We start from the raw sequence: 72,089 nt of genomic DNA, 5'->3' as shown, positions 1-72,089 counted from the left end.
AAATTAATTACTTAATTAATTAATTTAAAAAAAAAAAGCACTAAGTCAGGAGTGGTGCATAATCTAACACAGTCCTCGATCTTAAAGATGCCGTCTTAAAAAAAAAAAAAATTAAAAAAAAAAAAAAAAAAAAGATGCGCTTATTTTAGTTTTGAAGGCTCCACCATTTATTCAACCAAGAAAGAGAAAGCTGACCATATAATCCAGCAATCCCACTCCTGGGCATATACCCGAACAAAACTTTAATTCAAAAAGATACATGCACCCCAATGTTCACAGCAGCACTATTCACGACAGCCAAAACATGGAAGCACCTAACGTCTATCGACAGAGGAATGGATAAAGAAGATGTGGTACATATATACAATGGAATACTACTCAGCCATAAAAAAGAATGATGAAATAACACTATTTGCAGCAACATGGATGGACCTAGGGATTATCATACTAAGTGAAGTAAGCCAGACAAAGACAAATACCCTATGATACCACTTATATGTGGAATCTAAAAAAAGACACAAGTGAACTTATTTACAAAACAGAAATAGACTCACAGGCATAAAAAGCAAACTTATGGTTACCTAAGGGGAAGCGGGGGAGGGATAAATTAGGAATTTGGAATTAACAGATACACACTACTGTATATAAAATAGATAAACAACAAGGACCTACTGTATAACAGAATGATATTCAATATCTTGTAATAACCTATAATGGAAAACAATCTGAAAAAGAATATATAAATGATATATATAAATAATATACATATTATATATACAACACATGTATAAAATCACTTTTGCTGTACACCTGAAACTGACACAACATTGTAAATCAACTATACTTCAATAAAAAAGTTTAAAAATTTTTTTTAATAATTAAATGCAATTTTAAAATAAAGAACAAAGGTCCTTAATTCACTTGGCCCCTCACACCAGAAGTGAGAGGAACAGAGGGAGAGTTTCTATCTCCCTCTCTGGGAGGCTTCCAAAAACACACCTTGGTCCACACCAAGAAAGGAATGGAATACTTCATTAAATAGAAATGTGAAGTGAAGAGATACGATGTAGACACATTTCCATCGGCACCTGCAACATCTGAAAATCTCACCTCTACCCCACACGTCATAATCTATAAGGGAAAAGAATCTGGAAAAAATACATATATATGTATGTAAATATAACTGAATTACTTCGCTGTACACCTGAAAGTAACACAATATTGTAAATCAACTACACTTCAATTAAAAAAAATTTTAAAAAACAATGGCAAAGGGGGCAGATCAAGTCATTAGAAGACTTTGTTTCTGCGCGTTGCATCCGAGTGACTGACGGAGGGTCCCCTTCCTGTCCAGGGCTCCACAGACCCCCGCGCTCTCATCTTTCTCCGTGCTGGTATTATTATAGTTGCCCTAAAGGGTAACATCGACACTTGAATTTATTTTGTGGCCAGATGTTCTGCTGGGCACATAACTCACGAATGCCCCAGAGTGAGGGTATCTGCATCCCGTTTGTACAGGTAAACAGTGAAAAAAGCTCGCTGCTAAGCAGGGTCAGGATTAGGGTGAGGAGAGCAAGGCACTGCCCTCAGGCAGAAAATTGAAGATGACACCAAAAAAAAAAACAACAACAACAACCAGAAAGCAAGATAAATAATGTCTAGTGCAAGATTTTTAAAAATCAAAGTGAATACAAACATCACATAAAATATCAGCATTTTGGATCCAGGCAGGAGCCCCTCACCCCCGGGACTCTGGTCCTGAGTGGGAGAACCAGGGTGTCCAAGCTTCTTTACCGCAGGCAACAGGCTGAATCACCCATGGGTCTAAGGTTACAAACTGGTATTTGAGGACTACAAACGGGTAGTATCAGCTCTTTCCCAAGTCCTCAAAGCCCCCCAGCAGAGGTCAAGTGGCAGCCTGGTGAGAACATCACATCAACGGAATCACACGATGGAATGAGGACCAATGAACCAGTGAACCAGGGATGGCAGCGCCTGGTCGACCAGAGGGATGCACCAGATGGCCCCTCTGGGAAACTCCTGCCACGCCCAAGGGGCACAGTGACCACCCACAGGGTGGGGGCACAGGGCACGGCGACAACCCACAGCAGCCGTCTGCTGGCCTCCACCCTCGTGACAGTGTCTGGAACCCAGGACAGACAGGGACACATCGGATACTCCCCCACAGGGCAGTGCACCCTGGGGCCCCACCCTGGAAGCCCACTGTCCTCCACCCCATGTGGCTCCAGGGAAAGGGCTCCTGGAGCCCTGGCATCCACTACCTCGCCTCCTTGGCGGTCCCACCAGCCTCCAAGGACCCTACGATGAAATGCTGTCCCAATCAATCCATATTTTTTTTAATTAATTAATTTATTTATTTATTTTTGGCTGTGTTGGGTCTTCGTTGCTGTGCGAGGGCTTTCTCTAGTTGTGGCAAGCGGGGGCCACTCTTCATCGCGGTGGGCGGGCCTCTCACTATCGCGGTCTCTCTTGTTGCGGAGCACAGGCTCCAGACGCGCAGGCTCAGTAGTTGTGGCTCATGGGCCTAGTTGCTCCGCGGCATGTGGGATCTTCCCAGACCAGGGCTCGAACCCGTGTCCCCTGCATTGGCAGGCAGACTTTCAACCACTGCGCCACCAGGGAAGCCCCCCAATCAAGCCATATTAAACCGAAAAAAGAACCCATCTCCTTGTGGTATATATATATATATATATACATACACACACACACACACACACACACACACACACACACACACACACACTGGAATACTATTCAGCCATGAAAAAGAATAAAATAATGCCATTTGCAGCAACATGGATGCAGCTAGAGATTATCATACTAAGTGAAGTAAGTCAGAGAAGAACCAATACTGTATGATATCACTCATATGTGGAATCTAAAATACAAGTCAAATGAACTTAGCTACCAAAAAAAAAAAAGACTCACAAATATAGAGAACAGACATGTGGTTGCCAAGGCGGGGCGGGGGGGACGGATGGATTGGGAGTTTGGGGTTAGTAGATGCAAACTATTATATATAGGATGGATAAGCAACAAGGAGAAAGGCAAATATCATATGATATCACTTATCTGTGAAATCTAAAATATGACACAAATGAACCTATTTACAAAACAGGAAGAGACTCACAGACATAGAACACAAACTTATGGTTACCAAAGGGGAAGGGGGGGAGGGATAAATTAGGAGTTTGGGATTAAGAGATACAAACTACTATATGTAAAATAGATTAACAAAAAGGACCTACTGTATAGCACAGGGAACAACACCCAATATTTTGTAATAACCTATAATGGAAAAGACGCTAAAAAAGAATATATATATATATATATACACACACAGATATATATATGTACATATGTATAACTGAATCACTTTGCTGTATACCTGAAATGAACAAAACACTGTAAAACAACTATACTTCAATTTTTAAAAAATCCTCTCTAGTCAAAAATAAGTGAACCCCCTCAGAACTAAACCTTCTTTCACTGAATTCTGCCGAGCAATAGAGTTCTGATGTTCTGACCTAGAGATACTTCTTTCGGTGAACTGGTTATACAGCGACCAGCTTCTAGCTGCTAGTTGACCTTGACGATCATTCAAGAACAGTCCACCATCTACCCACAAGGAGCCAAAAGCCAGAGAATAATATAACCATCCAACGAGTCATTCTCACAAAGAATCACTATCACAACTCTCTGACGGTTCGCCGTGAATCCCCCAGAAACAATCCATCACAGCGATGGACGAATAAATCACTTCATTCCAGCTTTCAGATCATGGATATTTTTATAAAGACATGCAGGTTGTAGGTTTCCATAAAACGTTCACGGGTTTTCGTTCAATGCCTGGTGAGACTCACGTTTAATCAATGCGCACTTGTACCAAAAAATGGAATCGTGCATTTAGCAGAGAAGAAACAGAATAAGTGTGTGGTTCATGTTTTAATTCAGGATCCCAAGGCTCTGCTCAGGCCCAGGTCTATTCACCAACAAAATAAAATTCCTCTCCGAGACAGGCGCGGTCTCCAGTTTATGACACTCTGCCGGCTAATCCTCGGGCATGAGAATAAAGTCCTTGGGGACGAGAGAGGGGCCACAGTGCAATAAAAACCATGCACAGCATGGGGCCCTGGCGGCTTTAGGGCCTCATAAACCCTCCTGCCCCCAACCGCCCCCCACCCCGAGACTGAGCCCTGCGTCCCCAGCAACACCGTGCACGGTGCTGGTTTATGGGCGCGCGGTCCTACGGCATCTGTTTACGGGCCTCCTGGTCTCCCAGGAGGTGAGACCGTTTTGCTCTCGGCATCCTACCGAGGACGGTAGGAGGCTGAATCCCAGAGAATGCTGAATCTCAGCCACCTCAGCCACGTGTGTCCTCACTCCCTGAACTTCGATGACCCCGCACGGTAGGAAACAGGGCTGACAGAGCCGACGAAAGGCATACTCGCCCCGCTAAATCAAGCTTTATGGTCACAGAGAGACAACCGGCCCGGGGAACACAGCCACATGGGGTGCGGGGGGATAAGAGCCTGCAGTGAGAGGCCTCGGGGGGAGCTCACAGGGACACGCGAGACACACACACAGACACACGGATGCAGGAATAAATACAGACACACAGATACATACGCAAAGACACACACAGATGCAGGACAAAAGAAGATGCACCCAGTCGCAGGAATAAATATAGATGCACACGGGCGTACACACACAGACACACAGACGCAGGAATAAATACAGATGCACACGGGCATACACACACACACAGACGCAGCAATAAATACAGATGCACACGGGCGTACACACACACACACACACAGACGCAGGAATAAATACAGATGCACACGGGCGTACACACACACACACACACACAGACGCAGGAATAAATATAGATGCACACAGGCGTACACACACAGACACACACACGCAGCAATAAATATAGATGCACACGGGCGTACACACACACACACACACACGCAGCAATAAACAGGCACACACACACAACTGCAGAGACACACACACACACACAGACGCAGCAATAAATATAGATGCACACGGGCGTACACACACAGACACACACACGCAGCAATAAACAGGCACACACAGACACACAACTGCAGAGACACACACACACACAGACGCAGGAATAAATATAGATGCACACGGGCGTACACACACAGACACACACACGCAGCAATAAATATAGATGCACACGGGCGTACACACACACACACACACGCAGCAATAAACAGGCACACACAGACACACAACTGCAGAGACACACACACACACAGACGCAGGAATAAATATAGATGCACACGGGCGTACACACACAGACACACACACGCAGCAATAAATATAGATGCACACGGGCGTACACACACACAGACACAGACGCAGCAATAAACAGGCACACACAGACACACAACTGCAGAGACACACACAGATGCGGGACAAAGATGCACATACATGTAAACTTATACAGACACAGCTACACACACACACACACACAGACACATACGCAGACACACATAAACCTGGATACACACATGCACACACGCACAGCCTCAGGGACCACACAGGCTTTCACGACAAAGTAGGAGGACCCGATGCCTCGAAGAGGAGGAGGATTTGCTCAGAAGCCTGGACTCTCCCTGCCGTCTGGGGTGACGCGCAGGTGACAAAGCCCCTCAGCATCCCCCCGACTCCCCCCACAGCGACTTTGTCACATGGGAAGAAAACGTATCCCTGAGTTTCCTGGTGTTCCAGGAGCCACGACTGCACCGTGCACACAGTAGGTCCTCCGCCGTGTCCGCTGGAAGCAAAGCCTGCGAGCTAGCCAGGAAATATGACCCGGCTCCTCTGAGGCTGAGCAAACTCCAGGCAACGCCGAAGTAAGGAAGTAAAAACCAGACCGGCCGCGAATCCCAACACGCCCTCACGGCTCCCCTACTATAGGGGAAACGGAGACCCTCCCCAAAGAGGCGTAGGAAAAAAGACGTAAGATGCCAAATGAGGTGCGTGAAGAACGGCACCAGGTCCTGAGTTTCTCCTGGACGCCCAAGAATCTCCAGGACCAGAGTCCCAGGACACCCCCCACCCACCACTTTTTCTCGATTCCTCCAATGCGCAAGGCGTTGGCTTCACCAGGAACACGCCCAGAGCCTTCTGCGAACAACGTGCCTCTTTCTTCCAGGGTCCAAGTGCCCCCAACCCTGAACTAGCAGCCCTTTGCATGTCACGGCCACGGTGGTTAAGGGGACCCGCGTCCCGGCGAGGGTGCAGGGGCTGCTTCTCAAAGGCAGACACTTCCAGAGGAGGGGAGTTTGTTCAATCCACCCCCGATGGATTTTACCCAAAACACATCCAATCGCAGCGTTTGGTGCGAGGGGCTGGCCATTTAAAACGGGAGAGGGTCTCACCTGCACCGCAGAAAATGCGTAAATACTCTCTACTCCCTTATAGGGAGAACCAAGGCTTTAGGGATGAAAGTTTCCACGTGTTTTAACTCACTCCGAGCATGGAAATCGTGGAAATTCACCCAAATAAAAGGTGTATCACATGTTGCTTGCTGGAGGGCGTTCTTGGTGGAATTGTGTCCCACCACCAAAGTGTTAAGTTGACTTCCTAGCCTGGTACCTCAAAATGGGGCCTTATTAGGAAACGGGATCTCTGCAGATGGGATGCAGTGAAGGGTCTGACATGAGGTCCTCCTGGAGGAGGGTGGCCCTACATCCAATGGCAGGGTCCTTCTAAGACACAGAAGAGGAGAGACACAGACACAGAGGAGAAGCCCCATGAAGACAGAGGCAGAGACGGGAGGGATGCGGCCACAAGCCCAGGGACGCCTGGAGCCCCCAGAAGCTGGAAGAGGTGGGAAGGACCCTCCCCTGGAGCCTCTGGAGGGAGCGTGGCCCTGGGACACCTTGACCTCAGATGTCTGGTCCCCAGGATGGGGGAGGATGAATTCCTGTGGTTTTAACCCACCTGATTTGTGGTCATTTATTACAACGACCCCAGGAAACCAATTTACGGTGCAAAGAAAGCAAAGCACCCACGTTACTGTACTTATGTGAGAATCAACAAATGCAAAATTAAATTTCAGAGACACACTTGTCTTGACCAACAGGAGCATGGGTCACACCACGCATTTACAGATGCTATGACGGTCTGCCTTGCAAAACTCAACGGGTCCGCTCTTACGTGGTAGGGCAAAACGTTTAGCCCCAAAATATTTTAATCGCTTTTCTACGTCAAACGTAAGTAATAAGAAAACATTCTGAAGGTCTTGAAGCAACGGAACACAGAGTATAAACCCCGAGACGTACGCCGTGGGAGATCGTCTCCACCGGCCTGAAAGCACGTTCATTATATCAGGAACCACCCTTCACCTGCGGCCCCTCCTCGGTCAGCAGGACAGGTGAAGGAATTTGTGCTTTTTTCTAACAGCCTTGGAAAACCACGGAGGCTTTAAGCACGTACGGACATGATCTCACTGTGGCTTCAGACAATTCTCTGACCACAGAGAGAAGGCTGGCTTACGGGGAAAAGGCCAAGAGCAGAGCGGTCAGCGCCAGGAGAAGGTGTTCGCTCCAAAGGAGTAGAAAAAATAATAATATTAATTATTATTAAAGGAAAACCGTGTCTCTACTCACAGCACTTCCGACACCCAACGTGTGGGCTTTCCGCACCCAGCAAGCCTCCGGTTCTCCTGGGACACAGCTGGGTGGCCTCCACTTCACCTCTGACAGGGGCCCGCGTGCGCGCAGACCTCCCGGGTAAAGGCTCGGCCCCCCAGGGCGGCTCCCACGTCACCACCAAGCGCAGGGACTGGGGCCCCAGGCCGCCCACGCTTGCGTCCCACAAGGCTACACACGGAGGGTCCCCGCGCGGCCTCCTCAGAGAACTCAGGCACCACGTGGCTGACTCACCCGTTTATCGGAAAGCGACGGACAGCCAGAGAGGGCGGTGGACGGCGGGGCCCGGGAGGGCCCCAGCGCCGGAGCTTCTGTCTCCGTGGAGTCTGGGGCGCGTCACTCTCCCAACGTGCGGACCGGTTCCCCGACCCGGAAGCTCTCGGAACCCCGCTACGCAGGGTTTGCACGGGGCTGCCGCCAGGCACGACGGTCCGAAGCCTCGCGCCTCGGGCGCCGCTCGAGCCCCGCCCCCTGTGCGCTGCGTGGCGCCTGGGGGCGGGGCTGAACGGCCCACCCTCTCGTCACGTGGCTGGTTCCTCGGGGCAACCGGCCCGCGCCTCCCAGGGCTACGCCTCCGCGCAGACTCAGGCGCGGCGGCGCTCGTGCCGAGGGTCGCAGGATGCTCCTCGCGCCTGCGTCACTCGGGAAGCTCCTAGGGTTTCGGGAGCTCTGCGCCAGGAACCGGGAGATCGCCCTGCATTAGGATGCGCCCTAAATCCAATGATAAGCGTCCTTATACGTAGAATATTATACTGTATAGTATGAATTATATATAATTTTATATATGATTATAATTTTAATTATACGTAAATTACAACATATGAGACACACATATGCAATATAATTATAGATTGTACACATTATATACATTTATAAACGATATGATACATATTATATATAAACAGGTAAAGTGTTACCTGTATGTCATAATCATATGGAATTATACTTACATAGCTATAATTATAGGTGATTAAAGATGATTATTATAATATATAATAGGTATATGATTATATGGCTATAAATAATATGGTGTATTATATTTATATTTTAATATATATTAATTAATATTCATGCTACATATTTAATTTACATATTTAATTTTATTCCTTATATAGTATAAAATATATTAAATGTATATTATACATTATACATAAAATGTATACTCTACATTATATGTATATATTATAATTATATTAATAAAATAATATATATTATTTCCATGTATATAATTATGTTACAATATATAGTAAATTTATATGTAATTTATATATATAAATTATAATATAATTAATATAATATAAATATATCATAATATATAATATTGCCGTACAATATATACAGTATAATACGTATAATCATATACAGTACAATATATAAGGTAATAATATATATCATTGTATACAGTATAATATATATTATAGAGTACAACCTATAACAGTATAAGAATACAATGAATATTATATTTTATATATTTACATGTATATAATTTATAGACAGATCATACATTACATTTATGTTTTCATGGCTCTTATACAATTTGTAGTTAACATATCATGCACAATGGAGAAGCAAAAATGTTATTTGAGACCCCGATGCATAACTTTCTTTCACAGACTCTATGGGGTTTCAGCAAGACGTGGGATAGGATTCAAAAACTGGGGAAGAAAGGTGGCGTCTCCCCAGGCACTTTCTGGTCCCTCACGCGATGCCTGGGACGTGAGCCCGGCGGTGGTGAAGGTTCCGCGGTTGGCGCCCACGTTGCAGGGAGTGTGGACTCCGGGAGCTGCAGCCCCTGGGCTCCGTGCAGCAGATCCTCCATCCGAGTAAGGACGGGCCTTCTCTCCTCCCCCAGGCAGCCCCTGACCTGTGACCCCTCACGTCTCCCAATCCCCCAGACCCCTGCCCATCCCCTGACCCCCGTCTCCCCTCCTTCCTCCTACCGACCCCACTCCTCCCAGGGCCCCACCTGCCCTTCCTTCCTCATTCTGGAACCAGCTCTGCCCAGGACAGCAACCCCACCACTCACCCCACTCCTGCCGGACGGGCCCTGCATCCTGATTCCCACCCCATCCCCACACACCCCTGTCTTCTTTCCCAGGTCCTTTCCCCAGCTGTATCCGTAGGGCTCTACAGAGCAACAGAACAAATGGGATGTGTGGATGGAAAGAAGATAGGTAGATAACAGATGGATAGATGATAGATAAATGATAGATGATAGAGATGATAGATGGAGATAATAGATAGATAGAGAGGATAGATAGAGAGGATAGATAGAGAGATACATATAGATATAGATACATATAGATAGATAGCCATGATATATTCTCCCTCCACTTTTGTTCTATTCAGACCTTCAACTGATTAGACGAGGCCCACCCACCCTGGGGAAGACCACCTGCTTCACTCAGTCCACTGATTCACATGCCCATCTCATCCAGAGACACCCTCCCAGACACACCCAGAATCACATTTGACCAGCTGTCTGGGCCCCTGTGATCTATAAAGTTAAGTTGACGCATAGAATTAACCATCACAGCTGGTGAGCGGCAGCAATACCCCCGTGTGGAGGGGGAGAAACAGAGTGGCCCCTCCAGGTCTGTCTGCAGAGCCAGCCAGGAGAGGCTCGTGGCTCTGGGGCTCTTCTTGGGAACATCAGCCTGCAAGGCGAGGTCAGGGCGCTCACACCCTCCTGTCTCGACAGGATCTGCGAGCCCCCCATGCAGACATCGTCCCAAGCTGGCAGGAAGCTGAGGAAGCCTCTGTCGTTCCTCTCTCCGTGTGGCCTGTTCCAAACGCCTGTCGGTAATAAATCCCCATCAAATGGGAACATATTGTATATGTATAACTGATTCACTTTGTTATAAAGCAGAAGCTAACACACCATTGTAAGGCAATTATACTTCAATAAAGATGTTTAAAAAAAAAATCCCCATCAAAAGGAAAGAAGCCATTGCATCTGGGCACTTTGATGCAAACCCATTTTCCTCGCAGGGACTCATCCCGACTATATCAACGTGCAGAATTCAAAAGAAATCATTCTCCTTTCCCTATATCAACGTGCAGAATTCAAAAGAAATCATTCTCCTTTCCCTATATCAACGTGCAGAATTCAAAAGAAATCATTCTCCTTTCCCTCGGAGAGATGCGGCCTAGGGAAACAAAGACCTACAGGGTCAGCTCCTGGGGTCCCTTCCTATTTACTTCACTCCTCAGAAATCCTTAGAATCCTTAGAATTCCTATAAACAAGGGGTCGCGTTTGCAGGTGAATTGGGACCATCTTGACTGGCTGGTATTCATACGGTAATGGAGGATTTTCTTCCCGCTAAATAAAGCACATCTGATGCAAACCATCCCTGTTCCTTCCGCTTCGTTTGTCCTCAGATGTTTCTGGAATCTAACCCGGGTTTGTAGGCAAGATTGAGGTGAAGAGGATAGTTACCCCTGGTGACCCCCAACCGGATAATCCAGGAAGATGTCATCTTGAGATCCTTCAATTCATCCCATGTGCAGAGACCCTGTTTCCAAACACGGTCACATTCACAGGTTCTGGAAATAAGGATGTGAGCACATTTGGGGGGACCCCCGGGCCATGCTAGTATTGCCATATTGTAACCACATAATCAATGAATTTGGGTTGTCCACAGCAACCCAAACGGCCAGCACACTAGATGGACAACCCTTCCTCCAAAGACCCAGAATGGAAATTAATCTCAGAAACACACCTGCCCCTGAATTTATACCTTCCTGGAAGTGACAAGCTCGTGACTGCACGAAACCTCCGTATAAGCAGGTACGGCGAGACACTCATTTTCTGCTTATTTTTATAAATTCCCAGACCTAGGTCGGAGGTAATAGATTTCCTTTTCCTCAGCATCTCCGTATATAAATAACCTAGCTTATTCAGGGGTAAAAATAGCAGCCTGGATGCGATCGTTCAAACAGAAACAGCGAAGGAGAAGAAAATGAAATATGCAGACTCCAAAGGTTAAAAATTGTGAGGGAAAAACCTGAAAGAGCACATACGCAGTCACAAAAGAAACAGTGTGACAAGAAGTGTCTGCTCTGGAAATAAGCATGTGGGAGAACAGGAAGCACTCAGGTGCGCTGGGGGCTCATGAACCAACACAGGTAGAAGCAGGGGGTCTCCTCCTCCCCATCATTGCCTCCCTCACCTGGGGAAGGTCGTCTGGACCATCCAGGCTCCTCTGTAAACCAGGGATTGGATACGGGTTTGGACGCTGCATCAAGGTTCCCAAGACCCCCCAGGACTGACAACTGTCTGGAAGGACTCAGGCTCATTACCAGGTGGAACTCACGGTCATGGTTTAGTCCCATGAACGGATACACAGCAAAATCAGCAAAGGGAAAGCTGTGTGGGGTGGATCCTGGGGGGAACGAGGTGCAAGCTTCCAGGGTCCTGTCCCTGTGGAGTCGCACGGGATGCACTGAAGTCCTCAAGCAACGAGTCATGACCACGCGTGTGAGATGCTGTCGCCAGGGAATTTTAACTGAATATAGTAGCGCTCAAACACTGTGACTGTGCCCCCAGGGGACACTTGGCAATGTCTGCGGACATTTTTGGTTTTCACCACTGGGGAGGGGGAGCTCCTGGCACCTGGTGGGTGGAGACCAGGGAAGCTGCTCCACACCCCACAGGGCCCAGGACGCCTCTCATCAGAGAGTCACCCAGCCCCAGATGTCAGTAGTGCTGAGGCTGAGAAATCCTGACCTAACATGAGAGACTCTATCTATCTATCTATCTATCTATCTATCTATCATCTATCTATCTATCTATCTATCTATCATCTATCTATCATCTCATGTATCTATCCATCCATCCATCCATCCATCCATCCATCCTGTCTTATCTACCCACATATCCTCTCTCTATATATAATCTATCTATCCATCCATCCATGTCTATGTATCTATATATCTATCCATCCATCCATAACCTCTCTCTCTCCCCACCCATTTATCCATATATCTATCCATCTATCTATTCATCCATCTATCCATCCATATCTATCTTTCTATATACGTACCTACCTACCTATCTCAGTGGTTCATAACTGGGGATGACTTGGCCACCCAGAAGGACACTTGACAATGTCTGGGGACACTTTTGGTTGTCACAACTTTGGGGAGGATCCTACTGGCACGTGGTGGGTGGAGACCAGGGAAGCTGCTCCACAGCCCGCAGGGCACAGGACGCCCCGCATCAGAGGGTCCTCCAGCCCCAATGTCAGTCGTGCTGAGGCTGAGACACCCTGTCTAGCATGAGAGACTACCTATCTATCTATCCATCCATCCATCCATCTATTTATCTGTCTATGGCTGTGGTTCTAAACCAGGGATGACTTTGCCCCCAGGGGACATATGACAATGTCCAGAGACGTCTTTGGTGTCACACTGGGGGGAGGGGAGCTCCTGGCACCTGGCGGGTGGAGACCAGGGAAGCTGCTCCACAGCCCGCAGGGCACAGCACGCCCCACATCAGAGGGTCCTCCAGCCCCAGATGTCAGTCGTGCTGAGGCTGAGACACCCTGTCTAGCATGAGAGACTACCTATCTATACATCTATCTATCTATCCATCCATCCATCCATTTATCTGTCTATGGCTGTGGTTCTAAACCAGGGATGACTTTGCCCCCAGGGGACATATGACAATGTCCAGAGACGTCTTTGGTGTCACACTGAGGGGAGGGGAGCTCCTGGCACCTGGCGGGTGGAGACCAGGGAAGCTGCTCCACACCCCGCAGGGCCCAGGACGCCCCACAGCAGAGGGTCCTCCAGCCCCAGATGTCAGTCGTGCTGAGGCTGAGAAACCCTGTCTAGCTTGAGAGACTACCTATCTATCTATCCATCCATCCATCCATTTATCTGTCTATGGCTGTGGTTCTAAACCAGGGATGACTTTGCCCCCAGGGGACATATGACAATGTCCAGAGACGTCTTTGGTGTCACACTGGGGGGAGGGGAGCTCCTGGCACCTGGCGGGTGGAGACCAGGGAAGCTGCTCCACACCCCGCAGGGCCCAGGACGCCCCACAGCAGAGGGTCCTCCAGCCCCAGATGTCAGTCGTGCTGAGGCTGAGAAACCCTGTCTAGCTTGAGAGACTACCTATCTATACATCTATCTATCTATCCATCCATCCATCCATTTATCTGTCTATGGCTGTGGTTCTAAACCAGGGATGACTTTGCCCCCAGGGGACATATGACAATGTCCAGAGACGTCTTTGGTGTCACACTGAGGGGAGGGGAGCTCCTGGCACCTGGCGGGTGGAGACCAGGGAAGCTGCTCCACACCCCGCAGGGCACAGGACGCCCCGCATCAGAGGGTCCTCCAGCCCCACATGTCAGTCGTGCTGAGGCTGAGAAACCCTGTCTAGCTTGAGAGACTACCTATCTATACATCTATCTATCTATCCATCCATCCATCCATTTATCTGTCTATGGCTGTGGTTCTAAACCAGGGATGACTTTGCCCCCAGGGGACATATGACAATGTCCAGAGACGTCTTTGGTGTCACACTGAGGGGAGGGGAGCTCCTGGCACCTGGCGGGTGGAGACCAGGGAAGCTGCTCCACAGCCCGCAGGGCACAGGACGCCCCGCATCAGAGGGTCCTCCAGCCCCAATGTCAGTCGTGCTGAGGCTGAGACACCCTGTCTAGCATGAGAGACTACCTATCTATCTATCCATCCATCCATCCATCTATTTATCTGTCTATGGCTGTGGTTCTAAACCAGGGATGACTTTGCCCCCAGGGGACATATGACAATGTCCAGAGACGTCTTTGGTGTCACACTGGGGGGAGGGGAGCTCCTGGCACCTGGCGGGTGGAGACCAGGGAAGCTGCTCCACACCCCGCAGGGCCCAGGACGCCCCACAGCAGAGGGTCCTCCAGCCCCAGATGTCAGTCGTGCTGAGGCTGAGACACCCTGTCTAGCTTGAGAGACTACCTATCTATACATCTATCTATCTATCCATCCATCCATCCATTTATCTGTCTATGGCTGTGGTTCTAAACCAGGGATGACTTTGCCCCCAGGGGACATATGACAATGTCCAGAGACGTCTTTGGTGTCACACTGAGGGGAGGGGAGCTCCTGGCACCTGGCGGGTGGAGACCAGGGAAGCTGCTCCACACCCCGCAGGGCCCAGGACGCCCCACAGCAGAGGGTCCTCCAGCCCCAGATGTCAGTCGTGCTGAGGCTGAGAAACCCTGTCTAGCTTGAGAGACTACCTATCTATACATCTATCTATCTATCCATCCATCCATCCATTTATCTGTCTATGGCTGTGGTTCTAAACCAGGGATGACTTTGCCCCCAGGGGACATATGACAATGTCCAGAGACGTCTTTGGTGTCACACTGGGGGGAGGGGAGCTCCTGGCACCTGGCGGGTGGAGACCAGGGAAGCTGCTCCACACCCCGCAGGGCCCAGGACGCCCCACAGCAGAGGGTCCTCCAGCCCCAGATGTCAGTCGTGCTGAGGCTGAGAAACCCTGTCTAGCTTGAGAGACTACCTATCTATACATCTATCTATCTATCCATCCATCCATCCATTTATCTGTCTATGGCTGTGGTTCTAAACCAGGGATGACTTTGCCCCCAGGGGACATATGACAATGTCCAGAGACGTCTTTGGTGTCACACTGAGGGGAGGGGAGCTCCTGGCACCTGGCGGGTGGAGACCAGGGAAGCTGCTCCACACCCCGCAGGGCCCAGGACGCCCCACAGCAGAGGGTCCTCCAGCCCCAGATGTCAGTCGTGCTGAGGCTGAGAAACCCTGTCTAGCTTGAGAGACTACCTATCTATACATCTATCTATCTATCCATCCATCCATCCATTTATCTGTCTATGGCTGTGGTTCTAAACCAGGGATGACTTTGCCCCCAGGGGACATATGACAATGTCCAGAGACGTCTTTGGTGTCACACTGTGGGGAGGGGAGCTCCTGGCACCTGGCGGGTGGAGACCAGGGAAGCTGCTCCACACCCCGCAGGGCCCAGGACGCCCCACAGCAGAGGGTCCTCCAGCCCCAGATGTCAGTCGTGCTGAGGCTGAGAAACCCTGTCTAGCTTGAGAGACTACCTATCTATACATCTATCTATCTATCCATCCATCCATCCATTTATCTGTCTATGGCTGTGGTTCTAAACCAGGGATGACTTTGCCCCCAGGGGACATATGACAATGTCCAGAGACGTCTTTGGTGTCACACTGAGGGGAGTGGAGCTCCTGGCACCTGGCGGGTGGAGACCAGGGAAGCTGCTCCACACCCCGCAGGGCCCAGGACGCCCCACAGCAGAGGGTCCTCCAGCCCCAGATGTCAGTCGTGCTGAGGCTGAGAAACCCTGTCTAGCTTGAGAGACTACCTATCTATACATCTATCTATCTATCCATCCATCCATCCATTTATCTGTCTATGGCTGTGGTTCTAAACCAGGGATGACTTTGCCCCCAGGGGACATATGACAATGTCCAGAGACGTCTTTGGTGTCACACTGGGGGGAGGGGAGCTCCTGGCACCTGGCGGGTGGAGACCAGGGAAGCTGCTCCACACCCCGCAGGGCCCAGGACGCCCCACAGCAGAGGGTCCTCCAGCCCCAGATGTCAGTCGTGCTGAGGCTGAGAAACCCTGTCTAGCTTGAGAGACTACCTATCTATACATCTATCTATCTATCCATCCATCCATCCATTTATCTGTCTATGGCTGTGGTTCTAAACCAGGGATGACTTTGCCCCCAGGGGACATATGACAATGTCCAGAGACGTCTTTGGTGTCACACTGAGGGGAGGGGAGCTCCTGGCACCTGGCGGGTGGAGACCAGGGAAGCTGCTCCACACCCCGCAGGGCCCAGGACGCCCCACAGCAGAGGGTCCTCCAGCCCCAGATGTCAGTCGTGCTGAGGCTGAGAAACCCTGTCTAGCTTGAGAGACTACCTATCTATACATCTATCTATCTATCCATCCATCCATCCATTTATCTGTCTATGGCTGTGGTTCTAAACCAGGGATGACTTTGCCCCCAGGGGACATATGACAATGTCCAGAGACGTCTTTGGTGTCACACTGAGGGGAGGGGAGCTCCTGGCACCTGGCGGGTGGAGACCAGGGAAGCTGCTCCACACCCCGCAGGGCCCAGGACGCCCCGCATCAGAGGGTCCTCCAGCCCCAATGTCAGTCGTGCTGAGGCTGAGACACCCTGTCTAGCATGAGAGACTACCTATCTATCTATCCATCCATCCATCCATCTATTTATCTGTCTATGGCTGTGGTTCTAAACCAGGGATGACTTTGCCCCCAGGGAACATATGACAATGTCCAGAGACGTCTTTGGTGTCACACTGTGGGGAGGGGAGCTCCTGGCACCTGGCGGGTGGAGACCAGGGAAGCTGCTCCACACCCCGCAGGGCCCAGGACGCCCCACAGCAGAGGGTCCTCCAGCCCCAGATGTCAGTCGTGCTGAGGCTGAGAAACCCTGTCTAGCTTGAGAGACTACCTATCTATACATCTATCTATCTATCCATCCATCCATCCATTTATCTGTCTATGGCTGTGGTTCTAAACCAGGGATGACTTTGCCCCCAGGGGACATATGACAATGTCCAGAGACGTCTTTGGTGTCACACTGAGGGGAGGGGAGCTCCTGGCACCTGGCGGGTGGAGACCAGGGAAGCTGCTCCACACCCCGCAGGGCCCAGGACGCCCCACAGCAGAGGGTCCTCCAGCCCCAGATGTCAGTCGTGCTGAGGCTGAGAAACCCTGTCTAGCTTGAGAGACTACCTATCTATACATCTATCTATCTATCCATCCATCCATCCATTTATCTGTCTATGGCTGTGGTTCTAAACCAGGGATGACTTTGCCCCCAGGGGACATATGACAATGTCCAGAGACGTCTTTGGTGTCACACTGAGGGGAGGGGAGCTCCTGGCACCTGGCGGGTGGAGACCAGGGAAGCTGCTCCACACCCCGCAGGGCCCAGGACGCCCCACAGCAGAGGGTCCTCCAGCCCCACATGTCAGTCGTGCTGAGGCTGAGAAACCCTGTCTAGCTTGAGAGACTACCTATCTATACATCTATCTATCTATCCATCCATCCATCCATTTATCTGTCTATGGCTGTGGTTCTAAACCAGGGATGACTTTGCCCCCAGGGGACATATGACAATGTCCAGAGACGTCTTTGGTGTCACACTGAGGGGAGGGGAGCTCCTGGCACCTGGCGGGTGGAGACCAGGGAAGCTGCTCCACACCCCGCAGGGCCCAGGACGCCCCACAGCAGAGGGTCCTCCAGCCCCAGATGTCAGTCGTGCTGAGGCTGAGAAACCCTGTCTAGCTTGAGAGACTACCTATCTATACATCTATCTATCTATCCATCCATCCATCCATTTATCTGTCTATGGCTGTGGTTCTAAACCAGGGATGACTTTGCCCCCAGGGGACATATGACAATGTCCAGAGACGTCTTTGGTGTCACACTGGGGGGAGGGGAGCTCCTGGCACCTGGCGGGTGGAGACCAGGGAAGCTGCTCCACACCCCGCAGGGCCCAGGACGCCCCACAGCAGAGGGTCCTCCAGCCCCAGATGTCAGTCGTGCTGAGGCTGAGAAACCCTGTCTAGCTTGAGAGACTACCTATCTATACATCTATCTATCTATCCATCCATCCATCCATTTATCTGTCTATGGCTGTGGTTCTAAACCAGGGATGACTTTGCCCCCAGGGGACATATGACAATGTCCAGAGACGTCTTTGGTGTCACACTGAGGGGAGGGGAGCTCCTGGCACCTGGCGGGTGGAGACCAGGGAAGCTGCTCCACACCCCGCAGGGCCCAGGACGCCCCACAGCAGAGGGTCCTCCAGCCCCAGATGTCAGTCGTGCTGAGGCTGAGAAACCTGTCTAGCTTGAGAGACTACCTATCTATACATCTATCTATCTATCCATCCATCCATCCATTTATCTGTCTATGGCTGTGGTTCTAAACCAGGGATGACTTTGCCCCCAGGGGACATATGACAATGTCCAGAGACGTCTTTGGTGTCACACTGGGGGGAGGGGAGCTCCTGGCACCTGGCGGGTGGAGACCAGGGAAGCTGCTCCACACCCCGCAGGGCCCAGGACGCCCCACAGCAGAGGGTCCTCCAGCCCCAGATGTCAGTCGTGCTGAGGCTGAGAAACCCTGTCTAGCTTGAGAGACTACCTATCTATACATCTATCTATCTATCCATCCATCCATCCATTTATCTGTCTATGGCTGTGGTTCTAAACCAGGGATGACTTTGCCCCCAGGGGACATATGACAATGTCCAGAGACGTCTTTGGTGTCACACTGAGGGGAGGGGAGCTCCTGGCACCTGGCGGGTGGAGACCAGGGAAGCTGCTCCACACCCCGCAGGGCCCAGGACGCCCCACAGCAGAGGGTCCTCCAGCCCCAGATGTCAGTCGTGCTGAGGCTGAGAAACCCTGTCTAGCTTGAGAGACTACCTATCTATACATCTATCTATCTATCCATCCATCCATCCATTTATCTGTCTATGGCTGTGGTTCTAAACCAGGGATGACTTTGCCCCCAGGGGACATATGACAATGTCCAGAGACGTCTTTGGTGTCACACTGAGGGGAGGGGAGCTCCTGGCACCTGGCGGGTGGAGACCAGGGAAGCTGCTCCACACCCCGCAGGGCCCAGGACGCCCCGCATCAGAGGGTCCTCCAGCCCCAATGTCAGTCGTGCTGAGGCTGAGACACCCTGTCTAGCATGAGAGACTACCTATCTATCTATCCATCCATCCATCCATCTATTTATCTGTCTATGGCTGTGGTTCTAAACCAGGGATGACTTTGCCCCCAGGGAACATATGACAATGTCCAGAGACGTCTTTGGTGTCACACTGTGGGGAGGGGAGCTCCTGGCACCTGGCGGGTGGAGACCAGGGAAGCTGCTCCACACCCCGCAGGGCCCAGGACGCCCCACAGCAGAGGGTCCTCCAGCCCCAGATGTCAGTCGTGCTGAGGCTGAGAAACCCTGTCTAGCTTGAGAGACTACCTATCTATACATCTATCTATCTATCCATCCATCCATCCATTTATCTGTCTATGGCTGTGGTTCTAAACCAGGGATGACTTTGCCCCCAGGGGACATATGACAATGTCCAGAGACGTCTTTGGTGTCACACTGAGGGGAGGGGAGCTCCTGGCACCTGGCGGGTGGAGACCAGGGAAGCTGCTCCACACCCCGCAGGGCCCAGGACGCCCCACAGCAGAGGGTCCTCCAGCCCCAGATGTCAGTCGTGCTGAGGCTGAGAAACCCTGTCTAGCTTGAGAGACTACCTATCTATACATCTATCTATCTATCCATCCATCCATCCATTTATCTGTCTATGGCTGTGGTTCTAAACCAGGGATGACTTTGCCCCCAGGGGACATATGACAATGTCCAGAGACGTCTTTGGTGTCACACTGGGGGGAGGGGAGCTCCTGGCACCTGGCGGGTGGAGACCAGGGAAGCTGCTCCACACCCCGCAGGGCCCAGGACGCCCCACAGCAGAGGGTCCTCCAGCCCCAGATGTCAGTCGTGCTGAGGCTGAGAAACCCTGTCTAGCTTGAGAGACTACCTATCTATACATCTATCTATCTATCCATCCATCCATCCATTTATCTGTCTATGGCTGTGGTTCTAAACCAGGGATGACTTTGCCCCCAGGGGACATATGACAATGTCCAGAGACGTCTTTGTTGTCACACTGAGGGGAGGGGAGCTCCTGGCACCTGGCGGGTGGAGACCAGGGAAGCTGCTCCACACCCCGCAGGGCCCAGGACGCCCCACAGCAGAGGGTCCTCCAGCCCCAGATGTCAGTCGTGCTGAGGCTGAGAAACCCTGTCTAGCTTGAGAGACTACCTATCTATACATCTATCTATCTATCCATCCATCCATCCATTTATCTGTCTATGGCTGTGGTTCTAAACCAGGGATGACTTTGCCCCCAGGGGACATATGACAATGTCCAGAGACGTCTTTGGTGTCACACTGGGGGGAGGGGAGCTCCTGGCACCTGGCGGGTGGAGACCAGGGAAGCTGCTCCACACCCCGCAGGGCCCAGGACGCCCCACAGCAGAGGGTCCTCCAGCCCCAGATGTCAGTCGTGCTGAGGCTGAGAAACCCTGTCTAGCTTGAGAGACTACCTATCTATACATCTATCTATCTATCCATCCATCCATCCATTTATCTGTCTATGGCTGTGGTTCTAAACCAGGGATGACTTTGCCCCCAGGGGACATATGACAATGTCCAGAGACGTCTTTGGTGTCACACTGAGGGGAGGGGAGCTCCTGGCACCTGGCGGGTGGAGACCAGGGAAGCTGCTCCACACCCCGCAGGGCCCAGGACGCCCCACAGCAGAGGGTCCTCCAGCCCCAGATGTCAGTCGTGCTGAGGCTGAGAAACCCTGTCTAGCTTGAGAGACTACCTATCTATACATCTATCTATCTATCCATCCATCCATCCATTTATCTGTCTATGGCTGTGGTTCTAAACCAGGGATGACTTTGCCCCCAGGGGACATATGACAATGTCCAGAGACGTCTTTGGTGTCACACTGGGGGGAGGGGAGCTCCTGGCACCTGGCGGGTGGAGACCAGGGAAGCGGCTCCACACCCCGCAGGGCCCAGGACGCCCCACAGCAGAGGGTCCTCCAGCCCCAGATGTCAGTCGTGCTGAGGCTGAGAAACCCTGTCTAGCTTGAGAGACTACCTATCTATACATCTATCTATCTATCCATCCATCCATCCATTTATCTGTCTATGGCTGTGGTTCTAAACCAGGGATGACTTTGCCCCCAGGGGACATATGACAATGTCCAGAGACGTCTTTGGTGTCACACTGAGGGGAGGGGAGCTCCTGGCACCTGGCGGGTGGAGACCAGGGAAGCTGCTCCACACCCCGCAGGGCCCAGGACGCCCCACAGCAGAGGGTCCTCCAGCCCCAGATGTCAGTCGTGCTGAGGCTGAGAAACCCTGTCTAGCTTGAGAGACTACCTATCTATACATCTATCTATCTATCCATCCATCCATCCATTTATCTGTCTATGGCTGTGGTTCTAAACCAGGGATGACTTTGCCCCCAGGGGACATATGACAATGTCCAGAGACGTCTTTGGTGTCACACTGGGGGGAGGGGAGCTCCTGGCACCTGGCGGGTGGAGACCAGGGAAGCTGCTCCACACCCCGCAGGGCCCAGGACGCCCCACAGCAGAGGGTCCTCCAGCCCCAGATGTCAGTCGTGCTGAGGCTGAGAAACCCTGTCTAGCTTGAGAGACTACCTATCTATACATCTATCTATCTATCCATCCATCCATCCATTTATCTGTCTATGGCTGTGGTTCTAAACCAGGGATGACTTTGCCCCCAGGGGACATATGACAATGTCCAGAGACGTCTTTGGTGTCACACTGAGGGGAGGGGAGCTCCTGGCACCTGGCGGGTGGAGACCAGGGAAGCTGCTCCACACCCCGCAGGGCCCAGGACGCCCCACAGCAGAGGGTCCTCCAGCCCCAGATGTCAGTCGTGCTGAGGCTGAGAAACCCTGTCTAGCTTGAGAGACTACCTATCTATACATCTATCTATCTATCCATCCATCCATCCATTTATCTGTCTATGGCTGTGGTTCTAAACCAGGGATGACTTTGCCCCCAGGGGACATATGACAATGTCCAGAGACGTCTTTGGTGTCACACTGGGGGGAGGGGAGCTCCTGGCACCTGGCGGGTGGAGACCAGGGAAGCTGCTCCACACCCCGCAGGGCCCAGGACGCCCCACAGCAGAGGGTCCTCCAGCCCCAGATGTCAGTCGTGCTGAGGCTGAGAAACCCTGTCTAGCTTGAGAGACTACCTATCTATACATCTATCTATCTATCCATCCATCCATCCATTTATCTGTCTATGGCTGTGGTTCTAAACCAGGGATGACTTTGCCCCCAGGGGACATATGACAATGTCCAGAGACGTCTTTGGTGTCACACTGAGGGGAGGGGAGCTCCTGGCACCTGGCGGGTGGAGACCAGGGAAGCTGCTCCACACCCCGCAGGGCCCAGGACGCCCCACAGCAGAGGGTCCTCCAGCCCCAGATGTCAGTCGTGCTGAGGCTGAGAAACCCTGTCTAGCTTGAGAGACTACCTATCTATACATCTATCTATCTATCCATCCATCCATCCATTTATCTGTCTATGGCTGTGGTTCTAAACCAGGGATGACTTTGCCCCCAGGGGACATATGACAATGTCCAGAGACGTCTTTGGTGTCACACTGAGGGGAGGGGAGCTCCTGGCACCTGGCGGGTGGAGACCAGGGAAGCTGCTCCACACCCCGCAGGGCCCAGGACGCCCCGCATCAGAGGGTCCTCCAGCCCCAATGTCAGTCGTGCTGAGGCTGAGACACCCTGTCTAGCATGAGAGACTACCTATCTATCTATCCATCCATCCATCCATCTATTTATCTGTCTATGGCTGTGGTTCTAAACCAGGGATGACTTTGCCCCCAGGGGACATATGACAATGTCCAGAGACGTCTTTGGTGTCACACTGTGGGGAGGGGAGCTCCTGGCACCTGGCGGGTGGAGACCAGGGAAGCTGCTCCACACCCCGCAGGGCCCAGGACGCCCCACAGCAGAGGGTCCTCCAGCCCCAGATGTCAGTCGTGCTGAGGCTGAGAAACCCTGTCTAGCTTGAGAGACTACCTATCTATACATCTATCTATCTATCCATCCATCCATCCATTTATCTGTCTATGGCTGTGGTTCTAAACCAGGGATGACTTTGCCCCCAGGGGACATATGACAATGTCCAGAGACGTCTTTGGTGTCACACTGAGGGGAGGGGAGCTCCTGGCACCTGGCGGGTGGAGACCAGGGAAGCTGCTCCACACCCCGCAGGGCCCAGGACGCCCCACAGCAGAGGGTCCTCCAGCCCCAGATGTCAGTCGTGCTGAGGCTGAGAAACCCTGTCTAGCTTGAGAGACTACCTATCTATACATCTATCTATCTATCCATCCATCCATCCATTTATCTGTCTATGGCTGTGGTTCTAAACCAGGGATGACTTTGCCCCCAGGGGACATATGACAATGTCCAGAGACGTCTTTGGTGTCACACTGAGGGGAGGGGAGCTCCTGGCACCTGGCGGGTGGAGACCAGGGAAGCTGCTCCACACCCCGCAGGGCCCAGGACGCCCCACAGCAGAGGGTCCTCCAGCCCCAGATGTCAGTCGTGCTGAGGCTGAGAAACCCTGTCTAGCTTGAGAGACTACCTATCTATACATCTATCTATCTATCCATCCATCCATCCATTTATCTGTCTATGGCTGTGGTTCTAAACCAGGGATGACTTTGCCCCCAGGGGACATATGACAATGTCCAGAGACGTCTTTGGTGTCACACTGGGGGGAGGGGAGCTCCTGGCACCTGGCGGGTGGAGACCAGGGAAGCTGCTCCACACCCCGCAGGGCCCAGGACGCCCCACAGCAGAGGGTCCTCCAGCCCCAGATGTCAGTCGTGCTGAGGCTGAGAAACCCTGTCTAGCTTGAGAGACTACCTATCTATACATCTATCTATCTATCCATCCATCCATCCATTTATCTGTCTATGGCTGTGGTTCTAAACCAGGGATGACTTTGCCCCCAGGGGACATATGACAATGTCCAGAGACGTCTTTGGTGTCACACTGGGGGGAGGGGAGCTCCTGGCACCTGGCGGGTGGAGACCAGGGAAGCTGATCCACACCCCGCAGGGCCCAGGACGCCCCACATCAGAGAGTTATCCAGCCCCAGACGTCAGCCGTTAAAACTGCTCTAAGGAAGTCCTGCCACCATGAATTTTCAAAACATTCTTTGCTCTCAGTCTTTCCCAGACTTGGTACCAACGACATCTGGCACCTGAAAGGCTGCACCTGAAAGGCTGCACATGCCCGGCTTGTCAGGAAAAGACTTTTAACGGGAAAACGCAGAGGTGGGTGGGAATGTGAAATTGGAAGAGGATGGCTGAGTTCAGGAGGAAGACGGTTTACAACTCGGACACGGAGAGGCCAGGAGAAAAGCGAGGAACAGAACGGAAAGCTCAGGGGAGCAGGTGCGCCGGGAAGCAGGCAGCATGGGTTTGTGTATTAATCCAAAGCAGGAAGCGAGGCTGCAGGGCGCCTCCCGGAGCAGCTGAGATGTTGGTCTGCGACGCCTCGCGGGGAAGCCAGGGCTCACCTGGTCCAGCCTCACCTACTCGGGAAGCCTCGTTAAAGTTGCTGAAAATGAACATGGGGGGCGTGAGCCACGGGCAACAGAAGCCAGAGCCGAGGAGGCAGGAAACACAGGCTGTGGGGAATCCAAGGTTGTCAACGGAGCCCCCCAAGGGGATCAAAAAGAGCCTCCCCCCCTCCTGCTCAGTTAGACACACACGACCTTCTCCTCCCCTTTCATCTGTCCCTTCATGGTCAGCAAATGTCATGGCCTTTGAAAAGCACAGGACCTGCCCTCCGTGGACCCCGTGTGGCCGTCCCCCAGGGAATGACCCACAAAGGGCCAAGCAAGAAGATGCCCTGAGTATCGCTCCCCGAATTCCCTCCTCCACCCTGCCCCCCCCCCAGCCCCAGGCAGCCACTGACCTGCTTCCCGTCACTATGGCATTGATTGCATCGTTTAGAACTTTCCAAGCATGGGATTTCCAGACATTTACATTTTCCTAGAAATGGAATGACACCATGTGTTCTCTGGGGTTCTGGCTGCTTTTAATCTGCATCATTATTTGGAGATTCCTTCACCTTGCTGCTTCTTACACTTTCGTGCCAGGGTTTTTTTTTTTTTTTTTTTTGCTTTTGGTTTCTTTTTTTTTGAACGGTCCATTTCAATAAATCAAAGAGGTAGATTCCTAGAATGCATCCCCCCCCCCATCAATTCCACACAGTTAATCCCACACATTTTTAACTGTAAAAAATAAAATACTGTACTAAAAGAGATTGGAAGCTACGTTTATACTTTTATAAAGGAAGGCTTTTCTAAACATAATGGACAGAGGTAGGACACGGTGAACAGAGATTGGATGATTTGCTTTGCCATCAAATTAGAAATGGCAAATCAAAAAAACTTAAGTGGGAGGGATAAGTTGGGAGATTAGTATTGACATATACACATGGCTATATATAACACAGATAACTAATGAGAACCTACTGTATAGCACAGGGAACTCTACTCAATGCTCTGTAATGACCTATATGGGAAAAGAACCTTAAAAAAGAGTGAATACATGTATATGTATAACTGATTCACTTTGCTGTACACCTGAAACTAACACAGCACTGTAAATCAACTATACTGCAATAAAAATTTTTTTAAAATAAGTTAGGGACTTCCTTCGTGGCGCAGTGGTTAAGAATCCGCCTGCCAATGCAGGGGACACGGGTTTGAGCCCTGGTCCCGGAAGATCCCACATGCCGCGGAGCAACTAAGCCTGTGCGCCACAACTACTGAGCCTGTGCTCTAGAGCCCGGGAGCCACAACTACTGAAGTCTGTGCGCCTAGAGCCCGTGCTCCGCAACAAGAGAAGCCACCGCAATGAGAAGCCCGTGCACCGCAACGAAGAGTAGCCCCCGCTTGCCGCAACTAGAGAAAGCCCGCGCGCAGCAACGAAGACCCAACGTAGCCATAAATAAATAAATAAAAATTTTTTAAAAAGGTTAAAAAAAAACTTAAGTGGCAAATTACAAACTGATGGGAAACGGGCAAAGCAGGCAAACGGGCTTTTTGTACAAAAAGTCATCACGCTTTGCACGCAGGCCAGGACTCATATTTTTCCAGCTGAAACCCACCCTCCTTCAAGTATTTATCAATAGGTAAAGTGCCTCAGAAACACACAGTAATTAGCCCTGCGTGGAGGGTAACGGACGCTTTTCTGATCCTTTCTTCCTTTCTCTACATCCTGATGTCTTCCACAGGGAGTGTCTTCACTTTTGCTGTTTGAAGCCACTTGTTATTTCCGTGAGAGGCTCGTTTCTTGTCAACGGAGACTCTGCTCTCCGGCGGCCCCGGGACCTGGCTGTCACGTCCAGCCAGTCTCCTCCGGGCACGATTTGGACGGTTTCCGGAGTACCGAGCGCTGTGTGTGGAGCACCTGCTCGGGAGGTGGGCAGCCGGGATGGGGGTGGGGTGTCTCTGCACGTGAAAACGCACCTGGGGAAAGGTGACTGCTAGCAGCGGCCGGCGGTCCAAGGCTGTGGTTTCCGCTTTCTTTTTCTTTTTTAATTAATTTATTAATTTATTTATTTTTGGCTGCGTTGGGTCTTCACTGCTGCGCGCGGGCTTTCTCTAGTTGTAGCGAGTGGGGGCTTCTCTTGTTGCGGAGCACGGGCTCTAGGTGCGCGGGCTTCAGTAGTTGTGGCACACGGACTCAGTAGTTGTGGCTCACAGGCTCTAGCGCGCAGGCTCAGTAGTTGTGGCGCACGGGCTTAGCTGCTCCGCGGCATGTGGGATCTTCCTGGACCAGGGCTCGAACTCGTGCCCCTGCGTTGGCAGGCGGATTCTTAACCACTGCGCCACCAGGGAAGTCCCTGTGGTTTCCTCTTGGTGCAGCCTGGTCCCCGGTACACGACAGGGAAAAGTCCAGCAAGGCTGCATGTAGCCCGGGGCCTAAATGATGCCGATAAAGAGGAGGGGGCGGGGGCATGGGGGTCGGGCGGGCAGCCCTACTCAGCTGGCATGGGGAGAGGACCCCCGCTCGGGAAGCAGCACTTAACCCAAAAGCCAGCGTCGGCACGAACAAGCCACACGGGGGTGTGTTCTGGGCGGAAGGGATCCAAATCCTATTATTTTTACAAATCCTCCCGGTTTCCCAAAGTTCTTAGAATAAGCAGTGTCACGTTTATCGTCATACAAATGACCTGTCACCTTTTACTTCAAAAAGCATAAAAAGCGATAAAAGCCGAAAGGGAGTTGATTCTTGTCACAGGACAAATTAAGCAGAAGAGGCCAACGCAAACGACGGAAGCCAAGGCAAGGTCGAGGAACTGGGAATTCATCTGAGGAAAAAAATACCTGGGGCCGATAATCCCGTAAAAAGTTAACTCTGCTAGTTATGGCAGAAACGCAAATGAGACTTCACGTGTCATAAAGACTAATGCGGACTCTTCGGTGCAATGGTCCCTCCGACTTGACTGGCACAGTCTTTCTGGGTGGAAGTTTGTCCACATACATGAGTCTTGGGTCCTCAGAGCTGAGTCGGAAATCAGTATTTTAGAGTTATTCCTCAAGCCCATATGGATCAAACCAGTGTCACTGTCGGTGGCTTTCTGGGACCGGCACACTCTGTAGGATTTATCATCTGCCTGTGGGATGAACAGTCTAAGCCCTGAATCACCCCCAGGGACCACACCTGAGGGTTCCACATCCCCTCCTGGGGCCCAGCCTGGGGTCTGGCTTGGAACCCGTTTACTGAATGAATCAATCAATCCATCAATGATTCAATGAGTGAGGACATCCATAGGTTATTTACAGTGAAAAGAGTCAGAAATGACCTAAATGTCCTACCAAAAGAGAAGCAATTCAATGTACTTACACAGCCATCAAAAATCACATGGTTAAGGAAAGTTTCAGAATGTGGAGGAAAGACCCTAATAAAATAGTAAACAGACATGATCAGTCTATTTTTAAATGTTTGGTGCCTAACAAAGAAATACACCAATTATAACTAGTGGTCATCACCAAGAAGTGCAATTTTTAAGCATACTATCTTTTTCCTAACTCTTATTGATAATCCTCAATTTTTGTTTTAAATTATAAAGAAAAAAACCATGCACTTTCAAAGCAGCTTTGTAGTTTCTTGCATTAAGTAACTGAAATTTATCTGATGCCTACGTTATACAAGAACTGGCCTTGACATCTCCGCATGTCCCGTCCCTGGGGGCCACAGGTGGGCCAGGCAGCGGGCAGCCTGGGTGGGCGTGCCCTGCACCCCGCTCCCACATGTCTGGCTCCGTTGCTATGTCAGCTGTCCCGTCTGAGGCTCTTTTTCCTCTTTTCCCCACTTACAAATTCTCTTCCCCCCCTAATCCATAACTTCAGCCACGCCAGACAACTTCCCCGCCGGAAACGTTTCCTCCCGTCTACACCAAGGCCATGTGCTGCCAAGGCTCTCCCTCCTCGCCCATTCCACCTAGAAGCAGAGGGGGACTCAGCTTCCCCCCAGGTAATGAGCCAGGAGGACCTGATTTTCTGAGGTTGGGAGCGGGGGGAGGGTGGACCTTGTGTCCGCACCTCATTTATTGTCTCTCCAGGAGAGCACTGATGTTTATTTCCTTCCTGGAAAACCACGCTTTCAACAAAACATTTCTACTAGTGCCTTCCCATCCAAAGGGCCAAAATATTCCCCAGGGTTACACAGTACCGCTTCACAAGCCGTCCCTCTGGTGCTGGACCAACTCCATAGAAACCAGAAGCTGAATCCCTCTGTCCACAGCCTTTTATCTACTTTCCATACACACTTGACATTAGGTTTGGGGGCCATAGACTTTAAATAAAAGCTGGAGTTGTCTGTCTTAGCCGCAGGACCCCATTATCCCCCACTCCAGAATTTTCATTATCCCCTTCCACCTAAGCTCAAATGGGGACGCAGAGCCCAGGCTGGCTTGATTTGGAAAAACAAAGAACTGTGACATGTCCCTTAAAACAGTCCACACATCATCCCTCTTCCATATAGCAATCGGGTGACTTCTGGTCATCCCATGACCCTCAGACCCCAGCACCCCCAGGCTCAAAGCTCAGTGCTGAAGCTCACTTCCAGCAAGTCAGTGACGGTCTGTGCCTCAGTTTCCCCATCTGTAAGGTGAGGATAAGGATGCCTGCCTTGGGGGGAGGTTGATAATGAAAATAATGAATGAAATATGGAAAGCATGCAGGATGGTGCCCTGCACAGACTAAGTGCCATATGGCTGTTAGCACTTTAAAAAATATTATTAATCATTATTAGAATAATTCTATAATCCCAAGGGGGAAAATTGCTTCCTGAGATTACACATCTCATTATGTGTTTAGCCAGACATAGAGAACAGACTTGTGGTTGCCAAGGCGGGTGTGGTGGGGAGGGAAGGATTGGGAATTTGGGGTTAGCAGATGCAAACAATTATATATAGGATGGATCAACAACAAGGTCCTACTGTAGAGCACAGGGCACTCTACTCAATATCCCGTGATAAACCATCATGGAAAAGAATATAAAGAAATATATCAGGTGTTTTGAACCCTGTGTTATTAAAAACCAAAAAAAAAATCAAGAAAGCAAGAAGAGAGAAATAAACAGAATAGGGAGAGGGGGAAGGAAGGAAGAAGAAAAAGAAAGAAAGAGAGAAAGTTGAGTGAGGATTGGCAAACTCTATTGAAGAATGTAGGGGAAATTCATACTCAATTTAGGAAGATTTATACTCAAACATTTTTCGTTTAATTCAGACTTTAATTCAGTCGTGTGGAATACCTCTTTCCATGGCCACCTGGAATAAATGAGGTGTCTCTGTAGTTGGGGAAAAAAAATGCACAGAGATGCCAAGTATTTGAATAAATTGTAACGTTGTAAAAAAAAAATTGTGTTTAGAACACATAGGTTGCCTATACTTATAGACAGACCACAGAATAAGCTTTCAGATTATACAGAGACAGCAATGTGGTCAGGAATTAAAGACACAGATATAGTCCTATCATCCCGGACACACACAGGTGTAGACACACACGCAGGGGCATAAATACAGACCCGGAGATATCTACGGACAGGCGCCATCCTTGGATTATATATCATAGAACCAGGTATAAACAGATGCTGTATAATTACAGAAGTAACACATATAGTCACACACTGGTCCGGTCTCCACGTAAAACAGCAGGACAATTACTAGAAGTCATAAGGCAGACACGAGTAGATGGGAAGCCACTTCCGACCCAGAATCCCCGGCAGAGCGATCGCCCCGAGCGCCACCACCAGGCATCTTTCTTGGGGAACTGCACCAGCTTGACATTCAATTCCCCGCCACCCCCCCACCCCCCCATTCCCCCCCACCCCACCCCCCAGCGCAAAGGCGCCGAGATGCTTGGGGAGAGGTACCTGGCCAGCCCAGGGCACCCGTGTGTTTCCCACTGTGCCGTCTCCCCGGCGATGCCCAGGTGCTTTAAGTGGCACGGTCATCATCGTTGGAAAAGCCCCTCGGGTCTCTTCCCATGGGGGAGGTGGGGAGGAGGGTTCCCCCCCCCCCCGCAGGCCAACCTCCTTCTGTGGATGACGAGGACCACCTTCCGGCCCCCGCCGCCCACGCTAAGTGTTGTGATGCGTCCCCGAGGCGGATTCCACCGGGCCACGGTGTCCGGATGCCCTCACATGACACAGCCAGTGATGGAAAATCTAACCATCGCAAGCCCAGGGAGAGGGCTGCAGGGTAGAAGCAGCAGCGAGGCCAAGGCACAGGTGACAGATTTCCATCACATTCGCTGAAACGAGCCAGGGAGCCGACCCCATGTCCCTCCCTCTACGGACGCTCCCGTGCTGTGCTTTGTGGCCCAGTTCTCGACGCCACCGAACGAATTCTCCGGAAATTGTCACGCCCGGAAATCTCAGGTAAGCAGCTCAGTGGAGAGGAGAGGAAAGGAAAGACAGGGGCGGGGACACAGGGAAGCCTCCTCCTGGCTAACCGGGGTTGTGCTGTCTCAGCACAGACGTGTTAAAGGGGCCGGGGAGCTGTCAGCACGGCAGGCCTCACCAGGGGAACATCTGTTTGCAGACACTCATCGAAGCCTTCCCTCCGTGATGACTTGCTAGGGACCACGGGTCGACCGAGCAGGTGGACGGGATGATGGGGCAGGAGCGCCCCCTGCTGTCCGTCGGGACACCTGCTCGCTCCTACCCGGGACGCGGCTTCCGGGACAGGACACCTGTGTCCCCCAGCCCCCCGCCACCCCTACCTGCGCAGGTTCCTCTCACCTAGTCGGGTGGGGTCACCTGCTTTCAGGTCTCGCAGAGGCTCAGCTCCTCAGGGCAGCTCAGCGACCCCCGCTACCTTGTCTGTGGCCCCTCCCCCACTGCTAGGACCCCCTCCTCACTCTAGGTGCCCTCCCCTGGGGGCCCTGAGCCAGCCTCCCTGGGGGACAGGGGTTCACAGGCACTTGTCTCCCCCTGTGCTCTGGCTGCAGAGGGGAGACTGGGCGTGCTCTGCCCCACGAGTGCGTTCCCTACCCCCATCTGCAGGTACGCCCACCTGGAGCCCACCTCACACCTGCTAAGGAGGGGAAACTCCAGGGGCCAGACGGGGTCACCCACACCCATGCCACCCTTCCACGCTCCTGCTGCTTCTCCCAGGGCAGGTAGCAGGAATCCCAGCTTCCGCTCCCGGTGGGGGGGTGTGGGGGGGCACGTGGAACTGTCTGTCCCCTGTTCTAGGTCCTCTGTCTGCACAGGTTACCCGCCTGTCCTCCAAAGCCAGCAGCTTCCTTCTCCGGCCTGGGTCATCGCGTCTGCACTGAGGGGAATGTGCCTACAGTCCTTTATAGGGAATTTGTTTTCACGATGGAAAAAAGACACAACATCAAAGTGACCATTGTTAAGTGTACAGCTCAGTGGTCTTGAGTATATTCACGTTGTACAACCATCCCCGGCGTCATCTCCAGAACTCTTTCATCTGCCCAGACCGAAACTGTCCCCATTAAACACCCACTCCCCAGCCCCAGGCACCCACCCTCCTGCTCTGTCTCTATGGATTTGACTCCCCTAGGGACCTCATATAAGTGGAAGCCTACAGGATTTGTCCTTCTGTGACTGCCTTGTGTCACTGAGCCTCACGTCCTCAAGGTCCATCCACGTTGTGGCCTGCGTCAGAACTTCCCTCCTTTTTTAGGACTGAGTAATATTCCACTGTGTGGATGGACCCCATTCTGTGTGTCCATCACCCATGCATGAACATTTACGTTTATGGACATTTACAGTCCATATTTTGGCCGTTGTGAATAACGCTGCAGTGAACGTGGGTGTGCAAATACCTCTCCGAGTTTCTGCTCTCAATTCTTTTGGGTAAATACTCAAAGGCTGCATCCTATGGTAGTTCGGTGTTTAACTCTTTGAGAAACCTCCATTCTGTTCTCTGAGGCAGCAACACCATTTTACATTCTCACCAGCATTGCACAAGTGTTCACGTTTCTCTACATCCTCACCAATGCTTGTTATTTTCTGGGGTCTTTTCTGATAGTAGCCATCCTGAGAGATGTGAACCTGTTTATGATTAATTTTAGAATCTATTTTCCCAACTGAAGTCTCCTATACTAATTAGGTTTTGATTTGCTGGTAGCTTAAGGACTTGGGTGGCGGGTCAGGTTATCTGGAGGATGGTTTTACTATTAATGACAAATTTTTAAAGCAATTTCTACTTTTCCAAAGCTAACCATTCTGTAGCCATGTCCATCTATAAGCATCATGAAGATCACTTATTATTCTAAAAAGTAAAATAATGTTCATAGCTGCACTATTTACAATAGCAAGGACATGGAAGCCACCTAAATGCCCATCGACAGAAGAAGAGATAAAGAAGATGTGGTACATATATACAACGGGATATGACTCAGCCATAAACAAGAATGAAATCATGCCATTTGCAGCAACGTGGATGGACCTAGAGATGATCATACTAAGTGAAGTCAGTCAGACAAAGAAAAATATCATATGATGTCACTTATCTGTGGAATCTAAAATATGGCACAGGGACTTCCCTGGCGGTCCAGCGGTTAAGACTCCGCACTCCCAGTGCCGGCAGCCGGGGGTTCGATCCCTGGTCGGGGAACTAGATCCTGCATGCCGCAACTAAAGATCCCGTGTGCCGCAACTAAGACCCGGCACAGCCAAATAAATACATAAATAAATAAATATATACTTTTAAAAACCCTACTATATGGATTTACATTTGTTAAGGAATCACATTAGAAAATTTAAAATAAACGGTGCCAAGGTATTGTCTAGCTGAGGATGGCCCTTTGCAATTCTGATAACGTCCGAATAATATCCGTTTGTACAGCCTGGCACTGAAGAAGCTACTTGCTTCCTTCCTACATGGGTCAGCGTCTTGGAGATCATAGACGAGACAGTCCTACAGCGTGGGCTCGGCCAAGGGGAATCCCCAAGGGAGGGGGGGTGCACCCCCCCCCCAGGTCTCGAAGACCAAGGGGAAGAGCTGCTCAGTTTGGGGAGAAGAACCCAGGAAAACCCTGCTAGGCAGCAGCCCCTTCTCACGCACTGGCCGATGCCCCCTCCCCGAAATCAGGCAGTTACAGAGCCAGGTAGGTGTCAATCACATGGGCACAGGGCAGCCCAGAGATGAACCCCAGTGGATCTGGCGGACCCCGTAAGCCATCTCCGGCGCAGTTTCATCACCAGCGTCTCCACGGGCCAGGGGTTGGGGGTGACAGTCCCACCCTGGTGCATCGTTCCAAACAGGACAGTCTCTGCTCCTTCGCAAGCGTCTCCCTGCATGCATTTGCACAAGCCCGGCAAGTCCATTTTTGCACACTCGGCCCCAGGGGTCCCATGAGATCCTAGGCGTGAAAGCTTTGTAAAAGAGGAGCGTTTTGGGTGTGCCTACTGCCGTCTCCCTTCAATACCGTATTTCCCTTCAATGTTTTTCCCATAGACACGGTCGTTCTGCAGGAGTGAAAAAAGCCAGAAAGGCCAATTTTTGTTTTAATTAAAAAAAAATATTTATTTATTTATGTGGCCGCGCTGGGTCTTAGTTTGCGGCAGGCGGGATCGTCACCGCGGCGTGTGGGATCCAGTTCCCTGACCAGGGATCGAACCTGAGCCCCCTGCATTGGGAGCCCGGAGTCTAAACCGCTGGACCGCCAGGGAAGTCCCTTTTTTAAATTTTTAAAATGACTTTTTATTGGAGTATAGTTACTTTCCACTGCTGTGTTAGTTTCTGCTGTAAGGAACCGTTAACTTACATGGATGGATGCGTTCGGCCCCTGCACACAAAGGGGTCCTACTTTGTGCAGACTTGGGGCCCCAAGTCTGGAGGATGCAGGAGGCATTGCAATGACCCAGGCAGTGGCAAACACGTCCTTTGGGAAATGTCCATCAGTTCAGCATACATCGTCGTCCCCCGTGGAAGCTAATACGTCAGAGAAACAAAAGAGAAGGGGTATTCGTTTTCTGTGACAACCTTGTACAAGAACTGTGTTGTTGTTGTTGTTTTTTTAATCCAAAGGGTTCATGCCGTGCTGTGTGTTTCAGAAGCTTTTCTTCTAGACAAGCTGACCGGGGCCTTCCATATCACCGCTGACCACGCAAATTCTTCACTGGGGCAGAAAACCTCCAGAAAGAGGTGGTGTTTCCGGCAATGGCTCGAGGGCCCTGCTGCGAGAGATGCAGCCGGCCCTACTGTACGTTTATATCCACCTGGCCCAGGGTGTCTCTCCGCGGGACAGGGTGCTGGCGGGGGGCAGTGTGCCCTCCCTTAGAACCTGGAGAATGATGCCTTTTATTCTTACTTTGTAATCGCCCTTCACGGGGGAAAATGATGAAAAGGTACTTGTTTTCGTGAAACCTAACATTTTCGGGGGCAAAGGCATAAAGTGGGGGCGTCTTCTCCGTTTAGGGCCACCCCAGCCTCCTCTGGTCCGTGGAGCCAACGTCCATTAAACCGCCCAACAGCGCCATCTGCTGGCAGACAGGCATCCCGGTCCTGCCCCAAGTGGTCCAGCGTCGCCGTGGCAACAGGAGGATGTCTGCCTCCAAGGCTCCAGGCTGTCCTGAGAGGTATTTGGGAAGAAGCCAGAGCAGGTGATTCCTGGCACCCTGGAGGGTCCTCCCTGCTGAGTCCACACGGCCCCTCCCCAGGCCACGGAGCTGGACCAACGCTGGGGAGCACAGTCTGGGACCAGCAGCTGGCTTTCCATCATCTTCTGAAGAAGGTCCTGTTTCTCTTCCTACCCCCACGAAGACAGCGTGACCCTCCCAGAGCCCTCGGCTCAGGAGGACTTTTAAGAAATCAACGCACCCCTAAGAACCAGTCCTGTCGTCACGGCCACGAGGATCGGGGAAGCTGCAGTGTGACCACATCCTGACCCAGTCTCTCGAGCCCGGCACTGTGGGCGTCAGGGGCTGCTGGGCCACTCTCAGATGTGGGGTACCCTGTGTGCTGTGGCGTGTTGTGCAGCAACCCTGGTACCCAGTCACCAGCGGCCAGCAGCATCCTTCAGTCCAGCGAGACAGCCCAAGACGACTCCAGACACTGCCAGGTGTGTCCCCAACCGGGGGCGGGGGGCAAGATCACCCCAGCTGAGAGGCATTGGTTGGACATATTCAAAGAATCACAGGGCATTTAAGACAAACTTTAGAGATTACCCAGTCCCATCTGTTAAATTTGAAGGGTGAGGGTGCAGATAAGGTAGGTGACGTGCCCAAGGTCAGCTTCCTGCTGGGTAGAAATTCCAGACCTGCAAAGCCATGCTCCTCCTGCTTCCGAGGGCTGCCCCTGGCTTCAGCATCATCGATGGCTTCCCTTGCAGAGTTCTGGCCATCCAGAGAAATATGCAAACCGGCAGGTGCTGCGTTTGGATATCAGAGACAAGGCGGGTGAGGGGCAGGGTGACCGTGGATGCTGTGGGCAGCGGCCCCGGTGCCAGGTCCCTCCCGGGCGTGGCTTCACCCAGGAGACATGGCGGCTTTATTTATTTATTTTTGTAATTTTTTTTTTTTAAAAAAAGAGCATAAATCATCTCTCCTAAAAGAGCTGGGGAGAAATATGCGTGAGGGGGTCAGATTACAAGCTGGACTTCTCTGCATGTACCTTTCATCAGCATTTGGTTTTTGAATCATGCAAATGTGTTAGTCATCCAAGAATTAACACATAAAAAGCAAAGGCAAGCCCTAAACACTGGAAGCAAACCAAAGGCCATGAGAAGGCTGTGATTCGATTGGCAACATCACCTCCGGGCGACAACCATAGTTTCTGTGACCGTGGAGGCACCAATTCGTGGATATTCTAAACAGAAGAACTGCAGACAAGACACAGCACCGCCTGGCAGTTCCCTTGTTTGTAGTAACCTCGGTTTTGCTCCTTTGGAATGACGTCATGCACACAGCAGGACAAGGCAAGCAAGTAGTATTGATGATCTTAGGAACAGGGTTCCAGGTGTAGGACGCCACACGCGGACAAAGTTATACAAACTGAGTAACTGCCCGGTAATGCCCCTATGGATGGAAATGTGAATAATTCAGCGTGTTCAATCCATTTCCTAGCTGTCTCCACGGAAGGGGTCTAGAAACACTGCCCTCCCAGCAATGGCAACCCTGCCTCTGAAAATGATTCCCCACTAACAGAACCACAGTTTCTGGGGAAAATGGACGATCTGGGAGAGGGAGAAGCAATTCAAAAGCCTGAGACGTGGTGATGTCCCGAAAGCAAGGAAACCTTCAGCACTCGGCTGGGACTGTCACCTTATCACACTCAGAAGCTGTGCCCACGTCCTCATGGACCCTCAGGATGGTGACCTCACAGGATACTGTCCCCCTCGTACACAGAGGCTGTGCCCACGTCCTCATGGACCCTCAGGATGGTGACCTCACAGGATACTGTCCCCATCACACACAGCGGCTGTGCCCACGTCCTCACGGACCCTCAGGATGGTGACTTCACAGGATACTGTCCCCTCGCACACAGGGGCTGTGCCCACGTGCTCATGGACCCTCAGGATGGTGACCTCACAGGATACTGTCCCCCTCGCACACAGCGGCTGTGCCCACGTCCTCATGGACCCTCAGGATGGTGACCTCACAGGATACTGTCCCCCTCGCACACAGCGGCTATCTCCATCTTTCATTGGGATACGCTGCAGAATGGTTATCAATGCCATTTTTTGGTCGGTTTTAATTACTGATGCGGAAGGAGAGCCATTGGGTTGGATGACGCCCCTTACCTGTGACATGAACTCAGTCCCCAGCATCCCAAGGAGAGTCTGCCAACCCTGCCCCGAGTTGCCAACACAGCGACACGCAGCCCTACCTCCTACCTGTCTTGCAGGCCTGGTAGGTACTCCCCAGCAGGTGTGAGCACTTCTCACCAGTCCAGTCATGCAGGACCCTGGCCAGGATGCACAGATCCGGCTCCGGAAGGCGGTCTTTAAAGAAATCTCCTGTAACCTAAGGCGAGCGCCCTGGGGTCAGCCTGCATCTCAATCCCGTTGGACCACACCAACACCCAGCGGGGACAGGCCACCTGTATGGACCGAGGTTTCCCCAGATCTTCCCAGCTGCAGCCCCTGAACAAAAAGAAATCTCAGTGAAGACAGGACCATTCTGAACGATGTTTGGGGGCCCCTTTCCCTCCATCAGATCTGGACAATGGTTTTATTTTTATTTTTTTCCCGAAAGTTCCGTGTAAACAGACAGCATCCTTTAAGCCATGGATTTCAGGAGGTCCCAGGCAATGCATCAGAAGCTCCATTCCGATGAGTCAAACTGGACAAACAAGGTCCATATGTGTTTCCCTGACTGAATAAAAATGCCGAAGAGAGACTCTTACCTGTAGGTGGTGGCCAGCACTTAACTCTCCTACCATTTTTCCTGCAAGAAGTATCAATGTGGGAAGAGAGCTTGGATAGCCCTGAGCCGTACAGGGTTACCTCAGCTGACCTGTGTGGTCCAGACTCTGCAGATTCACGGGAATTGGGGAGGATGTCTTGGATGACACAGAGGCTATCCCCTGGTTCTCTTCCTTGTGCTGAGTATCCCAGGAAATATGGACCCCAGAATATTCCCCCATGAGATAGGGCACCGAGAAGGAGGTTCCTCCAAATGGATTTTCTTCCACTCAATGAAGAAAGACAGGGGTTTTTCTTAGAAAACTACGGCCCAAGGGCCAAATTCGGTCAGGCGTCCGTTTGCCTACAGCCTGGAGAGAATGCAGACCCAGGAATGAAGGTCGACATGCCTGCACCTTCTACCAGCTGCCCTTGGGGACCAATCGCAGACACCCAACCTCAACGGGGTAACAGCACATAATAAAGTAGTATTTCACTTAATTCCCCCAACCTCCAAAGTCTGCTTCTTCACCCATTTTCCAAATGAGGCACCAAAGTAACACTGATCATGTATCTCCAAGAAGTAAGAGGAAGACTCCCCAGGGGTGGGATTAGGGTTAAGATCAGGGTGAGGCACTGCCTGTGCGCACAAAATTTAAGGGGCCCCAAAACTGGGTCATTGAGATTCAATATATTTTAATACAATGGTTTTAGAAATCAACATTAAGGACTTCCCTGGTGGCGCAGTGGTTAAGGATCCGCCTGCCGAAAAGTTTTATGGACCTCTGACCGCCACAGCAACAGTCAGCTCTACCCACCACCAGAGCCTCCCATCAAGCCTCTTAGACAGCCTCAACCACCAGAGGGCAGACAGCAGAAGCAAGAAAAACTACAATCCTGCAGCCTGTGGAACAAAAACCACATTCACAGAAAGATAGACAAGATGAAAAGGCAGAGGGCTATATACCAGATGAAGGAACAAGAGAAAACCCCAGGAAAACAACTAAATGAAGTGGAGATAGGCAACCTTCCAGAGAAAGATTTCAGAATAATGATAGTGAAGATGATCCAGGACCTCGGAAAAAGAATGGAGGCAAAGATCGAGAAGATGCAAGAAATGTTTAACAAAGACCTAGAAGAATTAAAGAACAAACAAACAGAGATGACCAATACAATAACTGAAATGAAAACTACACTAGAAGGAATCAAGAGCAGAATAACTGAGGCAGAAGAACGGATAAGTGACCTGGAAGACAGAATGGTGGAATTCACTGCTGCAGAACAGATAAAGAAAAAAGAATGAAGAGAAATGAAGACAACCTAAGAGACCTCTGGGACAACATTAAACGCAACAACATTCGCATTATAGGGGTCCCAGAAGGAGAAGAGAGAGAGAAAGGACCAGAGAAAATATTTGAAGAGATTATAGTCGAAAACTTGCCTAACATGGGAAAGGAAATAGCCACCTAAGTCCAGGAAGCGCAGAGAGTCCCATACAGGATAAACCCAAGGAGAAACACGCCGAGACACATAGTAATCAAAGTGGCAAAAATTAAAGACAAAGAAAAATTATTGAAAGCAGCAAGGGAAAAACGACAAATAACATACAAGGGAACTCCCATAAGGTTAACAGCTGATTTCTCAGCAGAAACTCTACAAGCCAGAAGGGAGTGGCATGATATACTTAAAGTGATGAAAGGGAAGAACCTACAACCAAGATTACTCTACCCGGCAAGGATCTCATTTAGATTTGATAGAGAAATCAAAAGCTTTACAGACAAGCAAAAGTTAAGAGAATTCAGCACCACCAAATCAGCTCTACAACAAATGCTAAAGGAACTTCTCTAAGTGGGAAACACAAGAGAAGAAAAGGACCTACAAAAACAAACCCAAAACAAATAAGAAAATGGTCATAGGAACATACATATCGATAATTACCTTAAACGTGAATGGATTAAATGCTCCAACCAAAAGACACAGGCTTGCTGAATGGATACAAAAACAAGACCCATTTATATGCTGTCTACAAGAGACCCACTTTAGACCTAGGGACACATACAGACTGAAAGTGAGGGGATGGAAAAAGATATTCCATGCAAATGGAAATCAAAAGAAAGCTGGAGTAGCTATACTCATATCAGATAAAATAGACTTTAAAATAAAGAACGTTACAAGAGACAAGGAAGGACACTACATAATGATCAAGGGATCAATCCAAGAAGAAGATATAACAATTATAAATATATATGCACCCAACATAGGAGCACCTCAATACATAAGGCAACTGCCAACAGCTATAAAAGAGGAAATTGACAGTAACACAATCATAGTGGGGGACTTTAACACCTCACTTACACCAATGGACAGATCATCCAAACTGAAAATAAATAAGGAAACAGAACCTTTAAATGACACAATAGACCAGATAGATTTAATTGATATTTATAGGACATTCCATCCAAAAACAGCAGATTACACGTTCTTCTCAAGTGCGCATGGAACATTCTCCAGGATAGATCACATCTTGGGTCACAAATCAAGCCTCAGTAAATTTAAGAAAATTGAAATCATATCAAGCATCTTTTCTGACCACAACACTATGAGATTAGAAGTGAATTACAGGGAAAAAAAACGTAAAAAACACAAACACATGGAGGCTAAACAATACATTACTAAATAACCAAGAGATCACTGAAGAAATCAAAGAGGAAATCAAAAAATACCTAGAGACAAATGACAATGAAAACACGACGACCCAAAACCTACGGGATGCAGCAAAAGCAGTTCTAAGAGGGAAGTTTATAGCTATACAAGCCTACCTCAAGAAACAAGAAAAATCTCAAGTAAACAATCTAACCTTACACCGAAAGAAACTAGAGAAAGAAGAACAAACAAAACACAAAGTTAGCAGAAGGAAAGAAATCATAAAGATCAGAGCAGAAATAAATGAAATAGAAACAAAGAAAACAATAGCAAAGATCAATAGAACTAAAAGCTGGTTCTTTGAGAAGATAAACAAAATTGATAAGCCATTAGCCAGACTCATCAAGAAAAAGAGGGAGAGGACTAAAATCAATAAAATCAGAAATGAAAAAGGAGAAGTTACAACAGACAGCGCAGAAATACAAAGCATCCTAAGAGACTACTACAAGCAACTCTATGCCAATAAAATGGACAACCTGGAAGAAATGGACAAATTCTTAGAAAGGTACAACCTTCCAAGACTGAACCAGGAAGAAATAGAAAATATGAACAGACCAATCACAAGTAATGAAATTGAAACTGTGATTAAAAATCTCCCAACAAACAAATGTCCAGGACCAGATGGCTTCACAGGTGAATTCTATCAAACATTTAGAGAAGAGCTAACACTTACCCTTCTCAAACTCTTCCAAAAAATTGCAGAGGAAGGAACACTCCCAAACTCATTCTATGAGGCCACCATCACCCTGATACCAAAACCAGACAAAGACACTACAGAAAAAGAAAATTACAGACCAATATCACTGATGAATATAGATGCAAAAATCCTCAACAAAATACTAGCAAACAGAATCCAACAACACATTAAAAGGATCATACACCACGATCAAGTGGGATTTATCCCAGGGATGCAAGGATTCTTCAATATAGGCAAATCAATCAATGTGATACACCATATTAACAAATTGAAGAATAAAAACCATATGATCATCTCAATAGATGCAGAAAAAGCTTTTGACAAAATTCAACACCCATTTATGATAAAAACTCTCCAGAAAGTGGGCATAGAGGGAAGCTACCTCAACATAATAAAGGCCGTATATGACAAACCCACAGCAAACATCATTCTCAACGGTGAAAAACTGAAAGCATTTCCTCTAAGATCAGGAACGAGACAAGGACTCACCACTATTATTCAACATAGTTCTGGAAGTCCTAGCCACGGAAATCAGAGAAGAAAAAGAAATAAAAGGAATACAGGGCTTCCCTGGTGGCGCAGTGGTTGAGAGTCTGCCTGCCAATGCAGGGGACACGGGTTCGAGCCCTGGTCTGGGAGGATCCCACATGCTGCGGAGCAACTGGGCCTGTGAGCCACAACTACTGAGCCTGAGCGTCTGGAGCCTCTGCTCCACAACAAGAGAGGCCGCGATAGTGACAGGCCCGCGCACCGCGATGAAGAGTGGCCCCCACTCGCCGCAACTGGAGAAAGCCCTCACACAGAAACGAAGACCCAACACAGCCAAAAATAAACATAATAAATAAATAATAAATAAAAATTAAAAAAAAAAAAGGAATACAAATTGGAAAAGAAGAAGTAAAACTGTCACTGTTTGCAGATGACATGATACTATACATAGAGAATCCTAAAACTGCCACCAGAAAACTGCTAGAGCTAATTAATGAATTTGGTAAAGTTGCAGGATACAAAGTTAATGCACAGAAATCTCTTGCATTCCTATACACTAATGATGAAAAATCTGAAAGAGAAATTAAGGAAACACTCCCATTTACCACTACAACAAAAAGAATAAAATACCTAGGAGTAAACCTACCTAGGGAGACAAAAGACCTGTATGCAGAATACTATAAGACACAGATGAAAGAAATTAAAGATGATACCAACAGATGGAGAGATATACCATGTTATTGGAATGGAAAGCTCAATACTGTGAAAATGACTATACTACCCAAAGCAATCTATAGATTCAATGCAATCCCTATCAAATTACCAATGGCATTTTTTACGGAACTAGAACAAATCATCTTAAAATTTGTATGGAGACACAAAAGACCGCGAATAGCCAAAGCAATCTTGAGGGAAAAAAACGGAGCTGGAGGAATCAGACTCCCTGACTTCAGACTATACTACAAAGCTACAGTCATCAAGACAATATGGTACTGGCACAAAAACAGAAACATAGATCAATGGAACAAGATAGAAAGCCCAGAGATAAACCCACACGCATATGGTCAACTAATCTATGACAAAGGAGGCAAGAATATACAATGGAGAAAAGACAGTCTCTTCAATGAGTGGTGCTGGGGAAACTGGACAGCTACATGTAAAAGAATGAAATTAGAATACTCCCTAACACCATACACAAAAATAAACTCAAAATGGATTAGAGACCTAAATGTAAGACTGGACACTATAAAACTCTTAGAGGAAAACATAGGAAGAACACTCTTTGACATAAATCACAGCAAGATCTTTTTTGATCCACCTCCTAGAGTAATGGAAATGAAAACAAAAATAAACAAATGGGACCTAATGAAACTTCGAAGCTTTTGCACAGCAAAGGAAACCATAAACAAGACGAAAAGACAACCCTCAGAATGGGAGAAAATATTTGAAAATGAATCAACGGACAAAGGATTAATCTCCAAAATATATAAACAGCTCATTCAGCTCAAAATTAAAGAAACAAACACCCCAATCCAAAAATGGGCAGAAGACCTAAATAGACATTTCTCCAAAGAAGACATACAGACAGCCACGAAGCACATGAAAAGATGCTCAACATCACTAATTATTAGAGAAATGCAAATCAAAACTACAACGAGGTATCACCTCACACCAGTTAGAATGGGCATCATCAGAAAATATACAAAAAACAAATGCTGGAGAGGGTGTGGAGAAAAGGGAACCCTCCTGCACTGTTGGTGGGAATGTAAATTGATACAGCCACTATGGAGAACAATATGGAGGTTCCTTAAAAAACTAAAAATAGAATTACCATATGACCCAGCAATCCCACTACTCGGCATATACCCAGAGAAAACCGTAATTCAAAAAGACACATGCACCCGAATGTTCATTGCAGCACTATATACAATAGCCAGGTCATGGAAGGAACCTAAATGCCCATCGACAGACGAATGGATAAAGAAGTTGTGGTACATATATACAATGGAATATTACTCAGCCATAAAAAGGAACGAAATTGAGTCATTTGTTGAGACATGGATGGGTCTAGAGACTGTCATACAGAGTGAAGTAAGTCAGAAGGAGAAAAACAAATATCGTATATTAACACATGTATGTGGAACCTAGAAAAATGGTACAGATGAACCGGGTTGCAGGGCAGAAGTTGAGACACAGATGTAGAGAACAAACATATGGAGACCAAGGGGGGAAAACAGCGGTGGGGTGGGGATGGTGGTGTGCTGAAATGGGCGATTGGGATTGACATGTATAAAGTGATGTGTATAAAATTGATGGCTGATTAAAAAAAAAAAACTGGAAAAAAAAAAAAAAGAATCCTCCTGCCAATGCAGGGGACACGGGTTCGAGCCCTGAGCCGGGAAGATCCCACATGCCACAGAGCAACGAAGCCCATGCGCCACAACTACTGAGCCTGCGCTCTAGGGTCTGTGAGCCACAACTACTGAAGCCCGCGCGCCTAGAGCCCGTGATCCACAACAAGAGAAGCCACTGCAGTGAGAAGCCTGCGGACTGTGACGAAGAGTAGCCCCCGCTCGCCGCAACTAAAGAAAGCCCGCTCACCGCAACTAAAGAAAGCCCGCGCGCAGCAATGAAGACCCAACACAGCCAAAAATAAATAAAAATTAAAAAGAATTTTTAAAAAATCAGCATTAAGCACCCCACACCCCCCAACAAATTCCTGATGGTCAAAATTTCAGAATTTTAAATATTTATTTTTATTTATTTATTCATTTAGGCTGCACCAGGTCTTAGTTGCAGCACGCAGGATCTTTAGTTGCGGCATGCGGACTTCTTAGTTGCAGCGTGCACACGGGGTCTAGTTCCCCGACCAGGGATCGAACCTGGGCCCCCTGCATTGGGACTGTGGAGTCTTACCCACTGGACCACCAGGGATGTCCCCAAATTTCAGAATTTTAAATAAAGATGGTATCCAGCCCTTCAAGGACACGATTCAGCACGTTCTTGTCACCTTGAAATCAGCCTATGAGATCCAGAGTTGTTCAAAAGGAGATGATCCTTTGTCTGGATCAGTCAACATTTCGGGAGTGTCTACCCCACATCTGGCCCCAGATGCAATGCTGATGGCCTGTCCCATGAGATGCCATGAACTTGGCGGTGATTTTTTGTTTTTAAAGATCTTTTGATGTAGACCATCTTTAAAGTGTTTATTGAATTTGTTACAATATTGCTTCTGTTTTATGTTTTGGTTTTTTGGCCGTGAGGCATATGGGATCTTAGCTCCTTGACCAGGGATCGAACCTGCACCCTCTGCATTGGAAGATGAAGTCTTAACCACTGGACCGCCAGGGAAGTCCTGTGGAGGTGATTTAAAAAATAATAATAATAGCGAGGGACTTCCCTGGCGGTCCAGTGGTTAAGACTGCACACTTCCACTGCAGTGGGCACAGGTTCAATCCCTGGTCGGGGAGCTAAGATCCCACAAGCCGTATGGTGTAGCCAAAAATAATAATAATAATCATAGTGAATTTACAGCAGATCTAAGAGTGGACGGAAATAATATCCCCAGCTGGTGTTTTTCTTCTGAGCGAGCAGAAAAAAAGAACCACGAAAGGCCAGTTTCCTCCATAAATGGAGGTACAGGGCGTCTGCTGGTTAGACCGCAGTTCCTGGGACAGCCCATCTCTGGGAGCCGCACCCCACGTTTCCAAAGCAAGAGGACGTCCCTTCCAGCTCTTGGCAAAGCTGCTGTAGTCTCTGAGCCTTGGAAAGCCTGAGAAGCTTCTCAAGCTTCTGAGTCAGGAACTAACCCCTGATCCTAACTTCAACCCAGGTCATTTACTGTCATTCATAAATGACCTGGATTTAGATGCCTGTGTGGGTGCCCTGGAGTGGCCGTAAGAAATGGCCACAGACCAGGAAATCCATCCTCTCCCATCCTGGAGACCAGACATGTGAGGTCAAGGTGTCCCAGGGCCGCGCTCCCTCCAGAGGCTCCAGGGGAGGGTCCTTCCCGCCTCTTCCAGCTTCTGGGGGCTCCAGGCGTCCCTGGGCTTGTGGCCGCATCCCTCCCGTCTCTGCCTCTGTCTTCTCGGGGCTTCTCCTCTGTGTCTGTGTCTCTCCTCTTCTGTGTCTTAGAAGGACCCTGTCATTGGATGTAGGGCCACCCTCCTCCAGGAGGAGCTCATATCATATCCTTCACTTCGTCACATCTGCAAGGACCCTATTTCCTAATAAGGTCCCATTCACAAATTCTAGGTGGACATGAATTTGGACGGGACACTGTTGAACCCAGTACAATACTCAAGAAAGAATTAATTGCAAGAAAACAACATACCCTCCCAGAGTTTTCCATGTGTCATGACTCACAGTTCTAGGCTGAGGGGGAGTATATTTGGAGTGTGGAGGAACCCACTCTGACAGTCCACCGCCGCCTTCTCCCACGCCCCCCCCCACCCCGGGACGCATCCGTTTCCCTGTGGACACAGACAGCACTTGGAAACCCACCTTCACAGAAGCCGATCCGTTCATCCTCCGGGAATGAGAAGTGCCTCTCTGCCATCTGGACCACGTCTGGGATGTCAAACACGGTGACCTGAGACCCCGGGTACAGAGACATGCACGCCTTGGCCAGAGCCCCGGAACCACCTGCAAGCGGACACAGGACGTGACAGCGTGGGGACCTGGGTGGTACCCACACTCTGGTCTCCATAGTTACAGGCTCACCTACAAGCCCTGGAATCTAGGGGGTCTTCCTGGTTGGGCCGACCCGCACGCCAGCCTTCCACACAGACTCTGACCTGACTGTGTCCTCTCATGCCGGGGCATCTGTCCACCCGAAGACAGACAACAGCCAAGCAGAGGAAGCCCTGGGCAAATGCTGGAGTGAGATATGCCCATGGGTCCCTGTGGGGGACATTTCCAGGGGACGCCCCAGTGAGAAACAAGGGGGACCCTCCCAGACGCCAGCGGCATGCACGTCCCAGGTCCTGGAGACCCTCCTGTCTTGTGTTTTCATGCCCAGCTGCCCCCAAGGCAGAGCAATTGCAAGTCTGCTCTTGCTTAGAGGAACGTGCTACCAGCCAACATGGCAAAGACACCCCTTGTGCACCAGAGATGATTTTCTGAAGCCTCACATCCCTATCCGAAGGGGGACCCGTGCTTTCTGTCCCTCCTCTGTGGGAAGGCAGCGCTGGGTCGGGGAGGGAGCCGCAGGGTTTCCCGAAACCAGACCAAGGGGCGGCGCTCACCGCTGCTGTTTCGACCTCAACGGAGCCCCACCTCCTTATCCCGTAAGACAGGGAGGAGGACCACCCACCCAGTCCTGCGTCTGTTCTAAGAGCCGCCCAGGGTCCAATGCCCAGACACGGCCGGCCATCCTTCTTACCCCCATCAGCATCACAACGGAGGAGTGACATCCCAAGGGAGGAGTGACATCTGTCCCCCAGGACCCCGGTAAACTCTCCTGATCCCTGCAGGCTCACACGGTATTTTCCTCCACCAGGAAGGCAGCATGAGAAGATTCTGCTCTCGGAGTTTCAGCAGACCACCCTCCAACCCCGCCCAGAGGGTTCTGACTGTTGCCCACACGGAGACCCACGTCTGTGTCCCACGCCCTCGTCCTTGGAGCCATTGCTAGTTGGCTACAGTAAGGAGCTGCGGCCTCGACAGCCTCCGGGAAGTGAAAGGAAGCTGTTCCCCGCTGCCCTAACTGGGATTTCCATCTTCCTCCTTCACTGGGTCACCGGGAACTGCTAAAACCAGGGGTGTCCTTGTGCACTGTGGGTGGAGATGTAAACTGCTGCAGCCACTACGGAGAACAGTATGGAGGTTCCTCAGAAAACTACACAACAGAGCTGCCGTATGAACTGGCAATTCCACTCTTGGGCGTATATCCGGAGAAGACCATAATCTGAAAAGATCCCAAGATGCACCCCCAATGTTCACTGCAGCAATGTTTCCCTGCAGGACATGGAAGCAACCTAAATGTCCACTGACAGAGGAATGGATAAAGAAGATGTGGTGCATATATACAGTGGAACTCTACTCAGCCATAAAGAAGAATGAAATCACGCCATTTGCAGCAACACAGATGGACCTAGAGATGATCATACTAAGTGAAGTAAGCCAGCCAGAGACAAATACCATACGATATCACTTCTACGTGGAATCTAAAATCTGACACAAATGAACTTATGTATGAAACAGAAACAGACAGGCATAGAGAACAGACTTGTGGTTGCCAAGGGGGAAAGGGGGGCAGCGAGGGATAAATGAGGAGTTTGGGATTCACAGATACGCACACTACGCTATACAAAACAGACAAACAACGAGGACCTACTGTAGAGCACAGGGACCTATATTCAGTATCTTGTAACAACCTATAAGGGAAAAGAATCTGAAAAAGAATATATATATATATATATATATGTGTGTATGTATAAAACGGAATCGCTCTGCTGTACACCTGGAACTAACACAACAGTGTACATCAACTAGACTTCAATTTTAAAACACCAAGGATTCATACGCTCCCCACACCGAGTTCCAAACCCAGCTCCAGGTACGGGGCAGACACTCACCTCCGAGGTCACAGACGCGCGGGAAGGGTGACGGGTCCAAGGCAGCCACTACCCTCGGCCCTCCGAGCCTCCACTCGTCCTGCAGGCCCCGCACGGCTTGCGGCCTCTCGCCCTGGGACCTGGCGTGGGAAGGCGCGCCCGTGAGAACCGTGCAGAATCCGGGGCGGGCATCGTGAGCGCCGACACGGGGAGCCCTGTGCCGAGTCCCGCGGGTACAACGGCGGGCTCTGCGTCTGTGCATCGGAACCCGAGCTGCTGGAGGTGGGTGAGATCCGGGGTGTCGGGGGCCCCGGGTCAGCGCCCCACACAGAGACAGGCACGTGGCTCCCGGGGCCCCCGAGCACGGCCGGAAGGAAGGGATCCTCCTCTAGGCGCCCCGGCGGGAGGCCGCCTCTGTTGCAGCCAAAAAAGAGAAATGAGACTCTCCTTTTCTGGTAAACAAGGAAAATCAGGAAACAATGAACAGGCTAGGAAAACAGCCTCCTCAGGCCTGAAAGAATTAAGCAGTCTTGGTTATTCTTCCGCTGTTGCCGCTAGCAGACACTTGCAGCTAGATGTGTCCTGCACGAAGCTAATTACACTCTGACTCCCTATGAACTACACCCGCACCTGGCGTTCCTCTCCCCCTACCCTCCCTCGCGACATTCTTCAGTTCAGAAAGGAGGTCACGGCGGATAACCTCAGGAACACCAGGCCTGGCCGCTGGCTGAGCCACCTGACGCCAGCTTTGGCCGTGAATTTGCAGAAGAAAAGAAAGGCAAGACCGGCCTTATCGCCTACCCCAGACCACGAGCCCCAGCGGTAAAACCCTCTCCCCGTTGCCCAGGTGGGGGGCACAGTCCTTGAGGCACTAGCCTGCTGTGTTCCCTCTCTGCCTGGCAAAGGGTACAGCGATTCTCTCTTTTCCTCCAAAACTCTGTCTCCGTATTTCCATCTGGCATCGGTGCCCAGAGAGCCAAGATTTCTGGCATCATTTCCATCGTAAGAGCAGGTCAGAGTCAGGGAAATCCAGGGCGTGTCCCCCGCCCCACAGGGCGGAGGGCAAGGCGGCCTGGGCCCCTTTACAAGTCCAGGAGGGAGTCCACACACGCGGGGGCCAGGCCTCCAAAGGGGGGGGATTCGCGGAGGTGGGGAAGAGACTGTGGGGCGGGGCGGGGGGTCTTGGGAGGGGGCGGAGAAGGATTCAAGGATGTTGGGTAGGTGAGGAGGGCCTGGGGGTCCCTCTCTCCTCTGGCCTCTCTGCGGAGTCTGCTCTGTGGGTTTGGTCTCCGTGTAGGAAGTGCGGGGAGGGGAGTGAAGGGGGGAGAAAGGTAGGAAGGGAGGGGGGGAGGGGAGGACAGGCGCCAGCTCGTAGAGGACCCTCAGCTACGCCCCCATCCTTTGTGCTTTTCCTGCTGCACCTGTGAGCAGCGCCAAGCACTGCAAATAGTCACGAAGTCATCACCATCTCACAACGTTTACACCAGAGCTTCATGCAAAACCCCAGGCCTGCGTCTTTGTACAGAAAGCCACAAAAAAATAAAAGAAAAAAGTATTCCCTGCATCACTCCAGCCAAATCAAAACAAGGCCTTGTTTTTCTGCTTTAAAATGAAGATTAAAATATTGGCATCGACACAGGGAATTGATCCACACAAACATCAGAACTGCCAAATCTGGGGTTTTTTTAAATTTTAAATTAAATATCAACTTCCTTCTGTTTTGCTCTATTTGGACACACTTCCTCAGCCCTGTATTTCTTTTAAAAATAAGCGTGACTCTGCAGTGAGGTATCACCTCACACCGGTCAGAATGGCCATCATTAAAAAGTCTGCAAACAATAAGTGCTGGAGAGGGTGTGGAGAGAAGGGAGCCCTCCTGCGCTGTTGGTGGGAATGTAAGTTGGTGCAGCTACTACGGAGAACAGTATGGAGTTTCCTCAGAAAACTAAAAATAGAATTACCATATGACCCAGCAATCCCACTACTGGGTGTATATCCAGATGAAACCCTAATTCCAAAAAGATACATGCACCCCAGTGTTCATAGCAGCTCTATTTACAATAGCCAAGACATGGAAGCAACCTAAATGTCCATCGACAGATGAATGGATAAAGAAGATGTGGTACATATATACAATGGAGTATTACTCAGCCATAAAAAAGAATGAAATAATGCCATTTGCAGAAACATGGATGGACCTAGAGATGATCAGGTAAGTGAAGTAAGTCAGAGAAAGACAAATACCATATGATATCACTCATATGTGGAATCTAAAATATGACACAAATGAACCTTATCTATGAAACAGAAACAGACTCACAGACACAGAGAACAGACTAGTGGTTGCCAAGGGGGAGGAGGTGGGGGAGGGAAGGGTTGGAAGGTCAGGATTAGCAGATGCAGCCTCGTATATACAGGATGCATACACAACAAGGTCCTACTGTAGAGCATAGGGAACTCTATGCAATATCCTGGGATAAACCATCATGGAAAAGAATATTAAAGGTTGTATATATGTGTATAACTGAGTCGCTTGCTGTACAGCAGACAGTAACACAACACTGTCAATCAACTACACTTCAATAAAATTTTAAAATATAATAAGCATAACCCTATCAGAGCAGGTGCTTGGGACTTCCCTGGCGGTCCAGTGGTTAAGACTCCTGCACTTCTAATGCAGGGGGCTCGGGTTCAACCCCTGGTTGGGGAGCTAAGATCCCGCATGCCGTTCAGCAAGGCCAAAAAAAAAGCAGGTGCTTGGCGTGACCTGTAGATGGCAGTGAAGAGCTCCTCGGAGGGAACCCCAAAGGCCTTCAGATACTGGTTCTTCCCGTCTCTGAAAACGGGGCGGGCATCACTCAGGTTCTGAGACTTTACTGCCATTAGTTACCACACACTGGCGCTCACAGACCCTGTCCTTACATCGCAGACAGAACAAACAGGAAACAAGTAACCCAAGACACTCACGAATTCCTTTCTAGTTTGCAATAAATAACTGCACATTCAGAGCTGCAGGTTACCCGTCTAGCAGGCCTCTCTGATGTGAGGAAAGAAGAAACAAAGGACAGTCTAAAGAGAGTGTAAAGATGACGTGAAATGAGGCGACACCTCGGTCCAGGAGGACGCAGCCCCTGGCACCTGGGGATGGGACCCTCCTTGCAGATGGAGGGCCAGCGGGTCTACCCACAGCTTTCTCCGGTTCCCCTGAGGCCAGGGGTGGGGGCGGGGGATTTTTGGGTCCTCCTGGGCCCCACTGCCCGGCTCCCTGATGTACAGGTGTGCTGTCTCCCTGCGGTGTGTCCCCCTTCCATCCTGGATCTAGTCTGGCTGCAATCAGCCCCCTGCACCTTCCACGGATATGAGGTGACCCAGCCTTCGGTCAGGTGAGGCATCTCCTTCCCACCTGACCTTCGGGAGATGCTGATGAAAAATACACAGCAGCAGAAATCCGTGCCTACGCGTGGGACCCAGACACACCAGCACGAGGCAGAAGGAAGAAGACTGTTCCTCTCCGCTGCTCCAAAACCAGGCTCCTTTTGCACATGGGACAAAGCACTGAAGTCCCTCGGACCGACTCCAGAGGGTCCAGCCAGAGCTGCGGAGACGTGGAGGCGCTGCTGGTTACCTGCACCCTCGGGCAGTGTCCACTGGGCTGTGTCCAGCTCGTGCTGTGCTTGCTTTGCTGCTCACGGCTTCTTTCTTTAACTGAACGGGCCCGAAGGTCAAAAACTCAGGGGACGTCCCCTTAAAATCGAGACACCCTGCTTCTTGTAAAACACAAAGCTCGGAAGCTGGGGCAGCTGTCACCCCACGGCCGCGTGGGAACAACTGGTGTGAGCTGATGGGGGGCTGGCCCTTTAGACGGGCGTCCATGCTCTGTGGTGCCACTGCCCCTACTGGGCCCTCTTGTCTGGCTGTGACACGAGACCCCTGACGCTTCGGTCTCCCTCAGAGACTTACTGAGAGTCCCCTTGGCTCCAAGGTGTGGGCCCGACCCTGATGCACTTTACACACCAGCCCTGGGCCACCTGCAGCCGCTCAGAACAGCATCGACACTACGTGCGCGGTGAGTCTCACGTGGGTGTGACTTTGGAAGAGAAATGTGAAGTCAAACAACGATGATAAGCGTGAATCTGATGACCTGTATCTTTTCCAAAACCAGTGGCAGAACTGGGTCCCCGGGTTCTCACAGCTAAGCTACCGGAGGCTCAAGATGGGGTTTAAGTTAAAGTAATTAAGAAAGAAAATGTAGAGCCACGGTTCTCAACAATGTCAATGTCTTCAGTTGGTTGTCACAACTGGGGGGAGAGGGAGCTCCTGGCACGTGGCGGGTGGAGACCAGGGAAGCTGCCCCACACCCCACAGGGCCCGGGACGCCCCTCATCACAGAGTCACGCAGCCCCAATGTCAGTAGTGCTGAGAAACCCTGACCTAGCATCAGAGATTCTCTCTGTAAGTCACCTATTATAATTCTATTATCTATCATTTATTATCTATCTATCTATTCAGCCAGGGTTCTCCAACCCCTGGGCCGCGGACCGGTACCGGTCCACAGCCTGTTAGGAACCGGGCCGCACAGCAGGAGGTGACCAGTGGGCAAACGAGCGAAGCTTCATCTGTCTCCCCATTGCTCCCCGCGGCTCGCATTACCGTCTGAACTATCCCGCCATCGCTTGCATTACTGCCCGAATTATCCTGCCACCCCCCTCGCCCCATCCGTGGAAAAACTGTCATCCATGAAACCGGTCCCTGGTGTCAGAAAGGTTGGGGACTGCTGTATTCATCTATCTCTCTATCATCTATCTAGACCCACCTATCAATATTCATCATCTTCTATCAATATTTATCAATAATGTCTATCCATCATCATCTCTCAAACTATCTGTATTACCTATCAATCATCTGTCAATATCTATCATCTATTGATCACTATCAGTACTTATCTATCAGCATTTATCTAACAATATTTATCTATCAACAACATCTACCTATAGATTCACGTATCTATAGATCCATCTATCTACCTATCTATCCACACCTATCAATAGCTATCATTTTATCAATATCTATCAATATCTATCAATCACCTATCAAACTATCAATATTATCTATCGATCATCTATCATCTATAATGTATCACTACTTATCTATCAGTATTTATCTAATAATATTGATCTATCAATATCTGTCACTTATCTATAGCTCTATCCACCTGTCTCTACCATAGTGATTCCCAATTACAACTGATTTTGCCCCCAGGAGACACTTGTCAATGTCTGGGGACATTGTTGGTTGTCGCACTGGGGGGAGGGGAGCTCCTGGCACCTGGCGGGTGGAGACCAGGGAAGATGCCCCGCACCCCGCAGGGCCCAGCACGCCCCGCATCAGAGAGTCCTCCAGCCCCAGATGCCAGCGGGGGGAGGCTGAGAAGCCCAGTGCGGAGCACGGCGATCACACAGAGAGCAGCACACAGGGTTTTCCACCCGCATGTTCCAGATTATCCTCCTGCTTTGCCCTGGGGCAGCCCTACTTCCCCTGGAGACTCCCGAAGCAAAAGGATTCTCATCACGACATCATTAGATTAATCCCGTCGGTCGACACCAGGTGACTTCACACATCTGCTCCAGATTCCCAAAGCTAATGCTGTCGCGTTTGGTTCTACAAGAAACCCGGCACTTCGATTCCTCGGATGCCCTGCAACCAGCCCCCAGGCAGCCCTGGGACTCAGGAGCGCCACCGACACCGCACCCACCTGACAGCCGCGGCCAGGTGGCCCCAGCACAGGTAGGTGGTCCTGGCCGTGTACAGCAGCATGTCCCGCTGGGACTTGGGGCTGGCTCTGGCCAGGTAGGTGCTGGCGGGCTCTGTGCTTTCATACACAGCTGAAAACACACAGAACAGAGGGAAAAAAAAACCAAAACGCGTTAGATACCGAGGCATCGCCGACATGCCGACACCAGCATTGGCAACATCCTGCGCGAAGCGCGATTCCTGCCTGGGACCATGGAAATCCCAACAGCTGGGCCCTCGTCCTGAAGGACCGGCTGACCTGTGGGCAGCAGACGCACCTGCTGGGTTCAGCTTTGGCAAATCCCACGGGGCGATCCGGTGGAGCGGGTGGAAACAGCCAACGAGCCCGAGGGAAATGTATATTACGGTCTGCGGACCTTTAAATAACAACTGGTTTTAAAATGGACATATGGGGGCAACAGCCCGACTCGTGCAGAGGAAACAAAGATCAGGGGAGAAAGGGGCGCTTTTGGGGTGAGCTCAGCTGTGCAGCAGGGACCCGAGCCTGGTGGGGCCGTCATCTTCCCCACAAGGTGCAGGAGGCCCACAGCCCCTGGGGCAGACGGCACCGTGCTCCCCGGCTGGACCCTAAGCCACTCCATCCCTCCAGCCCCCGACAAGGGGCGACGGCCCTGGGCATCTCGGGGCCACATGTCCGAAAGGCTCGTCCGGTGCCTGAGCCCGTCCCGGGGGCCCAGCTGCGGTGCTTGGGGTCCAGCGTGGTCCTGTTCTTGTTCATGGCGTCCCTCCTAGGACAGGAGCGGCTTGTCCTGCTCATGAGGAGGAAGGATCTAGCCTTTCATTGCTTCTGCACAATGTGTACCTGCCCAATGTTTGCGGGTCTCCACGGGGACCCCAGAGGCAGAGCCGGAGTGGACGCTGCCGTCACGGGGCTTCCTAGCCTGCGCGCTTGCCCAGATGCTCACCTGCCTGGGCCACGTGTCAGCGGGGACCACAGGCTCCTCCCACCCCCAGATGCTTCCCACAGAACGTCCAGCATCCTCCACGGGTGTGTCCTGGCCGGGTTTCAGCATGGGCTGGGCATTCAGGGGCAGTGCTGCAGTGGGGGCCGGGAGGGGGACCTGCAAAGCTTGTTCACGTGGTGTGGCTGGCACCTGCTTGATTTCCAAGCCGGGCTATCTGAGCGCTGTCAACCCCTCAGATGATGTCTTCCTGTTCAAGTTAACTCGCCCCCGCTGTTTGCACCCCAGAAATCCAACAGGTACACAAGTCCTTGCTGCAAGAAAAAAGCCCACCACCCACCCCTCCCACCTCCGGGCCACCCACTCTTGTTCTATCAAGCGATAGTCCCTACACTTTGCAATTTCACGGATTGACAAAACTCTAAAGAACCATCTGGATGACCGACATAGGGTTGACAATTTTGAATTTTGCAAAGGAAGGACATTAAAAACAAAAAAAAACCTACCTACCATCACCACCTTCCATAAGAGAAAAGCAGCTTCAACACCAAAATAATATACTCTCATCATAAACGGCAACCCCTGAATTGAATCAATTCAGCTTGATGGAAAATTACTCCCTAGAGATTTTTTTTTCACATTTGGATCTTGTTCCTTGGATACTTCATTGGGGTTCCAGTGCATACACCAGCCTGAGGAAACCTCTAGATCGGGAGTTGGTAAATGACATCCCACATTTGCTCTCTGGTTTTGGCCCTCTGCCTGTTTTTGTCAATAAAGTTTTATTGGAACCCTGGCCCACCACCTGTGTTGTCAATAAAGTTTTATTGGAACCCTGGCCCACCACCTGTTTTATCAATAAAGTTTTATTGGAACCCTGGCCCACCACCTGTTTTGTCAATAAAGTTTTATTGGAACCCTGGCCCACCACCTGTGTTGTCAATAAAGTTTTATTGGAACCCTGGCCCACCACCTGTGTTGTCAACAAAGTTTTATTGGAACCCTGGCCCACCACCTGTGTTGTCAATAAAGTTTTATTGGAACCCTGGCCCACCACCTGTGTTGTCAATAAAGTTTTATTGGAACCCTGGCCCACCACCTGTGTTGTCAATAAAGTTTTATTGGAACCCTGGCCCACCACCTGTGTTGTCAATAAAGTTTTATTGGAACCCCATTCCACCACCTGTTTTGTTAATAAAGTTTTATTGGAACTCTGGCCCAGCACCTGTTTTGTCAATAAAGTTTTACTGGAACCCTGGCCCACCACCTGTTTTATCAATAAAGTTTTATTAGAACCCCATTCCACCACCTGTTTTGTTAATAAAGTTTTATTGGAACCCTGGCCCATCACCTGTTTTGTCAATAAAGTTTTATTGGAACCCTGGCCCACCACCTGTTTTATCAATAAAGTTTTATTAGAACCCCGTTCCACCACCTGTTTTGTTAATAAAGTTTTATTGGAACCCTGGCCTACCACCTGTGTTGTCAATGAAGTTTTATTGGCACTCAGCCCCGCCCATTTGTTTGTCTCCAGCTGCTTGGGTGCGCCAAAGGCAGAGATGGGTGGCAGCTGCAGAGACCACACGGCCAGCCCACAAGGCTGAGAGTACTTACTCTCTGGCCCTTTACAGAAAAAAAAAATGTGCTGAGGGTGCACCTTTAAAATGCCTCCTTCAAAATAGCCAGGATGCTTACCTTTTTCTCTCCTCACTTCCACTTGAAGCAGCTTCAGGGACACACAGGCATCCAGCAGTAGCTCTGTCCCTCGGGAGCTGACGCCCAGACGTGCAGCCACTGCAGCCGAGCCCAGGGCCTCCGGGGCCTCGGCCAGAAGGTCAAAGACTCCCAGCTCACAGGCGGCGAAGAGAACCTCGGGGCAACGGCAGAAACCAGACTCAGCTTTAATTCTCTTAAGAACCACGCTCAGACGCACACACCGTGGGAAGGGAGCGTGCATCTGGAAGTGCTCAGGAAAACAGGGCAGTTCCTCAAAAAATTCAGCATTGGATGACCATAGGATCTAGCAATTCCACTGCTGGGTGTAGACCCAAAAGAACCAAAAGTAGGGAGCCGAACAGATAGCGTGGACACCCGTGTGTTCACGTGAAGCATTCTTCATAATGGCCAAAAGGTGGATGCCACCCAGGTGTCCACTGATGGATGGATGGATAAACAAAATACAGTGTAAAAACAATGGAATATGACTCAGTCTTAGAAAAGACGGGAATTCTGATCCAGGTACAATGTGGATGAACCTTGAGGACATGACGCTGAGTGAGAGAAGCCAGACACAGGAGGACACGTATCGGGGTTCCCTAGAAGAGTCAAATTCACAGAAAGTAGATGGTGGGTCCAGGGGCTCGGGGAGGGGGAGTCAGTGTTTAATGGGGACAAAGTTTGGGAAGATGAGAAAGTTCTGGACATGATGGTGGGGATGGTTGCCCAACAATATAAATGGACTTGATGCCAATGAACTGTGCCCTTAAAAATGGTTGAAATGGTAAATTTTATAGTATGTCTATTTTACCACAACAAAAACATTTTTTAAATGATGCTTCCACCTTGCACCCAAGAAGAGACTGCTCCTGCTGTTTGAGGGGTTGAGCCCTAATCCTGCCCCATGGAGAGGATGGATTGGTCCCCAGGGAGGGTGGGCGCCAGGACCCGGTGGGGGCTGCCCCCCTAGAGGCAGGGGCCAAGGGGGTCACTCATGGGCTGGCCAGCCGGGCAGGAGCAAAGGTGTGGGAGCCTGGGAGGTCCAGGCGTCTGCAGCAGCTGCCCCCGCCCTGTCCGTCCACAGAAGCTCTTCACGGAACCCGCCCGGAACAGCATCAGGCTGCAGAAAGAACAGCAGGAGCCTGTCCTGGGAAATGCACGCCCCCCGTGAGGGACTCCGAGGTCCCCAAAGGGGACGCCCGAGGGATAGCGAGGGGCACATGCAACCACGGGAAACCACCCGTGAGTTTTCAGAATCCTATAATCCTCTCTCTGTCCCTCGCTAGTCACAGTGATCACCTGGGAGCAGAAATTCGGGGGATGGGGGACAGACAGGGCCTTCTGCCTTTTCATTCTGGACCCTTCCTTCTGCATTGTTTTCATTTTCCAAACAAGGAAATATACGCATTCCTTTTTTTTTCCTTAAGGTGTCAGCGGTGTTCCCTACCTGCTGGTGTCAAGAGTCTTAAGATGGTTTCTCTTTTCCTCTCTCCATCTAAAGAAGTGAATAGGGTGCCTCCAAATAATACATAAAGGGTAAAAAAAATGAATAAACCATCAATGCATTTTTTTTCCCTTGCACACATGGTTTGGGATAATACTGGCCATGAGAGGTGTATCCATAAACGCCCCACGAGGAGAGACAATTTTTTTTCTTTTTTTCTTTTCCAGAATTGTACCCTAGATTTCGGGTATAATTTTTATTTTTATTTTTTTGAAGTAGAATGGATTTACAATGTCGTGTTAGTTTCAGGTGTACAGCAAAGTGATTCAGTTACATATAAAAGAATACAGGTATACATTCTTTTTCAGATTCTTTTCCCATATAGATTACAAAATATTGAGTATAGTTCCCTGCGCTATACAGTAGGTCCTTATTGTTTATCTATTCTTTTTCATTTTTAAAAATTAAAAAAAAATTTTACTGGAGTAGAGTTGGTTTACAGTGTTGTCTTAGTTTCAGGTGTGCAGTGGAGAGATGGTTTCTTGAGACAATGTGTTTCCCACACTTACTATGAGGCTTGTTTTAACAGCATAAAAATAAGACCTGTGTCTATGTTAACTAGGGAAGTTGCTGCTTCCCGACCCACGATTACACTGGAAAGCCCTCCAAATGCGTGTGGGAGAGGGGAGTGTAATACTATTGTGTTAATTCCTAATTCTGTTATTAAGGTTCTAGTAACTGTTATGCTATTAAGGCAGCGGCACTACCGATGTTTGGGGCTGGAGGACCCTCTGATGCGGGGCGTCCTGGGCACTGCGGGGTGTGGACCAGCTTCCCTGGTCTCCACCCACCAGATGTCAGGAGCTCCCCCTCCCCCACCCCAGCTGTGACAAGCAAACATGTCCCCAGACATTGACAAGTGTGCCCCCAGGGGCACAGTCCCCATTTGAGAACCATTATATTAAAATAAAGTTCCATCAGCGGCTCACTCTACGAAGATTATATTTTATATTAACTCTCCTTAAGATTGTATCCATTCCTATTCCCTTAAGGTTGCAGTAACTCTTATTTTATTAAGATTGTATCTACTCTTCTTAAGGTACTATTGGCTGTTATCCTATTAAGGGCACATGAAGTCTTACTGCATTAAGGCTGCACTAAGTTGTATCCTATTAAGATGGTATTAGCTCTTGTAGTGAGGTGGTATTAACTCCTGGTATAGTAAATGGCAATCACTCCTGTTCTATTGAGATGTTATTAACTCTCATTCCATGAAGGTTGTATTCAGAGTTTTTCTATTAAGGTTTTATTAAGTCTCGTTCTACTAAGGATGTGTTAAGGTGTATTCTCTGAAGATGGTACTAGTTCTTCTTCTGTTAAAGTTGTGTTGATTCTCGCTCTGTGAAGTTTGCATTACCTCTTACCCTGTTATGATTGTATGAGCTCCCGTATTAAGGTTGTAGCCACTCTTTGTGTATGAAGATTTTATGAACTCTTATTCTATGTGGTTGTAGTACGTTTTATTCTCTTAACGTTGGATGAACCTCTTATCGTATTGAGATTCTATTGACTCTTGTCCTATTAACGGTTGTACTGTTTTATCTGATTAAGACGGTGTTAGCTTTTATGTAGTGAGGTTGTATTAACTCTTATTATAGTAAAGCTGTAATCACGCTTCTATTGAGAGGTTATTGACTTATTCTTTTAAGGCTGGATTCAGCTTTATTCTACAGAGATTTTATTAACTCTCTCGTTCTGTTCAGGTTGTATTAAGTTTTATTCTAGTACAATTGCATCTGCGCTGGTTCTGTTACGGGTGACAGCACATGGCACGAAACTGCGTGCACCAAAGCGACTTTCCTCCCAAGATTTACAAGCCACCGAACGCCCTGTGAGCACGCAGCTGGCACCGAGTAAAGAGCGGGCAGCCCCAGCCGGCTGGGGACGGGATGGGAGCACAGCCAGGTCGCGTGTTCAAGCCAGGGGAAGGCAGCAAGTTACTCTGTTTTCTGTAAGGTCTTCTTCCCTCTATCTCAGTGGCGCTAAGATAGGCGTCGTGGCCCTCGGGGGTCCCCGGGTGGCATTCGGGGGATCGGGGCTTGGATGGGGAAGACGCTTCGCTCCCCTTTTCGGTCCACCCTTCCTGAATCTTAGCACTCGCCTCGAGGACAAAGTCCGCCCAGACCACACACGTGTGACCACGTGGCCAGGAGGAGCCACACTGTCCTCGGGTGCACGACAGCGGCCGCACAGACCGTGGGACCCTGCCGGCGGGCAGTGCCCTCCCCGATGCCGGGGGTCTGCATGGACCACCAGCTGCAGACAGCACCCCGTCCTTCTGCCGCAGACCCGCACACCCCTCCCCTCCTGCCAGCGTGGCCAAGCTCGGGGCATCTCCAGGCCCCGAGGACAGTCAGCTGCCACGTGGTGAGGCTGGAGGCTCACTCGAGACAGCCTGGAGGGATCGTGCTCTCCCGGAGACAGGCCCAGCCTCGCCCTCAAGCAAGCGGAGACTGGCTTTTGCCCCTACCCACCGCCCAGCGGCTCTGCACACGGCGACCTTCACCACCTGGACCCCAAAGCGAGGACGGACTGGGTTCCCAGTGCATCCGGCCAAAGGCCGGCACCCGCCGCTCACAACCTCATTCAACACACCCGCCACCCCTGTCTCTCTACAGCGTAAAGTCCAACTCTAACTTCCCTCCACTTCTCACTGAAGCAAAAATTCAAGTAGCACAAGAATCACCTTTAACCATTTTAGACTAAACAGCTCAGGGGCATTTAGCACATTCACAATGTTGTGTAACCACCACCTCTGTCTGGTTCCAGAACCTTCTCATTCCCCCCAAAGGAGACCCCGTCCCCATGAGCTGTTACTCTCCAGCCCCTGGCACCACAAACCCACTCTCTGTCTGTCTGATTTGCCTGTCCTGGACGTCTCCTATAAACAGAGTCACACACCCTGTGACCTTCTGTGTCTGGCACTTTCACTGCACGTAACATTCATTCAGCTACGAGAAGGGATGAAACACTCACGTCCACTACATCGTGGGTGAACCTTTCAAAGCCACCTCGATTTTAAACGCATCGCCTTGTGTTTAGGGTGTAGCAGACGAGCACCTGTATTCCTCGACCACACAGTGCTTGAAATAGTTGCTACCTGTATTCCAATCACCACCATCTCCTTTGTAATCTTATCGAGCTCAGGTTAAGCTTTCATGAACACCATTCTGAGACGCGGTCCATGGGGGTCAACAGATCCCCAGAAGGGCCCCAGGCCCCGAGGGCCAAGCTTCTGCACATAGTCTTGTCCAGAGTTCCAGTACATTCTCACCCCCCCCCCCAGAGGAGACCAAACAATCCAGGTGGCGGCCTCAGGCTGTCTGCCCGCCCACCCGCTAGCTCTCAGAGTTTCCTACCTGGGAGACCATGAAGGCACTGGAATATTCCTTCAGGAGACGGTAGCCCTCCTCCCCAGGTGGAACCCATCTTCCTTCCAGGGCAGCCTGGCTTGGAGGACCCAATCGTCCTGGCTTCGGGAATCACGGGTCTGTGAGCAAGCTGAGGGGACGGCCAGGGGCTCAGTGCTGATGCCATAAGCTCTTTGCTGGAGGCCCGGGAGTGAGCCCAAGATGGATTATTCTAGAAAATTCCATCAGCTTGATTAAGGGGATGACAAAGCTTATGGGGACCCCCGGGGTTTCTGCTCACTCCTTCTGTCCCTGATGAGCACACAGCCCTAAAATCACCCGCACCCCCAGCCCCTGCCCGCCCTTGCACCATCAGCTGTGGAACTGGTCCCAAACCCATATGCCCACTAATCCCTGGCGCTGATGACTCATTGGATGGATTGAACAGGCTCTGGGCCCTTCATATGGGGAGAGAGGGGGTGTATGAATTTTCTGGTGCAGCTGTAACAAATGACCACAAACTGGGGGGCTGTAAACCACAAACATTCATCCTCACCTAGTCCTGGAGACCAGACGTCTGAGGTCAAGGTGTCCCAGGGCCAAGGTCCCTCCAGAGGCTCCAGGGGAGGGTCCTTCCCGCCTCTTCCAGCTTCTGGGGGCTCCAGGCGTCCCTGGGCTTGTGGCCTCCTCCCTCCCGTCTCTGCCTCTGTCTTCCCGGGGCTTCTCCTCTGTGTCTGTGTCTCTCCTCTTCTGTGTCTTAGAAGGACCCTGTCTTTGGATGTAGGGCTACCCTCATCCAGATGACCTCATCTCACACCCTTCACTTCATCATATCTGCAAACACCCCTTTTCCAAATAAGGTCCCGTTCCTGGGTTCTGGGGATTAGGACAAGGACATATGTTTTGGGGGGGGGGCCATCATTTAATCTGCTACACCACGGTGATCAGTTATTGCCACTGGAGGCGTTTCAATCACCAATGAACCATGGTGAGCCATGCTAATCCCAGAGGAAGCCCAGAACCCGCCCTGAACCGGGTCCTGCCACGGCCCAGCCCCGCTGGGGAGCTGCTCCCCCCCCCTTTTCCAGCCATTTCTGACGCTCAGGTTTAAACCCTCAGAGCCCAGATGGGGGCTGCAGCTTCCCCCCGCACCTGCCCCTGCCGTGGTGGCCCTCCTGCCTTTTTCAACCCTGGATCCCGGCAAGCAGGACCTCAGTGCCAGCTGACCATGCCACGGTGGACACAGCCTGGAGGCGAGAGCGATGGGGGACCCCTGGGAGGGACCCACAGGAGGGCAGAGGGACTGGCCATCGAGACCATTTGCTTGATTAAAACGCAAGCAGCCCTTTCTCAGCCAAATCCCCCTTGGCTGCAGGGTCAATGCGGGATCTTCACTTAAGGGGATTAGTCTAGTAATGAGATTGAGCGATGAGAAGAACCAGGACACACGCAGAGACTGAACCTATGAAATTCAAGGTCGGGGCTTGGATTTACTCTTCCAGGGGCAGAAAGTGTTCCCGACCAGGGGTCTTGGCCTCCTTAAGCAATAGAAATTGACCAGAGGCCAGACAAGAAATTCAGGCAAAGCTTTACTGGGGCCCCTGCTGCAGCGGGGGGGAGCGAGAACAGGTAACAGGTGCCCTGGCCCCGCTCCCCGAGGAGGGGGGAGCTGGTTCCTTATACGGGGTGAGGGTAGGGGTGTGTCCAGGGGTCGGGCTGGAGGGGAGGCGGCTTAGGTGGGCTGCCCACCCCTTAGGTGGTGTCGTGTGCAGGGGGCATGCGCAGTGCCTTGCTTTTGCTCCTGGCTCTTCAGAGGTCACAGCTGGGTTTTTGGTCTCTTTGTATCTTTTGTCCAGAATTTGCCCCAACTGCGCATGCACGCAGTTATTTTTAGTCCCTTATAGTTTCTTTGTATTTTGCTGCTCCAGGAGAGGTGTGTCCAGGTGCAAGCCCTGCAGCAAAGGGTCCCGGGTCCCGGCCCGTCTCAGAAGGACTTGGAGGCCACGAGAGCCCCAAGGGGCCTGGCCGTGCCGAGCTGCCTATCGGAGCAGCATCTGTGCCGCGCGCAGCCGGGCCCTGAACGGCCCCCGTTTCTACCAGAAGAAGGAAGACGGCATCCTGACAGAAGGCTACTCTCATCGGCCAGAAAAGAAGTTATGTTGACAAGTGCTCTTTAAAAATGAGCCTAGGGGCTTCCCTGGCAGTGCAGTGGTTAAGAAGACTCCGCGCCTCCACGGCAGGGGGCGTGGGTTCGATCCCCGGTTGGGGAACTAAGATGCCACGTGCCGCGCAGCGAGGCCGAAGAAAATAAAAGCAAAAAGCACACAGATATCCGCTGGAGAGAGTGCGGCTTTGGTTCCAGACCACCCCGGTAAAACAAATATTGTGGGTCATAGTAATAACATCAAAAACCATAGACACCGTAACAAATAATTTAAAGGTTTGAAATGCTGCGAGAACGACCAAAATGTGACACAGAGACACAAAGTGAGCAAATGATGTTGGAAAAATGGCGCTGACAGACTTGCTCGACGCAGGGGGGCCCCAAACCTTCCATTTCTAAAAAGTCCACCATCTGTAAAGTGCAGTAAAGCAAAGCACGACGAAACAAGGTCTGCCCATCCGTGGAAACTTAGGAAGAACCAGAGCACGAAAGTAGCCTCAGGTGATCGCACGCACAGGCTGCAGGAAAATGCACGGCCTGCTCTGGGCCGCGTGGCCGCCCTGCCTCTGTCTCCGGGGGTCCCTGCACGTCAGTGTTGAGGACACACACGAGCAGGGCAGAGGCGGATATGCCCACCGCTCCTCTGCTTCCAGCACGGGAGCTTGCAAACAGCCTCTTCTGCTTTCACTGCAAACAACCATACGCGTTTTAAGAACATCTCTAAATCATACGATCCAGTAAAACACTGACTGGCCAAGATCCATGCGCCCCTATGTTCACAGCAGCACTATTCACAGTAGCCAAGACACGGAAGCCACCTAAGTGTCCATCGGCAGAGGAATGGGTAAAGAAGATGTGGCACATATATACAATGGAATATTACTCAGCTATAAACAAGAATGAAATCATGCTATTTGCAGCAACGTGGATGGACCTAGAGATGATCATACTAAGTGAAGCAAGCCAGCCCGAGAAAGAGAAATGTCATATAATGTCACTTATACGTGGAATCTAAAATATGACACAAACACCTACGAAACAGAAACAAACTCACAGACACAGAGAATAGACTTGTGGTCGCCAAGGGGGAGGGGGTGGGGGAGGGGGTGGGGGAGGGATGGATCGGGAGTTTGGGGTTAGTAGATGCAAACTATGACATTTAGGATGGATCAACAACAAGGTCCTACTGTAGAGCACAGGGGACTATATTCAATATCCCGGGATAAACTATCATGGAAAAGAACATGAAAAAGAATACACATACACGTATAACTGAAACACTTTGCTGTGCAGCAGAAATTAACACATTGTAAATCAACTCTACCTCCATAAAATAAATGTTTTTTTTTAAATCTCTAACTTAAACGTAGGCACAAATGTATAATGTCTCTGAAGAATGCTTTCACGCCTGCCCAGAGAACATCACAGGGAGTTTAATTGATGGAGAGAAATCCCCTTTCCTGGAGAGAAAAATCTATATTGTGATTCCCAACACGGCTGCTGCGGTAGAAACGTGGGATCTCCCCAAAGTTAACACGTGAATCGCGGGCACTTTTGTAAAAAGGTCTAAGGAAGCTTAGGGGGTGAATCCACGGACTTGGAGCCTCTGATGATTTCAGCATCGAGACACCTCGTTCTCGAGACGGTTACCCTCACATCTGGCCACAGGCTCTGACCTCAGGAACCACAGTAGGATTTAAGGAAACAGAGAAGGAGCAGGACCCTTTACCTGCCCAAATCCTCCACCTTGATTGCATGTGGGAGCCGCCTGGGGGAGGGGCCGTTCCTGGGCTGGCTTGGACCCCCGAATCAGGAAATCAGGCTTTCGGCTTTTTAAACACTCCCAGGGCTGACGTGCAAGGAAGATGGAAAATCAGAGATTCAACATGATCTAGTCATTAGGTGAGAAATGGTTGAATCAATTCCAAAATGTACTTTCAAAAAACCCAAACACTTAACATCTCTGAAATTGGGATGTTGCACTGGGTTGAAGACTGTCCCCCTAAAATTCCTGCAACCTCAGAAAAGACCTTATTTGGAAAAGCAGTCTTTGCGTGTGTGATGCAGTGAAGGGTCTGAGATGTGGTCCTCCTGGAGGAGGGTGGCCCTACATCCAATGACAGGGTCCTTCTAAGAGACAGAAGAGGAGAGACACAGACACAGAGGAGAAGCCCCGTGAAGACAGAGGCAGAGACGGGAGCGAGGCGGCCACAAGCCCAGGGACGCCTGGAGCCCCCAGAAGCTGGAAGAGGCGGGAAGGACCCTCCCCTGGAGACTCTGGAGGGACCTCGGCCCTGGGACACCTTGACCCTCACATGCCTGGCCTCCAGGACTGGGGAAGGATGACTGTTTGTTATTTTAAGCCCCCAGCTTGTGGCCATCTGTCACAGACGCCCCAGGAAACCCATACAGATTTCTCACCAGTAGCGGCGAGTCACGGCTCAGGGGCGGACGGCAGGGTTCCTGTTTCAGAGGTGCACGCCTAACTCTGCGCCTTGCAGCGGGTGGGGTCCAAGGCTGAGGAGATACTCAGCTGGTGTAAGGACGATGCACGAGCAGGAGAGACGCCCCGGGCCGTGAGCCGCGTGGGCCTAAGCCTGGAGAGGCTGAAGCATGGCGGGTGGGCGGGGTCTCACCATCCTCTGCTCCGCCCCGCGGCCCAGGAGGGCGGGGCTGGCCGACGTCTGGGGAGCTGTACACCCTCCAGCCCCGGAACCAAACCAGCCTTCTAAACCTTTTCAAAGATCGAGGCGCCCAGGGACTTGTAGCCGAGTAGGACCCTCTGGGGCCTTCCCGGGACAGACCCCTCCCCCATGCCCTCTGCCGTAGCTCCTCCCTAAAGTACTTAGATAACAGTATCTGAGGCAGGTTCCCGGAGTTGTTTTGCAGATGCTAAAACCACCACCAGGTGGAAGAAATGAACTACCTGATGATCATGAGCACGCAGCCCCCAGACCTACTGGCACCTAAGGACTGATGACGTTAACCCCTGTGACCCCGTCCTGGTACCTCACCGTCAGTCAATCAGAGAATCGTGCAGGAGCTGATCCCACATCCTGGGACACGCCTACCGCACTTTGCCTTTAAAAATGCTTTGTCGAAACCCTTCGGGGAGTTTGGGTTTTTTGAGCACCAGCCCTGTTCTCCTTGCTGGGCCCTGCAATAAAGCTGCACTTTCCTTCACCACAGGGGTGAAGGAGATTGGCTTTACTGCACACAGGTGAGCGGACCCGAGTTTGGTTCCGTTACAGAGTTAGACCAAGAACCCGGGAAAGGAGAAATCAAAGAAAAAGCCAAAACACCATATTCTTCGGTTTTTATTCGTGTAAAGTGCACATAACATAAAACTGACCATTTTAACCACTTAAACAGCTCAGAAGCATTTAAGACTTTCACAGTGTTGTGCAAACATCACCTCTGTCAAACATTCCCATCCCCCCAAGGAGACCCCGTCCCCATGAAAAGTCATTCCCCCTCCTCCTCCCCCAGCCCCTGACAACCATGAATCTCCTTTCTTGTCTCTATGGATTGGCCTGTTCTGGACGTTTCCTATCAACGGAATCACACACTGTGTCCTTCTGGGTCTGCTTCTCTCACTGAGCATCGTGAGTTCAAGGTCCACCCACGTGGTAGCCTGTGTCAGGGCTTCACTCCTCTTCACGGCTGAAGTCATTTTACACCCCATTCTGCGTATCCATCCATCCATCCATCCATGGACACCTGGGTTGTTTCCACATTTATCGCCGTTGTAAATACTGCTGTTATGAATATCCCTGTACAAGCTTTTCTTAGATGACTGTTTTCAGTTCCTCTGGGTGTACACTTAGCAGTGGGATGACGGGGTCCCACGGTACGTCTCTGTTTAAGTTTTTAGGAAACTGCTAAACTGCTTCCCACAGCAGCTGCCCTATTTACATTCCCACCAACAGTGCACAGGGACCCAATTTCTCCACATCCTCGTCAGTGTTTATTTCCCTTTTATTATTACTATCAGTGATGATAATTAGTAGTAGCAATAGTATTGCCGTTCTAGTGGGTTCTGGTTTTTTTTAATTGAGCAAATTGTTTTCTTTTTAGTTTGGAGCCTGGGGCCGCAGGACGATTTAACTTGCTGCCCTAAAGCAAGAGGGAACGTGATTGGAGAAGGGTGAGTTCAGACGTACTGGGAGACCACCTGGTATTCGTTACTTGCAGCTCCTGTAATACCTCCGACTGGGGCTTATAAACAACACACATTTATTCCTCACGGTCCCGGAGGCTGGACGTCCGAGATCCCGGCGAGGGCAGATTTAGCATCTGGTGAGGACTATCTTCCTGGTTCCTAGAGGGACGTCTTCTCGCTGCGTCCTCACGCGGAGGAAGGGGCGAGGGAGCTCTCTGGGGTCTCTTTTCTAAGGACACTAATCCCATCCACCGGGGCTCCACCCTCATGACCTCGTCACCTCCCAGAGGCCCCACCTCCTGACACCATCGCCTTGGGGGTAAGGGCCCCCCCCAACACGTCTGAATGTGGGGGGACGCAAACGTTCCGTCTACAGCGCCTGGGTGCGAGCGTTCTGGTGGGGCGGTGAGGGTGGTGGGAGTGTGAGGGCAGTGCCTGAGTTGCAGGGCAGGAGAGAAGACCCTCCTGCAGGGGTTTTACGGACGAGAGCAGAGATGGGGGGACTCAGGCTGAAGCGGGTGTGGGGAGACACGTACACAGCTTGGGGGTGGAGACATCAGCCTGTCCGCGGGCTGACTGGAGGGGCCTGATGTGAGAGGGGGGTGCGTATGGCACCAGGCAAGGCCTGCCCGGAGGAGGGGGCTGGGCCTCAGGCACGCCATGTGCACGTGGGCAGCGGGGCAGGTGGGAGGGGCGGGAAGGGACGCTCCGCGAAGTGCACCCCCTCCTCCGACACTGCATCAGCATCACCTGGAAAACACCTGTTACAGGTGCTCCATCCGCCCCCCCACACCTGCCGGGTGGGATCCTGCCTTTTCCTCTCACCCCGAGGTGAGTCCAGAACACCTGCAAGTCTGAAACCAGACCGCCATCCTGGGGCAGGGGTCTTTCAGGGACCCCCTACGCGCTTTTTTAAAAAATATATCATCTAAATGCAAATGCAAATGGTGCAATGTTTGGCATATTATAGACATTTTTCAAATTTGCTGCATTCTTTGGAGTGTGTCTGATAGAATCTAAACACCCTAGCGATTTAATAACTATATCCATCCACTTAAAACCCCACAAAATAACAGTGTGTTTAAAATAATAATGTTATGTGGTTTCCTTTTCTAGTTCTATCCACATTCTCAACTCACTTTTCTCCCCGCCAGGATTCTGGGCTCTATTTTTTGTGCTTAGAAATGTACCTGGTCATCCCATCATACTTGTGAAGTAAGATGTCTATACACGAGGTGACGGAGGTTAACTAGCTTTTTGTGGTGATCGTTTTGCAGTATACACAAATATCCAACCAATATGTCAATTATATCTCAATAAAACTAGAAAAAATAAAACATATAAATTGAAATTGTATGAGAATTTACGTTTTGTGTGTTTTTTACTGTTAACAGAAGGTTTTTATGTGTTTTATGTGCTCTGATTCATCACGAGCAGGTGTATAAATGAGAACTTTGCAAATGTTAAGTATTAACTGACGTTCGATCGGAAATGCGTCCTCTAAACGAGGGAGACAGGGCTTCCTCTCATGACGGCTCAGAACGAACTTTTTCCCGGTTCTCCTTGTGTCTGGGGGAACCTGGTTCACGCACTCGATGGGAGCAGAAACATGGACAGAAGGGTGTCATATCCTTTTTAACAATCTCCCAGCAGACACCTCCGGGAGGCCCTTCTTCCGTTCCGCTGTCCCCGTGTCACTCCCAGACCCACCTCTCCAGGTGACACTGGGACCCTAGAAGCCGTGTCATCTTGGGGCGCAGAGCCCAAGTACGAGGAAGGAGGAGGCACGGTGCCTCCATGGGGGCCGGGAGAGGGAGGAGAAAGGGGACGCTGGAGCCACTCTCCCAGGACGATCAGTTACAAGAACAAGTTTAGAGCGAAGCCGAGGACTCAGAAATGGACCTGATCCCCTTCAAACGGTGTGTGCGTCAAGGACCCCGTGAGCTGGCATGAAACCCCAGGTGGGAGATTACAGGGCAAAGACAGGAACTGGGGAATCGCGCAAGACGGCAGCCTAGGTGACTCGGGTGAGTCGGAGGGGTTTCTGAGCAGGGATATGCCTGGAGGGCAAGGAATGGTTACGGTGATGACAACCTCCTCTATGGCAGTACTTTAAAAATCCAGATAAATAAGCAACCATAAAACGAAAGCAGGTCAAAAATCCCTTTGTATCGATAGTTGCCTGTTAGATTCAGGGTTTGCAGGAGTGAAGATGGCAGTGAAAGGGGTGAATCAACTGCCCGACACCACGTTAATCTCGTTCTTCCCTGGAGCCCTCTCTGAGAGCTCTGCGCCTTTTGTCATTTCCCAATCTCTCCTCAAATGCAGGTTGCTAGGTTCCAGAGGACACAAGAGCCACAGTCAAGTCCCAAATCCCAGACCACCTGGTGACCCCCAGGCCCTTAGGTCTGGAGAACATCTCCACCGGGTGAAACTGTGACAAATTGGGGGTGGTTTTTATTTACCCACAATGAGATAATGATCCCACTCGGCTAGAAAGAGGCTCAGGACAAAATGCTATGAGACAGACAGACAGAAAAGGAGGAGCAAACCTCCCATTCATTCACCCCAGAAGTTGGCAGGACAATGCTTCTAGGGTGGAAACCTTCTGTTTCCTCAATAAACGTGTTCCTTAGTCACAGCGCCCTTGGTTAGAATCTAGTCACCTTAGAACTAAGAAAAATCCTGGTTTGTGAAGATAAAATCTAATCAGTTAACAGACGTGTTTCAATTAATCTCTATTTTTTATCGCTAACAACTCCTACAGAAAACAAGAGAACTTTTAAAAACTAAATGAAAGCACAATTGTCCCTCGGTATCTACGGAGATCGGTTCCAGGACCCACCGCCGGTACCAAAATTCACCGATGCTGAAGTCCCAGAGTCCACCTCCTGTATCCATGGTTCTGCACACACGGATTCAACCAACCGCGGATGGTAAACATAGTATTCAACCTGCGGTTCACTGAATCCGTGGATGTGGAACCCGTGGATAAGGGTTGGTTGCACTGGTAACCTGGGAAATCCCACCCTAAGTCATAAGGATGACAAGTGTCTTAAAGCCCAGATGAGTCCAAACGACCAGGATCCCACACGGGCAGTAGGGGGGCTCTTCACCTGGTCCCCACGCAAATCACTGCCGTCGGCCTCACAGAAGAGGGGCTGTTGGGTGAAACGGTTCTAAGCCAGGCTCCCGAATCCTCATTCTTAGTCACGCTGCCTCTAATAAAAGTATCTGCTGTGTCACAACAAAAGACTACTGTCCTCTCCTCTGCAGAGCTTGGCTTGAAAAGAGAGAACAATCATGGCTTACACCAAAACCTTCTTCTTCCCTGACACCCTTGGATGCTGTGTGTGTGTCTAGGAGACACATACACGTAACGGACATCTCTTTCCATCAAATTCCTTTCCTCCCCATTTACCACCAAACAGACTTCAGGACAAGGAAAATTATCAAGGTACAGAAGGGCACTGCAAACGACCAAGGAGCCAGTTCTCCAAGGAGACGTGACAATCCTTAACTTGTACGCAACTAACAACACAGCGTCAAACACAAAAGGCAGAAACGGATAGGCCTTTGAGGAGAAAAAGATGCATCTACTGCTACGGTTGGAGATGTCAATGCCACCCCTCTCTCAGGAACTGACAGATCCAACAGGCGGAGGACCGGTCAGTAAGGGACGATTGGCCTGGGCAGCATTTATCACGCCTCCGCCTTCTGCCGCGTAGCTCAGTGGT

At 50.4% G+C, this 72,089-nt stretch overlaps 1 protein-coding gene and 1 long non-coding RNA gene across 2 annotated transcripts in view; both read right to left on the bottom strand.

Moving 5' to 3' along the window:
- LOC309652482 overlaps positions 1 to 8,255 on the bottom strand; it is an 11,850-nt gene extending 3,595 nt beyond the window's left edge. Inside the window, exons 1-2 of the long non-coding RNA XR_014258746.1 lie at positions 7,953 to 8,255; positions 1,000 to 1,148 (exon numbers count right to left, since the gene is read on the bottom strand). This is a non-coding gene — a long non-coding RNA (uncharacterized lncRNA). The remainder of the gene's footprint in view (positions 1 to 999; positions 1,149 to 7,952) is intronic.
- Positions 8,256 to 34,683: 26,428 nt separating this feature from the next.
- Positions 34,684 to 62,872, bottom strand: LOC309652460 (acetylserotonin O-methyltransferase-like). Its single transcript, XM_082446289.1, has 7 exons — positions 62,036 to 62,872; positions 57,152 to 57,326; positions 54,496 to 54,625; positions 48,765 to 48,883; positions 46,690 to 46,830; positions 37,785 to 37,907; positions 34,684 to 36,966 (listed from the first exon to the last, which is right to left on the bottom strand). The coding sequence occupies exons 1-7, from the start codon at positions 62,045 to 62,047 to the stop codon at positions 36,890 to 36,892; spliced, it is 777 nt and encodes a 258-aa protein (XP_082302415.1). The 5' UTR covers positions 62,048 to 62,872; the 3' UTR covers positions 34,684 to 36,889.
- Positions 62,873 to 72,089: the final 9,217 nt, after the last annotated feature.

The sequence above is a fragment of the Balaenoptera physalus genome, assembly GCF_965194825.1.
Source record: "Balaenoptera physalus genome assembly, chromosome: X".
Taxonomy (NCBI): domain Eukaryota; kingdom Metazoa; phylum Chordata; class Mammalia; order Artiodactyla; family Balaenopteridae; genus Balaenoptera; species Balaenoptera physalus.
The sequence above is the reverse complement of the archived record's forward strand: the minus strand, read 5'-3'. Positions and strand labels throughout refer to the sequence as shown.

Coding starts and splice junctions, on each gene's coding strand:
- LOC309652460 (XM_082446289.1), bottom strand. Junction 54,626..57,151: donor GGAAGTGAGGAGAGAAAAAG/GTAAGCATCCTG, acceptor GTGTGTTTTCAG/CTGTGTATGAAAGCACAGAG. Junction 36,967..37,784: donor CTACCAGGCCTGCAAGACAG/GTAGGAGGTAGG, acceptor TTCCATCCATAG/GGGCATTACCGGGCAGTTAC.